Source organism: Myotis daubentonii, chromosome 12, assembly GCF_963259705.1.
Source record: "Myotis daubentonii chromosome 12, mMyoDau2.1, whole genome shotgun sequence".
Classification (NCBI taxonomy): domain Eukaryota; kingdom Metazoa; phylum Chordata; class Mammalia; order Chiroptera; family Vespertilionidae; genus Myotis; species Myotis daubentonii.
The window spans coordinates 24,252,800-24,319,842 of record NC_081851.1 but is presented as its reverse complement, the minus strand read 5'-3'; the positions used below and the strand labels follow the sequence as shown (position 1 = coordinate 24,319,842).

Below are 67,043 nucleotides of genomic sequence, written 5' to 3'. Positions count from 1 at the left end.
CATTTGTGCCATTAGCTTCTTTCCTGGATAGAAGAGCTACCTTTCTGCTCCCTCCTCCCCAGCTGTCACCTTGGCAGACAGCGCTCACGGACTCACTCATCTGTCTCGGTGTCATGTACCAAGTCCACCTGAGCGCGGCCACTCAGCACTTCCTTCAGGAATGGTGCTCTGAGCACTCTAGAATGCTACCACTAGGCCTCCTGCATCTTACCAAAAAAATATGACTATAGCAGATTCGTATCAGCTGCCTTTGATGTCCACAGGCTGTGCACATCTAACATGTATTTTCAGTTTTACAATAATGCCCAACACATAGGAGCAATCAATCAATCGACTTGGAGCTGGAACCCAAACACACACCAAATCTCTCTTACAACACTTTGGGGGTTTCCCCCCTATTTCTTTACTTAGTTAAGCTTTTCTTTGCTGAAGTCTATGACAGACACTGGACTAGTGACGCCCAGGTGCTCCCCTGACATGTGAGCTCGTGGCCACTGGGTGGCGAGAGAAGGTCTCTGGCTACAGGTGAGGTGACTCCTGGGGCTTTCGGAACGACAGCTCTCAGTAAATGTAGAATTCGTTTGTTAAAGCCTCCTGAACATGCCAATCTCCTGAAGAAAAGACTACATTTCAGAAGAACAACTTCTTGGCAAACTCACTTTAGAAGGTGTTTCCGACTTAGGGTTCTGAATGCAGACACTTGCCAGCGCAGCAGTCATTTTTCAGCTGGCAAGCTGCTTCCTTCACTCACACAGGCCCTGCTCGTTCATCGTACTAGAGCCCAGACAGCATCCAACTCACCTTTTAACAGCCGTGTTAGGATGAAGGACTTGTCATCTTGTTGCTTCTTCTTAGGGAGAAATGGCTGACAGAAGGGTGATGAGCCCAAATCTGGGAGTGGGGCGCAGGGGAGCCTTGGTGGCGGGTAAAATTTGAGAATTTCATTAAAGGTTGTGTCCTACACACACCCACTTATTTTCCTTTGCACTTTCTCAGCTGCTCTCTGCAAACCCTCTCTGTCCAGCCTCCCAAACTGTCCCAGGAAAAACTAGTTTTGGAACTTAAGGAGGTCAGATGTTAGTGTCAGTGTGACAGCCACCAAGGGATTTCCAAGGGGAACTTTGATTCCACGTGAATTCCAACCTGTACCCGCTTAGTGCTGCAACTTTACGTAAAGAGCCAGACCAGTCTTTCGGCCTGGCGAGAGCAGGCTGCCCTAGGGTGGAGAGAAGCAGCTTGGGAGGAAGCAGAGGGCCAGGAACAGCCTGTCCTTCAACTCCTGCCGCCAGGATGAGCCCTGCAGTGGGTAGATGACAAAACCCAGATCACTTTAGACATCCACGGGAGGCCAAGGAATTTGAAAACAGGAAAAAAAAAAAAAAAAAGCTAGAAATGACACAAACATAGCAAGAAAGGTCTGGACAAAGCACACAGATGCGTGCAGTTTCCGGTGTCCCCGGGAAAGCTTGGAGCTTCCGAAAGCTGCAATCATTCCATTTCAACAGCAAGATAGGCCTGTGGGCCTGACAGCCTGTGGTTGAGTCATGAAGGACATAGAGCATCCTGCAATGGAAACTGTGAGGAGTGAGGCCAATGACCAGAGACCAGATGGGGCCAGACTCAGCTCTGCAGTTCTGAAGGGCCACCACAGACTTTCCCTCTTCCCACCAGCAGCTCTATGCTGTGAATACCCCGTCACATCTGGGTGCCCCTATGGGAGCAAGAGGAGGATGGGGAGAACACTGAGCTTAGCTGAATTTAAATGTAAAATGACTGTGGGATTATTGAACTACCTGAGTTTACCTGAAAGTGTAACGGAAACTAAGGGTCAGCTACCTGTTGCCACAAAAACCAAATTCATAAGACAGGTGCTAATGGAAAAGGAAAGAGGTTTATTCAAGTGCCAGTCACCAAGAAGATGGGGGGGCTCTTGTCCAAAGCCCATCCCTACATCTCAGTGCAGGCAAAGTTTTTTATAAGGAGGGAGAGGGAATGTAGAATGAAGAGATCATGGGCGGGAATTAAAAAGTTATCTATGTGCAGACCAGCACAGTCCATTCAGACAAGGATCTCAAGGCTGGTCAAGTGATGGTCTGGTGTGCATCATCCTGGTCCTCATCATCTACATCACCCTGGTTCTATGGTTGAAGGTCAGCAAATCTTCTGAAACTGGGATGACTGAGGTTCAAAGTCTGTATCTTCTGAAGTTAGTTCCTAGGATTATTATACAAACATGCACTTTTTTCTTTATTGATTAAGGTATTACATATGTGTCCTTACCCCCCCCCATCCTCCCTCCACCCCATCTCATGCCCTCACCGCCCCCCCCCCCCAGAGTCTGTGTCCATTGGTTATGCTTATATGCATGCATACAAGTCCTTTGGTTGATCTCTCCCCCTTCCCCCACCCTCCCCTACCCTCCTTCTGAGGGTCGATGGGCAAACGTGCTTTTTATCTACGAACTACATATTAGTCAGAGTCAGCATTTACAGAACCAATGTCAAAAGAATGCTGGGGTGGGTTACATTTCCACACTGTTTCAAAAGAAACTAAAAATGAGGGCTTCAGCCCTAACCGGTTTGGCTCAGTGGATAGAGCGCCGGCCTGCGGACTGAAGGGTCCCGGGTTTGATTCCGGACAAGGGCATGTACCTTGGTTTCGGGCACATCCCCAGTGGGGGGTGTGCAGGAGGCAGCTGATTGATGTTTCTAACTCTCTCTCCCTTCCTCTCTGTAAAAAATCAATAAAATATATATATTTTTTAAAAAAAAATGAGGGCTTCAGTCCGAGTTTAAGGGGAGTTATAGAAAAAGAAGGAAAGCTCTGTTATGCTTCTCTGAGTTTGTCATCCATAAAATGTGTTCACTGCCTGGGAAATGGCCCAAATCCACATTCTTACCAATGGACACAGGCTGATTCCTGTGTCTGTGCCTTGCACAGAGGGCAGGGAAATCACTACTCAGGACACAGGCTGCAAAGTTTAAAAAGAAAAAAGTGAGTTCAGTGATCACCACAGCATTTTCAATGTTTTCTGTGAGGCAGGTAGTAGGAGCCCCATTTTGTGGTTAAAAGGCCGCTCCAAATAATCGGATAATTCTTTTGTTTTCTAACATTCAAAACTAGCTACAAGCCTAGCTCCAGAAATACCTAAGTAAACCGAATCAATAAAGTGTTTCTGTGTGTGTCAACTGCTAACGTTCTAATCTTAGCAATGTAAAAAATAACCGGCCACAGCCTCCTTCTCTGTGGATAAACAGCAGCCCTGTCGGGAATGTAACTCATGGTGTAGACTATTTCCAGCTGGCTGGTGGCAGTTGTTCAGGCCCCCAACCAACATACATGTTTCCACTGCAGCTCAACTAAGGAAGTAAGGCCCAAATGCTTCTGACCCCAAGAAACCATCAGAGGCAGAGACTTCAGCCCCAGAACTCGGGCTCAGGTAGTGGGGGAGCCCAACCCTGACCTTTTCTCCAGTAACTAACCAAGAGGCTCAGTGCTGGCTTTCTTTCTTCAATCTCCCCTTCCTAAGTGTTCTACCATTCATGTCCCTCCCTACCAGATCCCTCCTTGGGTTCCCACTTGTATTATTATTATTTTGTTGTTGTTGTTCATCTTCACCCGAGGATATTTTTCCATTGATTTTTGGAGAGAGTGGAAGGGAGGGGGAGAGACAGAGAGAAACATCGATGTGAGAGAGACACATCAATGGGTTGCCTCCTACAGGAGCCCTTACCAGGGCCAGGGATTGAGCCTGCAACCCAGGTATGTGCGTGCCCTTGACCAGATTCAAACCTGGGATCCTTCAGTCTGTGTGCCAACACTCTATCCACTGAGCCAAGCTGGCTAGGGCCCCACTTCTATTGTTCTTGCAATTCTGACTGGGAAATGTCACTGGTGTTCCTGACACAGCCTGTGTTTGGCAATCCTTGGCGTGCAAGTGGGCATGGGCACAGGTGTGTCCTCTCTGTCCCTCAATAGGAACCGCATTCCCACAGGTGGGTGGTTCAGGCAGTCGACCTCACTGCCCCTGCCATGCCTTCCCGTGGTTCCTGGCAGGTGGGCTACAGGCTATGACTCTAAGGGATGAGCCTGCTGGTCCTGGGAAGCACTTGCCAGAGGCCAGAGTATCACCCGTAACGGGGGAACCAGCCCTAGCCCTGGTGCCTGGCTCACATTTCCAGAGCAGAGAAGATGTAGAGCAAAGTGCAGCCTCTCCCTCACCCAAGGGCTGCGGGATTGTCTGCCTTGATCCCTCTTCCTGGACCATTAGTCCACATTCCTCACCCGTCTTGTCCAACTTGCATAAATTGAAAGTGAGGAGCCCCAGGCTCCTGCTGTCATAGGAAGGGGTTTTTTATGGAATTAAACAGAGCTGAGTCAGTACAACAAGGATCTAACACAGACCGTTAGTCAAACCGGGCGTTCCTCTGGTGGGGCGAGTGTTTGGGCCCCCATGGCACGTCTCCTTCCTGAATCTCCACGCAGCCTCCCCTCCTCCATGGTATGTCCAGCTTTGGGGCCAAGGCCAGAAAACAAGAATGGGGATCAGGTGACACAAAGAGCCCTTTCGTGTCCCAAGGGAAATGCCAGTTGGCTAATTCTCTCTAGTGGTCCATTCGGTCACTGCTCCTTGCCTGGGCCGGGGGCTCCATGGGCTGGAGGCAGAGGGAGGGTGGAGAGGATGGGGGACCTTCATTAGCTGGAGGATGTCACAGGTGAATAAGTACCCAAGCTTTCCCTGAGGCCCTGGTGTAGAAGAGCAGGCATCTGTGAACATCTGTGGGCTGGGCATGGTCACCAGATGCATGGGCCCCTCAAGCCCTTTATCTTTATGTACTAAGTACAACCTATTTCCCCACATGCCATAGCCAAGGCAGCCCAATGTCACGGTCCCAGTGTCAAAGGGGAAGTGATGGTGTGCCTGCCTGTGTGTGCTTTCGTGTTTGCATTCCTGCAGCAGTGCGGGGAAGTTACCCTTTACCAGCTGGGATCAGATCCAGCTGCAAAGAAGATCCAGGCCCTGGACGGGACCCTGCCTGAGACCTGCCGTCTGTGCTGGCCTGACTCACGGGCAGCCTCAAGTCCTCTTTCGTTTCAGTCATCAAGGGCTCCTGGACAGAAAAAACGAATGTGATTGGACAGCCGTCTATATGTTCGCACATCGGCCAATCTGTCTCCTGACAGGACTCGGACTTGCCCATCCCCCCAGTATGTGTGGGGAATGCAATGTTCCCTCACCTGTGGCTACAGAGTCATAGGTGAGTCAAGAAAGCAGGTGAGAGCTTTTATTCCCCTAGCTCCTCAGCCAGCCCCTGCAAGGGCAGGGGGCTTTCCATTAAGCTACTCTCTCTAAGTCCTGGGAAACAATGACCACCAGTAACTGTGCATCACCAGCCAAATTGTTCTTTTATTTCCTTATCCCACTCTCCAGAGAGATTTACCTGTATATCCCAAAGGCATGCCAAATTCACACACCCAGCTTCATTGTGGTAACTCCCCCCAAAGCAAGCAAATGAACAGCTGATCGTTCCCTGGTTTCCTGGGGGAGGGGCGGGGGTTAAATTATGCCATTGCAGTGAGTCAACCTAGAAGTCTCATTTATCCTCAATATTTCTTCCTCAACCTGCATTCATGTCCAGTTGCTCACTAAGTCTGCTCTGCTTCGGCTTTGGAAATATCTCAGCTCAGGCCCTTCCCCTCCCTCCTCACCACCACTGCCTTATTTCAGGGCCTCGTCATTTCCCTAGACCAGCCGTGGGCAAACTACGGCCCGCAGGCCGAATCAGGCCCACTTGAAATGAATAAAACTAAAAAAAAAAAAAAGACCATACCCTTTTATGTAATGATGTTTACTTTGAATTTATATTAGTTCACACAAACACTCCATCCATGCTTTTGTTCCGGCCCTCCGGTCCAGTTTAAGAACCCATTGTGGCCCTCGAGTCAAAAAGTTTGCCCACCCCTGCCCTAGACTCTCTGTCTCCCTGTTTAGAGCTGCTGCCCCAACTCCAGCGCTGCCGGGAGCCGGTCCATGCTTGCTGTTTCAAGGGACCTGGCATATATGGCATACTGTTCTTAATATGTTTGCTCACCTTCTTGGCACTATGTGTTTTAACCAAGGTCTCTGAGAAAGGTTGTTTCCCCAAGTAGGGATTTTTCCCTGAAGTAAGGGAGGGGATGAAACTCCTTAACTAAGTGCCAGGCGGGTAGTTAATCATTTTAACTACAAACAATCATGCTTAAGCTACATAATCTTTACTCCCTGGCATGGAGATAAGAAACGCCCTAACCTTTGTAATAGAGATTGATAGGATTGAATCAACTGGTATAAATACAGATGTAACAAGACAGCAAGACACAGAACTGAGAACACAGAACTCAGGAGACAGAACTTAGAAGAGAGCCAAGAAGACAGAACCTACACAGAACCTACAGACAGAAGAACTTCGCTGGAGAGAACATGGCAAAAGATCCTGGACTGAACCTGACTACAGAAATTGGCAAGAGAACCTGACTAGAACCTGGTGACCGAACCTGGCTGGAGATCTCAGACAGAACCAGTCTGGAGAACCTAGCTACAGAACCTGGTTATGATGATCACCTGAACGCTGCCTCCATGTCATTCCTTCTTCACCGACTCCGTCCACACCTTTGGGGACCCCTGGACCTGCTGGGGTTGGACCCCAGCACAGCGCTTTCCCTGCTATAGTGCAAAAATGAACTTGCTAAAATATGAATCTGATTGTGTCACTGTAGTAACAGGTGCCCACTGTCCCGTCTCATCTCTCATTATTTCCCTGCAGAGACCTTGTGCCCGACACTCCCCATCCCTCCTGTGTGCTGCCTCTCCTTTAAGATCATGCAGGTGCTTTGCCCATGTTTTCCAAGCCGGCAACTGCACCTTTCTGCAGAAGTAGATTTGCCTTGCCAGTCCAGTTTCGAGTGTTTATCTCATTCCCACAACACTGTTGACCATCATTTCTAACAATTTGGGGGCTCATCTGGGATTTCACCACTTGCGAGAGTCATTTGGACCCCATCCCTAGGGGAGGCGCGCCCCACCATCTTGTTATGGTGGCCTCTGGGAGAGAGGGACTTACAACACTCCAAGCCAAGCCAGCAACAGACTCCAGATCGAAGGTTGCTCAGCAACACAGGAGGGGGAAGAGCCCAGGAAAGGAACCCACAGAAACCAGGCCACTCTATGCATAGACCAAGATACGGAAAATCTTCCAAGGGAAGTAAGTAGGGCCTTGGTGGTCGGGACATCCCGGAGGTTGTGCGTGTGAGTGAGATGCATCCCAGACGGGAAGCAGGTGTGGAGTTCTGATCTACAGTTCCACTCTCCCATGAGGGAAGTGGCCAGAGAGGGATGAAGCAGATCTTGGTGAGCACAAGAAATCTCCTGTATAGGAGGTTGAGCACGAACAGACACAAGGAACTTTCTGAGGATGAGAAACAAAATTCTAGGCCTAGGGAATACATTCCCCCAAAATAGCCCATTGGGAGAATGCAGGGGTTCTAGGGAGTAGCAGCCCCCAAACCAGGGGCAGGAGGCATTGTTCTGCTTGGGTGGGTTTGGTTTATTGTTTTTTCAATGCAGGGCATTCTTTGGTGTCTGTGAGTTGTGGGTGCCTGTAAATATTGCATATAAGAGCGTTTCTGTTGGTGTTGTGTGTCTCTTTATTGTTTGGCTCAATCTGTTTAAAGATGGGGCAGGTCCCACTCTGTTGGGGGCCCAGCTGCTTGTGGGCAGTCTGAACACGTGGCAGGGATTGCAGGAACTTTAGGCATCAGTGGCCAGAAATTCAAAGTTTCAATTTTGAAAGACTTTTTGTCTGTGTGTCTGTAATGTAATTTTGGTTACTGATGTTCTCTGCTAGCTCAGTTTGCTCTTTGCCGTTTTATGAAGATAGGGAATCCTCTATCTCTGTGCCGTGTGGGCTTTGTGCCACTCAGAACCTATGTGCCACTGCAGAAATAGTCAGGCGGGTGGCGCAGGGGGCGGGGAGGGGGGAGGGGAGACTCCCATTTTGTAAAGAAGAATAAGCCTGCAAGTTATCCCTGTTTAAAAAATAATAATAATAATAATTTCTTTTTGTCAAGAAAATGCTTTGGGTAATAATAATTGGCTTTAAAATTTCAAAGTTGTTAAGGTATAATAAATAGATGTAACTAAAATGAAGGGTTTATGATAAAGCTTGTCAGTGATAATTATAAGTATCCTATCTAATAAAAGAGAAACATGGTAATTGGCTTATGACCGCTACCCTTCCCATGGGCTAATCAGGGTGATATGCAAATTAACTGCCAGTCAAGATGGCGGCCAGCAGCCAGGCAGCTTGAAACTAACATGAGGCTTGCTTGCTTCAGTGATGGAGGAAACCAACGTTCCCCACCTGCCTTGCCGGCCTCTGAGCCTGCAGTTTGAAACATGGTTACACATATAGAAGCTAAACAAAACCCCAGACACCTGCTTTCAGCGAGCCGGGATCTCAGAGCTGGAGTTATACATTGTTTCGATTATAGAACTGAAACAAACCAGATACCTGCTTTCAGCAGCGGAGGCCTAAGAGCTGGAGCCTCAGAGCTAAAGGTGGCCCAGAATAAAAAGAAAAAAAGGAGTGGTTGGGAGCTTCCGTCACCCGCCAGCCTGAAAACAGCCCTCAGCCCCTCACCCAGACTGGCCAGGCACCCCAGTGGGGACCCCCACCCTGAAGGGTGTGTGACCAGCTGCAAACAGCCCTCATCCCCTCACCCAGGCTGGCCAGGCACCCCAGTGGGGACCCCCACCCTGATCCAGGACACCCTTCAGGGCAAACCAGCCAGCCCCCACATGTGCACCAGGCCTCTATTCTATATAGTAAAAGGGTAATATGCCTCCCGGCACTGGGATCAACGTGACAGGGGGCAGCGCCCAAACCCCCTGATCGCCCTGCGGCTCTGTGTGTGACAGGGGGCGGGGCCACAACCTCCCTATCAGCCCTGCTCTGTTTGTGACAGGGGAAGGTGCCCCAACCCCCTGATCAGCCTTGCTCTGTGCCTGATAGGGGGGAGCTCCCCAACCCCCTGATCGCCCTGTGGCTCTGTGTGTGACAGGGTGCGGCGCCCCAACCCCATGATCGGCCCTGCTCTGTGTGTGACAGCGGGCAGTGCCCCAACTCCCCCATCGGCCCTGCTCTGTGCGTGACAGGGTGCGGCGCCCCAACCCCCTGATCCGCCCTGCTCTGTGTGTGACAGCGGGCAGTGCCCCAACTCCCCTATCGGCCCTGCTCTGTGCGTGACAGGGTGGAGCTCTCCAACCCCCCTGATGGGCCCTGCTCTGTGAGTGACAGGGGGGAGCTCCCCAACCCCCTGATCGACCCTGCTCTGTGCATGACAGGGGGTGGCGCCGCAACCTCCCCATCGACCCTGCCTTGAGTGTGACTGAGGGTGGCATCGCAACCTTCCAATCTGCCCTGCTCTGTGCATGACAGGGGGCGGTGCCCCAACTCCCCAATCGGCCCTGCTCTGAGCCCGACCAGGCGCTGCACCTAGGGATTGGGCCTGTCCTCTGCCACCCAGGAGCAGGCCTAAGCCAGCAGGACGTTATCTCCCGAGGGGTCCCAGACTGCGAGAGGGCACAGGCTGGGCTGAGGGACCCCCCCCCCTTCCCTCCTGAGTGCACAAATTTTTGTGCACCGGGCCTCTAGTGTTAATTATAAAAGTCTAGCCACTCAAGAGGAGATTGACTATGCTCCCTGTTGGAGGAGGGGGCCAGTCATCCTTCTCCCTGTAAAGACAGAGAAGCCTAAAAGAGAACAAGGACAGAGAAAGGGGATCCCGTGTCTTGCCTTCCCCCTCCCTATGTGACCTGGGGACAATCTGAGGAAACATCCAAGATAACCGATTTGCAATCCCAACCTCCCCCTCAGGAGGAGAGCTGTCCTGATAAGGTTCCAAGAGGCCCTGAGACCTCTGCACCACCAGAAACCACTTTTCCTAGGTTGCGAAAGGAGTTGGAGCAGTGTAAAAAAGACATTCACAGCCTCCCTTCCCATCATCTCAACCTCCTCCCAACGGACTACATCCCTTAAGAGAGGTACCCTTTGGGAAGAGGGGGAATAGGCTTTGTATATGCTCCACTCCCCAGTTCAGAGGTGAGGAAACTTAAACAAACAAAAAAGAGTTAAAGCCTCTGCTGGAAGACCCACATGGCTTAGCTGACCAGCTAGACCCATTTTTAGGACCACAGGTGTATATGTGGACTGAGTTCATGTCTATCTTGAGAATACTATTCTCAGGAGAAGAAAGGGGAATGATTTGAAGATCGGCTATGGCTACCTGAGAAAGAGAGCACCTGGCTGGCCCTGGAGTGCTTCCAGCAGATGTCAAATTTCCAAACCAGGAGCCCCAGTGGGACCATACCAATGAGGCCCACAGGGAACACATGAGAGATCTCAGAAAACTAATAATTAAAGGGATTAGGGAAGCAGTTCCCTGGTCTCAGAATCTAAATAAAGCCTTTAATATTAAACAAGGCAAAGAAGAAGGGCCTTCCAAATTTTACCAAGACTAAAAGATCAAATAGGAACATACTCTGGGCTAGACCCCAAGGACCTGTTGGGCCAAGGGATATTAAGATTACATTTTGTCACCAATAGTTGGCCTGACATCTCAAGAGAACTACAAAATTCAGAGAACTGTGCTGGGGTCCAACCCCAGCAGGTCCAGGGGTCCCCAAAGGTGTGGACGGAGTCGGCGAAGAAGGAATGACACAGAGCCAGCATTCAGTTGATCAGCAGCCTAGCCAGGATCTCTAGCCAAGTTCTGGTCAGGATCTCCAGAGAAGATCTGGTTAGGATCTCCAGAGAAGATCTGGTTAGGATCTCCAGCCAGGTTCTGTGTCCATGTTCTCTTGCTAGGTTCTCCAGCCAGGTTCTCCAGGTTCTCCAGCCAGGTTCTGTGTCCATGTTCTCTTGCTAGGTTCTCCAGCCATGTTCCCTCGCTAGGTTCTCCAGCCAGGTTCAGTCACCAGGTTCTAGTCAGGTTCTCTTGCCATGTTCTATCCAGGTTCTGTAGCCAGGTTCTGTCTCTGGGTTCTTCAGCCAGGTTCTCTCGCTAGGTTCTGTCTCCAGGTTCTGTGGCCAGTTTCTGTCCAGGATCTTTTGCCATGTTCTCTCGCTAGGTTCTGTCTCCAGTTTCTGTCCAGGATCTTTTGCCATGTTCTCTCCAGCGAAGTTCTTCTGTCTCTAGGTTCTGTGTAGGTTCTGTGTCTAGGTTCTGTGTTCTGTTGTCTTGTTACATCTGTATTTATACCAGTTGATTCCAATCCTATCAATCTCTATTCCAAAGGTTAGGGCGTTTCTTATCTCCATTCCGGGGAGTAAAGATTATGTAGCTTAAGCATGATTGTTCGTAGTTAAAGTGATTAATTACCCACCTGGCACTTAGTTAAGGAGTTTTATTCCCTCCCTAACTTCAGGGGAAACTCCCTACCTGGGGAAACAACCTTTCTCAGAGAGGTGACCTTCGTTAAAACACATAGTGCCAAGAAGGTGAGCAAACATATTAAGAACAGTATGCCATATATGCCAGGTCCCTTGAAACAGCAAGCATGGACCGGCTCCCGGCAGAACTGGAAGGATGGAAGTGTAGAAGAACTGTTAAAAGAGACTAAGAAGGTCTGTGTACGTAGAGATGAGAAGAGGCAGAAACAGGAAGCTAACATAATGCTCACAACTGTAGAACAAGTAGCCAAGGAAAGGCTGGTCCTAAGAGCCAGAAATGGAGGCCACAACATTGTGGACGTCCTAAAAGATGGGGAGCATATGGGTCACAGAGAGAAAAAGGAAAGGACCCCTCACTGAGCCGTTAGATCCCAAGGCCAACATTCTCACACCCCTTCCCAAAGAACAGTTTCTTTACTACAAAACCACAACCTGAAACTTTCAGAAGCTGAACTCATTATCACCCAATCCTTAGCATGTGATCTCTAAAAAAAAAAAATGTGGCAGTTTTATATCCAAGCAGCTGGAGGCCTGGAAACTGCAGTCCTAGAAGAGGCTGCGGGGCCTTCTCCCGCCCCACCCCCTCCCCACCCCGGCTTCCACTTTTTCTCCAGCCTCCTGTGCCTAATTGGTCATTTTAAAGCTTTGGAGCGTTGCTGGGTTAAGTGATAAACATCTAAATATTTCAACAAGTTTTAAGTTCACCTGATTTTAGCTTTTGTTACAGAAAATCTATAAAGTAGATTTGGAAATATTAATGTAATGTCTTTGATTGAAGGTGTGTTTTTTAAAAGTAAGAGTGCTCATAAATGTCAATCTAAGAAATACTGGCTGTTTACTTTTTAGTTATCATTGGAAAATTAAGGTTTCTCTAATTGGAAGGAAATTGTATGGTTTTGGTAATAATCAGGCATGGACAGGCATTTTGAAGGGGGAAAAAGGTGACTTAAAGTTGTAAGAATGTTTGTGAAAGTTATAGATTTGTAGAGAGAGAAATGTTAAAAGGAAGTTATATCAATGGCACATGCCAGAAGCCTGGTTAAGTACAACAGGGAAACAGAGATGGTTAAACAGAGTAAATACTATCTTCCTAAACCAAGGACACGTAAGAGTAAATGATTTGCATTTTGCCTCCCTAACCAGAGGGCAAATAGCTTACATCAACCTACTCAGGGAAACTGATGGCAGAAATCCAATTCGTGTCATTTCCTGGCCACACCCAGGAAAAATGGAGTTAAAGTTTTTTTCTACTTTAATGTCTCAGGTTAGAAGGCGTTCTGACCCAAGGCCCTCCTCTTGAGTTTCTGGTTCATTGTCATCAGCCGGGAGACTATGTTTGTTCTAATCACGCCTTGGAAGGGAAGCAAGTTGGAACCCTCCCGGGAAGGACTCTACCTTGTCTTGCTTACCGCTGAGCTGCTGTTCAGACTGCAGAGCGAGGTTGGACCCATCACACATGGGTTGAGGGCTGACATACCTCAACTTGGACAGCCATATCAGGACATATCCCCTTGAGATTAACACTAAAAACTGGGACCTGTCTTAATAACCATCATGTAGTGGGTTCTAGTTGCCTTAGGGTTCTGGAAAATTGCAGGGGCTTACGATGTGGGCTGGGGAAATGTGTGCAAGCTGGTACATGCTTACCTAGTTAGGTTATTGGTTATAGATAACTTGGATATTTCAGGCTTTCAGCCAAAATATTGGCTAGGACTAGATTTAGGAGTAGATGTCACAGAACAAGATTTCCTAGGCCACTGCCACCACCATGCAAATAGAAGTAAGGTATAAGGGAACGAATGCCTGGGTGGAATGGATTAAATATTCTGTATGGGCTCTAAATAAAAGCGACTGTTACACTTGCGTGGCAGGAAGGCTAGAGGCCCAAGCAGTCCCATTTCCATTTGGATGGACCTCAGACAGTAATGGGATGGACTGTGTGCTTGCCTTGTACCAGGAGGAAACCACCTGGGGAAATGCTTCCTGTAAGACTCTCTCCCTGTTGTTTCCATCCAACAGAGGTAAAGAGCAAGGACCCCCAAAATGATTTGGCCCCTGTCCTCCTACATAAGCTATACCTCCTGCCTCTCAAGAGGGGAACAGTACTTGGAGTTTATGGGACATTTATCAAGATGTGTAAATGGCCGAGTTTCCTCAGAAGCAGCTGATACGCTGTGCTAATGCCTGGTGGTGGTTTGGGGGACCCTTCCTCGCATCCTTGCCCAGCAAATGGAGTGGAACTTGTGTGCTGATACAATTGGCCTATCATAACCCTCTTTCAATGGACAGATAGACTAGGAAGAGGAGAGAGAGTCCAGGGGGCTCCTTTGATCCCCAGATTCACACAGATCCCATTGGGGTTCCAGGAGGAGTTCCTAATGAACTTAAAGCTAGGAATCAGATAGCAGCAGGATTTGAGTCTGTAGTCTTCTGGTGGTCAACTATTAATAAGAATGTAGATTATGCCCTGGCTGGTTTGGCTCAGTGGATAAAGCGTCGGCCTGCGGACTGAGGGGTCCCAGGTTCAATTCCGGTCGGGGGGGTGTGCCTTGGTTGCAGGCACATCCCCAGTGGGGGGTGTGCAGGAGGCAGCTGAATTGATGTTTCTCTCTCATCAATGTTTCTAACTCTCTATCCCTCTCCCTTTCTCTCTGTAAAAAGTCAATAAAATATATTTTTTTAAAAAAGAATGTAGATTAGATAAACTATCTATACTAATAATAGAGAAATATGCAAATTATCTGTTACAGTGTCACATCATGATCAGATCAGCAGGCTGCATCCCCGTCCTCTGCTCAGGCAGCTGCAAGGCCCGGGGTAAGATAGGATACGATAGGAGGGGATAAGAAAGGAGAGAGAGAGGAAGGCAGGCCTGCATGCAGACAGGCCAAGAGGAGAAACAGAAATACAGAAAGGGAACAAGAAAAAGATGCAGGAATGGAAAAGGGAAGGGAATGTGGGTCTGCATGCGGAAGGGGTTGGTGACCATGGGGAGGGGGGAGAGCAGGTGTGCCCGGCGAGGGGCGAGGCAGGAGCCCCACCTAGACACAGGAGGAAGGTGGTGGCCCCCTGCAGGGGCCATTGGCAGGTAGGCGCCCACAGGTCTGGGACAGATGGTGGACAGTCCAAGGCCTTCCGGGTGGAGGCGCTCCTGCTTCGCAGCAGCAGCAGCACCCGGGCCATGCGGGCCTTGGCCATCCTCACTGGGCCGGGCTTCCTGGGCAGGGAATGGGAGCAGGATTGCAGCAGAGAGGCTGGAGAAGGGGGCAGTGAACACCTGACTGGGGCTGAGCCCTGGGCTGGGGGTTAACACCCACCTGGAACAGAAGCTTTAAGAAGGGAAGGAGGGAGGAAAGAACTTTATAAAGGAGTCAGTAGAGAGCAGAGCTAAAGAAGGAAAGAGGATGTATGAGTGAACTATAGGAGCAATAATGAAAATCAAGTATAGTTGTGTACTGGGGACAGATTTTAAAAGTAGGAGTCAGAAAAGAAAAAAGATAAACGACAGTGAATAATTAGGCAGGTAGATAGATATTAAAACAGTGGAAGTAAGTAGAGAAGAATGTATGGGAAAGGTAGGATGAGAGAGAAAGTGGGAGGGAAGAAAAGTTTTAAAGGGGAGCCGGTAGAGCTTAAAAGGAGAATGGGAAGAAGGAAGAAATGGGGAGGGAGCAAAGCAGGTCCGAGGGAGGAAGTGAAGAAAAAAATTAAGGTGGGAAGGAAGGAAAAGGGAAGGGAGGGCAGAGGTAAAGATAAAGGAAAGAAGGAATGTGGGGAGGTAGGGAGGGTAGAAGAAAGATGGGAAGAAGGATGATGGAACAGAAGTAGGAAATAAGGAAGAAAGAAAAGTTTATAAATAATGAGTCAGTAGGAAAAAGTGTTACATAAAGGAGAGAGAAAAATTGTGTGAGAGGGAGAAGCCAGTAAGGAAGTCTAATACAATTGTGTGTGAAGGGGATAAGATTTTTTTAAAAAAGTTAATAGGGGCAACCAGGCCGGCAGGGGGGGGCAGTTAGGGGGATCAGACCAGTAGGCAGAGTGATTAGGGCATGCAGGCAGGCAGGCAGGTGAGCAGTTAGGAGCCAGATGTCCCAGATTGCAAGAGGGTGCAGGTTGGGATGAGAGAGTCCCCTCCCCCCACCTCCCACCCCCCCCTGCATGAATTTCGTGCACTGGGTCTCTAGTATTTATTATAATCAGCAGAGTTTGTCAATTACACTAGAGATCTATCCAGGGAACAGCTGAGCAATTAGATGTGAACAGCAGAATGACCTGGGAGAACCGATGAGCCCTAGATATGATTTCAGCAGGAAAGGGCAGAGTATATGTAACAATAGGAGGTAGATGCTGCACTTTCATCCCTAGCAATATGGCGCCTGATGGCACCATAACCAAAGCCCTCCAAGGTTTAACACCCCTGGCCCATGAATTAGCAGAGAACTCGGGGGTAGATGGCCCCTTTGCTAGTCTAATGGAGCAGTGGTTTGGGAAATGGAAAGGAACAATGGCTTCAGTCTTAACCTCCTTTATTGTGTAATTGGGGTCATGACAGTAATAGGATGTTACATTACTCCATGTGTGAGAGGCCTTATCCAAAGGTTAATTGAGACTGCTTTAGCCAAACAAACCCCAGTAACATACCAGCAGAAAAATCTCCTTCTCCCAGATACTACTCTGCCTTACCCCTCCCCTTCCTCTGAATTAGCCAATCGTGCAATAATGAGAACCTGAGCTCTGAACTCTGACCAATCAAGTCAGAGTCAGAGTGAGGGGCAGGGAAGACCTGCGTAAGGAATAAAACCTGAACATACTTCCCATTCCGTGTGCTTTGCCCATGATTTCCAAGCCGGCAACTGCACCCTTCTATAGAATTAGATTTGCCTTGCCGATCCAAAAAAAAAAGACAGTGCAAGAAGCAGCTGCTCCTGAGAGTGTCCTCCACTCCCAGACTCAACTTCCTGGCCCTCCTGTGGGCTTGTGCGTAAACCTCCATCAGAGCATTCGTCACACCCTCTCATAATTATTCAATATTTTTGTCTGTCACACCCTTTCATAATTATTCAATGAACCTCTTGAGATCTGAGACCTATTCTTATTCTACTTAATGTTTCCAGTGCTCATCCCAGTGCCCTTCAGGCAGTAGGATCAGTAAAGGCACACCCACCCCCTGGGGTTCCCTGGGCCAACCTCCCCAGCACGTAGACCAAGTTCACACAGAGCTCAGCACTGACTTTTGAATCCTTTCTTCTCTCTTCCCCTTCTCTCCACCTGTGAGATGCCAGTTAGGACAAAGGTATGGTCGGCCGTAGACAGATTACCTCTCCGGCCCACCCATTTCAGGTAAATGGCTCAGTATTTCCCAGCAAAATAGAGCCCAACTGTTTGCTTTTAAGAATACAGAATAGTTCATAAGAAAAATAGGTATGGCTTTGAAATAAATCAAACCACTAAGGGCAACAGCCTACCATCCCCCAAATGATAGCCCTATCAGCTTATCCAACCAACAGTTCATCTAAAACATGGTAAAGTTTATTTTAAAATGTAAATAGAGGTTGTTAACTCTTGTCCCCAGAAAGGTATGTCAATGGCAATCACAAATTTGGATCTTTCTAGAAATATTCAATCCAATATTTCTCACATATGTTACGTATTTGTTGGAACTCTAATCCTAATTTGAACTTGACTACACATAGTCGCTGTAAATATGGCCCCCGCGGTAAATGCAATGCGTTGCATTCTAGATTATCGGCCAACCCCTTGTGAACCTTATTATTGCTCATGATGTAGAAACAAGGATGCTGAGGCCAAGCGTTCGCACCTCGGTGATCCCCCAAAAGGGCAGACATTCCCCAAGGCAGCTGTCAAAGCTCTTTAATGGCAGTGCTGAGGTCCTTCTAAAAATATAATCCCATGAATCAGGCTCTGTGGCCGCAGCCCAAATTTCTGTTTGTTTTGGAAACTAAACTACCTGTCCCCAAGAATAGCTCCATATATGATAGTGAGAATGATGAAAGTTTCATGTTCAAAAACAATTATCTTAGTACCAATGCTATCAGCTGACTTTATCAACAAATAAAGTCTGTTAGTTGGCAAGTGAAGAAAGAGGGTGTGTTTTCACACATAAATACGAAACGATTAAGGAAGGATAATGTGCACGCATGCCTCCACCAGTTGTATGGGTTACATTTAGAGTCTCATGAAGGTAATGTAGAGTGCTAGGCAGCAGGCGGTGGACCTGGGGGGTGGGGGGTTGGAGTGAGCTGGCAACACAAAGGCAGAGATATTTTGGGTAAATGGGTTGAGGGCTGTGACAGGATAGACACAGGAAGGAATCCAGGACCAAGGCTAAGATTTTTACTTAAGCACCTGGGACCATTTAGCGAGAACTGGGGTCTGAGGGGGAGACTGGTGGGGCAGGGAAACCATCCTTCTACTCAGGACATGTTAAGCTGAAGATGCCTATGGGACCGCCAGGTGACCATGCCAGGTGAGCAGTCAAAGATATGAACCTGGAGCTCATCCTAAGCCACCTCCAGTACCAAGAGTACATCCAGGCTGCTCACTTGAGTTTTCCATTACAAGGATTGTTAGCCAACCCCTTGTGAACTTAATTATTGTTCCAATTATTGCTATATTGATAACCTAGGAAATTGAAAGCCAGATTTAAAACCCCTCTCTGTGGCTTTTAAAGACCATCGAAAAGGCTTGGCACTTCAGAAAGCTGACTAAACGGGCCCCGTCCTACCCACCGTTTTTCACAAAATGCATCCTACCTGGCCTGAGGTGGACTTCTCCCCACTTCCAAGCCTCTCCTATGGAGACCTAAAGCCTCATCCTCTGCCAGCCTGCATGGACCTCCTTTCTTGAATTCTGCTCCCCTGACCCTCACTTCCCCTTCCTTGACTCTCTTCCTAAACACCAGACATTGGTCTTTTCTGGAATGAGGGAGAGAGAGAGACCAGAACCCTTGCTCACGTATGGCTTGGCTGGACATTTGGGAGGACAGTGTCCATGGGAACCCTGAGAAGCTGGGTTGCACCTGGCTGGCCACCTTCCTCCCCCTACCCCCAGCCTCTTTCTTGCTTTCTCTACAGTGCGAGCAGGCCTGTTCTCTCACTGCCCCTCTAACCATTGTATTCCCTCCACCTGACCTGTGCTTCTCTCTCAATCACTATACGTTTATGTCTGAACCAGTCATCAAGGTCTGGCTCAATGCCACCTCCTCCTCAAAAAAGGAAAAAACAAAAATCAAAATGCTACAAGGTATGAAGAACACCCTTTATTCCAGGAACACATTTATCTTCTCTAACTCCCACAGACACGGAGGCTGGCCAGTGTTATTATACCCATTTCATAGGCCAGCAAAGAGCCAAGAGCACACAGCTGGTCAGTGACAAGGCTGAAGTTCAAGCCCAAGTTTGTTGATCCTTGACCACTGCATTATTTTACCTCCAAACCCAGTGGCTGTCAGCCCTGACCCTACACTGGGGTCGCCTGATGCTCAGACCATGCCTCAGGCCAGTCATGGAGAACTTCTTGGACTGGAGCCCCCACAGCACGTGTTAATGCATCCCAGAGGGTTCCAGGGTGGACCTAAGATTGAGAACCACAGTCCTACTTTATCTCCTCCTTCACCTTTCACAGATGTTCTTGCTTCCTCTGAATTCCATTTCACTTTGTTTCTTCTTTCAATCACTCAATCATTCACTTAGTCAGTAAGTCACTGACCCTTGACTGGGTGCCCATCACCACACAAGGTCTGGGGTCAACATGGAACAAAACTGATGCACACTAGCCAGTTTGACTCAGTGGATAGAGCATACGCCCGAGAACTGAAGGGTCATGGGTTCCATTCCAATCAAGGACATGTACCTCAGTTGCAGGCTCTATCCCTCAGCCCTGCTCAGGGTGCGTGTGGGAGGCAACCAATCAATGTGCCTCTCTCACATCGATGTTTCTCTCTCTCTGTCTCTCCTCCTCCCTTCTACTCTCTCTAAAGATCAATGCAAAAATATCCTCGGTTGGGAATTAAGAAACAACAAACAGACAAAAAGAAACAAGACCGATGCCCCTGACCTCGTGTACTTGCTCTCCAACAGAAAAGCCAGGCAATTAAAGGCACAGATAGAAAGGCAAAACTTTAGGACAAAATGTAGGAGAATATCTCTGTTTTTTGGGGCAGGGAGATATTTCTTAAACAAGATACCAAAGGCATAAACCACAAATGGAAAACTGATCAAGTTGACTTCATTTTTAAAATTAATTTTTTTTCATTAAAAGATTCCATTAAAAACTAAAAAAGACAAGCCACAAGCTGGGATATAACATTTGTGACATATATATTTCACAAAGCATTGATATTCAGGATATCTATAAAGAAATCCTGCAAATACATAAGAAAAAACCCAGCCTAGTCAGTATCTCTCAGTGGTTGAGCATCAACTTATGAACCAGGAGATTATGGTTCCATTCTCAGTCAGGGCACATGCCCAGGTTGTGGGCTTGATCCCCAGTAAGGGGCGTGGAGGAGGCAGCCGATCAATGATTCTCATCACTAATGTTTCTATCTTTCTCTCCCTCGTCCTTCTTCTCTGAAATCAATAAAAATATAATTTAAAAAGAAAAAAATCCAGCAGGAAAGAGTTTCATAGAAGAGTAGAACCATCTGAAAAGATGTTCAACCTCATTAAAAATGAGAGAAATGGAAATTAATCACAATCAGATGTATTTGACACCAAATAGATTGTCAAAACTTTAAAAGTCTGGCTATGGCAAGTCTCGCCAAGAATGTGGATGAGGGAGATACTGAGATACTGCTAGCCAGGCAATTAAAGGCACAGATAGAAAGGCAAAACTTTAGAACAAAATGTAGGAGAATATCTCTGTTTTGGGGGGCAGGGAGATATTTCTTCCTGGAAGTAACTAGAAACATACAGCAGGTGGAACAGGAAAAGGTCCATGAAAGCTAAGATGTAAGGGATGAGTAATAGTCACCAGGCCCAAGAAAGGGGTGGGTGTTACAGAAAGAGGGAAGGTGAGTGTGACACATTCAAGGCCAAAGAGAGGAGCATGCAAGGGGTGGGTCAGGAGGGCTTGGAACTGTGCCCAAGAGCTTGAACTCCAAGGGCCATAGGAAACTATGTAAGGGTTTTAAGCAAAGACATAATATTCATTCATTCATTCATTCATTCATTCAACAGAAAGTCACTTCCACCTGCCACAGGCCAGGTAGGTAAGCTGTGGCTCTACCACAGAGGCTTGCATGAGGCTGAAGGATGGGGAACAGGGGGAGTATGAGGAGGAGCCTGGGCTGCCTTCTGCATTAGGGAGCAGCAGAGGCAGAGAGCAGATACATGAGGTGTTGGGAGGGAGAAGGAGCTGAATGGGGTGGCTGATTAGATGTGGGGCAGAGTGGTGAGTGAGAAGAAAGTTTTGAGATGACTCATGCCAGGATGGTGAGACTTCCATGGGCTAGGAATCAAAGAGAAGGGCAGGAGTGAACATAGGCGCCATCTGGAATAGCTAAGGGGTGTACAGAGACTGTAGAGGAAACTGAGAAGGAGTGGCCATGAGAAAACCAGTGGAGTACTGCAGAAAGTGGCACCAGAGGGGCTTGTAGATTAAGAAGAAAAGAAAATGGTCAATAGTATGAAATGCTGCTGAGAAGCCAAGGTTTAAAAACAAAACAAAACAATAACAACAACAAATACGGCTGAAAATGACCAGTGGAAAAGTTTCAATGAAGTGTTGGGAGGAAGCAAAACTATTGAGGGATGACAAGTGGCGGGAGAAACAAGTGAAGGCACTCTTCCCAGAGAAACAATAAGTAGGTAGAGAAAGGTGTTGTCTTCCTTGTTTTGGTTTAGATAGGCAAGATATGACTAGATCTGGGGAGAAGGAGCCAGCAGAAGAGAGGGAGATAGAGATAGGAGAGAGAGAGAGAGAGAGAGAGAGAGAGAGAGAGAGAGAGAGAGAGAGAGAGATCAAAACAGCAAAATCCTTGAGAAGATGGTATTTCATTTCACTCCCACTGGGTACACTTCAATTCAACTGTAGCCATAACCACCCTGAGTTAGTGCAAACCCCACAAGTTAAAGGCATGGCCCAAGACTATCCTGCCTCAGATGCCAGTCGCACTTCAGGGGTCCTAGGCCATCCTCACTTTCAATTGACTGGCCATAAATTTAGAGGTTCTCATGACCCTCTCAAATTTGGTAATTCATTAGAAAGTTTCACAGAACTCAGCAAAGTGCTATTATTATTATTATTAATTATTATTATTATTATTGATACAAATCAGGAGGACCAGCCACATGACAAGATACATAAGGAGGTGATACCATCCAGCACCAACCAGAAAGCTCCTTGAAACTCCAGGGTCCAGAACTCTAGGGGATGTCATTATGTGAGTCTGATTGATTAAATCATTGGCCATGGGATCAAACTCAGTCTCCAGTCCCCTTCCCTCTCAGGTGGCAGGAGGAAGGGCTGGTATCCTGTGACTCAAAGCCCCAACCCTCTAACCATGTGGCTGGTCTTTCTGGAGACCGGCCACCATCCTGAAACTATCTAGGGACCCTACCAGCGTCAGATCATGTATCTGTTGCTGAGGAAATTCTAGGGGCTTCAGAAGCTCCCTGCCAGAATCATTGACAATGGCCAGATTGATTCTTTATTATGCAATGGCAGGTCAGGAGGTTCAGGGCTTGGGTGAATGAAAGAGTCCAGCGAGGATGAGGAGCCTCTACCCTCCAGCAACAGGAGAACAGCTGGGTGGGGTGGCCGGGATGCAGTGGCAGCGTAGTGAGAAATGCTGAGGCCCTCTCATATGACGGGGCTATTTTCCTGGGATGAGTGTGAGGGACAGTTGAGGCCAGGAGCTGAGGTCAGTGGTGAACATTGGAAATCACTGCGGTGGACAGCAGCCTAGGAAAGCTCTGTCATGCTGTAGGTCAGTGTGAGAGCCCAGAGGGTGGCAGTGCATCGAGGTGGCAGTCATCTGCAAGGCTGGGTTTCCCCAACAGCCCCCACAGAGATGCAGAGGAAGCAGGCCATCGCCACCACCTGGCCTGGGTGTTGTCTAGTGAGAGCTGGGAAGAGAACGTGACAAGACCAGCAAGAAATGGCTGAAGAATGGAGCATGGGACCAAACAGAATGGACAAGAAGGCCAAAGCAGAGGGGAGGTAGAGAGTAAGGGTCTGTGGGCAGGAGGCCCTAGGAAGAGAGAAGAACTGGTGTTTTGAGAGAATAGAAGGGAGGATGCAGAAAAGCTGTGGTCAAGAAGAGGATGTCTGTGTGCACGATTGACCAAGTGGAGCCTTCCCAAGAGGCACTGGCCTCTTCTCACCCCCTAATAGGAATTCCTTGTGGTCAAGATAAGCTCCCTGAAGAGAAGTATCTATGTTTAACTTATCATTGACTTCCTAACTGAACTGAAATTATTCTGTGGAATAGATGATGCTAAATTGTTAAGGAAGCTGGGAAACTCAGGAAGCCCCTATGTTGAACCCATGGAGGGTCCCTGTGTGGATACACAGATCAGGGAACCAATGAGACAAAGGGATAGTGATGCACAGGGACAGAGTTCCCACCTCACTGCAGCCCCAGGGCAACTGGGCCCCAGTTTCCACTACACATGCTCACTCCCCCCCAGCAGATTCGAGGGAAATGCAGTGAAATAAGAAGGAGGGCGGTTGGCCAACCAATATGTCCTTCATATCAACCCCGGTCCTTCTCTGGTAGATGCTTTCACATACGGGGCCTTGTTCCCAACAAGCCTGAGAGATAGGTCTGCTGTCCTCATTTTAAACATAAGAACATCAGGCCAGCTGAGTGGCTTCTGGGGCTAGGGGGACAGAGCTCCATCTGATCCCCAACTCGGTCTTTCTGACTCACCCACTGAGTGCCTATCAGAATCCTGCATCCAGTGGTAACCGGGTCTGTGTGCCCAGTGATTACCACAGCAAGGTGTCACAGGAAGGAGGCCTCACAACCTCTAGGAGCCTGCAGAGCGGTGAGGAGGGTCAGATGTGTCCATAGTAACATCAGAGCATCTTCCTGTGGACCAGCAAGGAGGCATGTTGCCTGGAGCAAATTCAGGTGAAAGGTCCTCTTCCTGTGCTGACATGGCTAGCTCATTGCCCACCTGTAGGATTGCTCTCTTCCTGACTAGAGCTTGAAGGAAGTAGGAGCCAAGTTCTCTTTCCCAGGACAAGGTGAGTATGAGGTGAATCCTACGCTAACCTTGATTCTTGAACAGTGTCTCCTAAGAGGCCAGCCAGTGTGGTTCAGTGGCTGAGCACCAACCCATGCACCAAGAGGTCACTGGTTCTATTCTATGGGTTCGATTTCTGGTCAAGGCACATGCCTGGGTTCCAGGGTCGATCCCCAGCAGGGGTGTGCAGGAGGCAGCCGATTAATATTGATGTTTCTATCGCTCCCTCTCCCTTTCTCTTTCTCTAAAATCAATAATAAAAACATATTTTTTAAAAAGTATCTCCTAGGAAATTAAGGCCAGCTGATCCCTGAGGCCAGCTGTCTACAGAACTTAAGTGCTAAATGGTTCAACAATCAGTCAGCTCTAAGCCAAGTCCCCTTATCAATGAAGCCACTTGTAAAATGACAGACAGGCTCGGCTCCTAGTGTCAGGACTGGCTGAGCAAAGGAGGATGTAGCCCCTGCTGATGCTGACATTTCAGTCTGGGGGTTCCCAGGGGCACAAGGCAGCACTCTGCCCTCTCTCCGCCTGGACACACAGTGTGGGTAGGGAAAACGGAGCCAGAAGTTGGGCACCTTTGTGGGAGTCTGTTACCTGCCAGACCCGCTGCTTGCCTAGGACAAGACTTGTCCCTCAGCTACAACCTGACCTTGGGAGCTCAGGACAGGAGATGGGAGCTGGCGGCCTCAGTTGCCTTAACCCCTGGGGCCAAGGTCATTCTCTAGACCGAATAAGCAATTTCAGGAACCCCCACGCGGAAGTGAGAGAGGGCAGGGAAGCTTGCCAGTTAGCCAGAGCAGCACGGCCCACCAGGCAGGACCCAGGTTCATGAGCCACCCACCCAAAGGCGCTGAACTGAGGGACTAACCTTCCAGGGCCCGCGTTCTTTGGGGAACAGGCAGTGAAACCTCAGATGGGAGCCAGCAAGAGTCAGGAAGCAGGAACTTGGAGGGAGGGATCATTTGATCAGTGTTCACTCAACAATGATAAACCACTGTCCCGCTGTCAGGGCCGAGATTGGCATGTTCAAGTTCTGTATCAGACGGGAGGCCTGTGTGCTGGGCATGGTGAGCAAGAGGGAAATGCCGAGAGGTGAGAAGTGCCGGCTGGTAGGGGGTCTCAGAGAAGAAGACCCGTCTGAACTGCCCTGTGGCACTGCAGTGGGGCATGCTGAGGCCATGGCTTCTACCCAACCCACAGAAATGGGGAGCCTGCCCTAGCCAGTTAGGCTCAGTGGATAGAGCGTCGGCCTGCAGACTGAAGGGTCCCAGGTTCGATTCCGGTCGAGGGCATGTACCTTGGTTGTGGGCACATACCAGTAGGGAGTGTGCAGGAGGCAGCTGATTGGTATTTCTCTCTCATCGATGTTTCTAACTCTCTATCCCTCTCCCTTCTTCTCTGTAAAAAATCAATAAAATATATTTTAAAAAAAAGAAAAGAAAAGAAACAGGGAGCCTTCCCAAGCACAGCTGTGAACCACGAGCTCTCCAGTCCACAAGCATCCCACAGCCACAGACGTGGACAGGCCCCCAGCTGGAGGCAGGTGACATCAGCCACCTGGAGCACCAGGCTGAGCCACCCGGGCACTCAGGGCCCCCCTGCTCCTCCCGATGCACCCAGAGTCACTCCCCTTCATGTCATATCTTGATACCGGAGCCCCACATCCATTTTTTTATACCTCCCTCTGCCTCAGTCCTATACCTTCCAGATGCCCAGGCAGGGCAGACTTTCGGGGACAGGGAAATCAAACCTGCAACCTTTTGGTGTACAAGGTGATGTTCCAACCAACTGAGCCACCTGGCCGGGGCCTAAGAAGGATATTTTTAAACCACTGTTGGTTCTAACATGTAACTTTCTGCTTGCACACAATGCTGGTTAACTTTGGCAGAGAGCTCTGCAACTACCATACCCAGCGTCCCTCCTTGGGAAAACCTATTTTGAAACAGGTCCTGTGTGTCTGTCTGCCTCATAGATTCATTATTAAGTGTTGGAAGATTTTCCAAATCTCTAATGTCAGGGATAGAATGGAACCCAGGTCAGACGCTGGTGCATTCTGGAATTTCTTTTCATTGTACTGAAGTTTGGGCTGAACTTGTATGACGCTGCTGCTTCCTCATTCCACATTGCTCAGTAGTTTGCAGAGATGGCTATGGAGAGTTTGACAATATGCCCAGCAAATCCGAGGGGCATTGTGAGAACTTCTTCTCCCAGAAAATAGAAGACCCAGTTCCAGCCAATAAGGAGGAAGTGACTGGAGAAGTGAAATTAGCCGCACCCTGGAAGGAAATGGCCAAATCACCTTTGATGATGTAACAACCCGCTAGTAGAATCAGACACAACAGGCAGTTTAGGAGAGAAGCATTTTATCATAGATTTTAGGAGAGAAGAATTTTTTAGCATCATAAAAACAAACACAATTCCAGGGGTAGAACCCTAAAGGGATTTTTTGGACAGTGCTATAACAAAGCCTTCAGGGAAAAGGAAAAGACAAAGGAAATCAAGCGACAGAGCTGCCAGTAGCAGGTGAGAAAGGAAAGAGGAATAAGGAAGAGACTCAGAAAAGGGAAGAGAGAGAACTGAAAACCCTGTTTAGAAAGTCCCAGTGCGGCCCTGAGAGAAGGAGAAAGAAGAAAGTTCACACACACATCACAGCCTGGTCGAGCGTCAGGAGGGAGGGTGGAAGGGCCACGTGGAAGCATGTAGGGATAGAGCTGCTGAGATTCATACAACTGACAACCAGATGGCGTTTAAAATATAATCAGATGCTTGAGAAAGGGCAGCGTGGACAGCACAAGAAGGGGACAATAAATGTTCAAACAATTAAAAGTGATTTTTAGAACCATCTGGTTTGGGTTCAACTAACTTGTGTTTGAATCATGGTTCCAGTATTTACTGGCTGTATGGTCTTAGATAAGTCACTTCTGCCAGCCTCAGTTTCCCCATAGGTGAAATGGGTCGATTCTATATACCTTAACGTTTACTGTGAAGACTAAATAAGACCATGAGACAAAAGTACCTGGCACTTAGTAGGTGCTCAGTAAAAGACAGGTGGGTTTGTTTTCTTAGTATTGTTTTTAAATTTGTATCCAAGAAAAATGTATAATACAAGGGTGTGGTAGGAGGCCTGCATGCCACAACCTGCAGGACAAACCCAGCTAAGGCCATCCACCCATGTGTCACCTGTGGCTGCTTTCTCACAACAAGGGCTGACCTAAACAGTTGCAGCAGAGACTGTATGGGCTGCAGAGCCTAAAATATTTACTCTCTGCCCCTTTTCTATTGTTTAAATGACTACTGGTCTAATATGTAATTTTGAGCTTGTGCACAGCATTGGCTAACTTTGAACTACCTTATCAAACACCACTCACTGTGAAGACCTATTTTGAAAACTGGGTCCTGTGTGGCAGCCTTTTTTCTATGGCCCTTTATGGATCACATTTCCAGACTCTTGATGCAAGTGTACCAGAACCCTGTGTTTGTGGCCGACTCTTACAATGTCTCATGTGAGAAAAGACACAGAGTAGGAGGGTCCTGGCATCCACCTCACCCACCCCAGGGCCTTTGTTGCTGGATCCAAAGGGAAGACAAGGTTTCACTGGCCTCCCAGAGGTGGAGAAGCCACTGGAGTTCATGCATCCCATCAGACCCAGCTGCCTGCTCATGCAGCTAAGCCCTCCTTGTTCTAGGGGTGGGCAAACTTTTTGACTCGAGGGCCACAATGGGTTCTTAAACTGGACCGGAGGGCCGGAACAAAAGCATGGATGGAGTGTTTGTGTGAACTAATATAAATTCAAAGTAAACATCATTACATAAAAGGGTACGGTCTTTTTTTTTTTTAGTTTTATTCATTTCAAACGGGCCGGATCCGGCCCGCGGGCCGTAATTTGCCCACGGCTGTTCTAGACTGAGGGAGAGGACCTGGGTGCAAGAGGATGCAGGCCCAAGGAGATGATGCTATAAGATGAAGAGCAGAGATCTCAAGCTAAAAATCAGACTGTGCAATCCCAAATAATCCTCGAAGCACAAAGCAAAGGAGAGAGGTAGCCATGGAGACAGATATAGCTATAACAGGACATTTATAATTTCAGATGCGAACAAGACCCTTAGAAATTATGGAAGGCCAGGCAGGCGCTCAAGAACAATGTAAGGATGTCAGTGCCAAGGATGAGATGGGATTTGGAGAAATGGTGGGGACCATTCTGGCTTAGTTCTGTTCTGAGCAAGAGAATGAACACTAAAGGACTGGCCCATGGCAAAGAGCAGACCTTATTCCATTCACCCATGATAATGTAAGGAACTAGCCATAATCTTTTTTGCTTGTCTTTTTGTTCAAAATCATTGGAGACCATTTGGGTGTAGTCAATCTTTATATATATATTTTATTGTTTTTTTTACAGAGAGGAAGAGAGAGGGATAGAGAGTCAGAAACATCGATGAGAAACATCGATCAGCTGCTCCTGCACACTCCCCACTGGGTATGTGCCCGCAACCAAGGTACATGCCCTTGACCGGAATCGAACCTGGGACCCTTCATTCCGCAGGCTGACGCTCTATCCACTGAGCCAAACAGGTTAGGGCAGGTGTGGTCAATCTTAATAAGAGAGGGTAGGAGCCCAAGATCCAACATAAGATGGTAACATGGCACTTGCTACTCTGGACAAATGCCACTCTTCTCTATTGGAGGAAGGGACTGCCAGAGTAGAGGATAACTTGCATCTGACAAGGGCTTGAGAGATGCAAGAGCTGAAGAATTCCCCCAAAGCTGGAACTCTTGACATTGCCCGTCCCCCCCTCCCCTGGCCCCCCACTTCTGCCGGGTTTGTTTCCTGGGGTTTGCATCACCTTCTACATTATCGTCGCTCTCCCAGCCCTGACCCAGGGCAACTGTCTCTGTAGTGAGATGCTCTCTGCCCTGGGGATGAGAAGGAAGTGCTATGACCTGCATGATCTCCTTGGAGAGGCAGCGTTTAATACGTGTATTATGCAAGCTGCTTGCATGACATAAGATGTTTCACTTCCTGAGAGGGACAGGAGGCTGCCAGGTTTTGCATGCAGGCTACAAGGCCGGGATGAGACGTAGAGACTACTGTATATAACAACGTCAAGGGTCATTGCCCCATCACTCCAAAATTCCCCTGGAGCAGGAAGAATGAGACTCATATATCCTCGACACCAGGAGATGGAGAAGTAGATTCGAGCTTCCTACCTCTATTGCAAGCCCAAACATGGTGCTCCAGTCCCTAGCATACCTCACTTCCTGTCACTGGCTCTCATCCTTCATTCAGCTTCTAATCACATCTACAGATTGAGAGCATCTCGTGTTCTCTGTCAGGAGAGCCCACAGAGCTTCCAGACCAACAGATCCTGCTGACTCCAACACAAAGACTCTGAGGGAGGGGGTGGTTCCATCAGTGAGACTTGGGGACGCGTGGTTACTTTGTAGAGTGGATACTATGGAGGCAAAACAAGAGTTCACCAGGCTCCCTAGATGAGGCCTCTGGGGTGTCTGCAGAACCAGACACCCAATTTCATGAGGGCTCAGAGTTGGGAACAGGCTACTGCTTATGAAACTCACAAGAAATTGATGCATTGAATATACAACTTTTAGATTCCCGTGAAATATGTAACTTACCAAAGATGGAATTTGTGTGTCTGCCTTCCTGATATAAAGGCACTAGGAGCCAAGCTAAGAGTCAAAAGGCTGCTTGGTACAATAGCTAAGACCTGGAAACAGCCCAAGTGCCCATCAGTAGATGAGTGGATAAAAAGCTGTGGTACATTTACATAATGGAATACTAAGCAGGTCTAAAAAAGAAGGAAATCTTACCCTTTGAGACAGCATGGAGAGACCTGGCGAGTATTATGCTAAGCGAAATAAGCCAGTCAGAGAAAGACAAATATCACATGTTCTCACTTACATGTGGAATCTAATGACCAAACTAACCTGACAAACAAAATAGAACCAGAGGCATGGAAGCCTGGAACAGACTGATGAATCTCAGAGAGAACAGGGGAGGAGATAGGAAGAGATTAACCAAAGAATTTATATGCCTATATGCATAACACAGACAATAGTGCAGAGAAGGCCTGGGGTAGAGCAGGAGCTGGGTAGAAGGGGGCAAATGGTGGGGGGGGGGGGGGTAGGTGGGAGGGAATGGGGCACATCTGTAATACTCTCAACAATAGTTATTTTTAAAAAAGGAACCAAAGGCTGCTTGGCAAGTATGCCCACTGGGCTGCCCTTGCCCTGCAGTAGAATCCCTGGCTCTCCTGCCTGCAAGTCAGAGGCCCTCTCCCTTGGACAGTGCAGAGCAAGCACAGCAGCTGGCACATTGTAGGCACACGCTTATTTGAGAGAAAACACTGTCAAATTTCCCGCTCATGCACTCAGGCAGCACACATTCACTGTCTGAGTTCACATACCAGGCAGTGTGGTAGACCCAGCTTCAAAAGATTCGCAGCCTCCTGCGGTACCACATGAGTGTGCAAGGTTTCAATTCAGTGCTGTGATGCGTGCAATGGGCCAAAGCGGGTCGGGAAGGCCCTGTTCCTAGACTCCATGCACCGATTGTGAGCCAGCTACTCATTCATATTCTAAAATGTGAGGGCTGACCCGAGGCAGGCACTGCACTGGGGTCTGGTGCACTTCTGTATCCTAACAACAAAATATATGAAAGAGAAGTAAAGAAAGCAATCCCACTAACAATAGCACCAAAAATAATAAAATAGGGGTAAATTTAGCCAAGAAAGGGAAAGATGTGTACCCTGAAAACTATGAGACATTGATGAGAGGAATTGAAAAAGACACAAAGAAATGGAAAGATATCCTATGTTCATGGATTGGAAGAATTAATGTTCTTAACATATTCACTCTACCCAAAGCAATCTATAGATTCATCGCAATACCTACCAAAATTCCAATTAAAACATTCTCTAACCTAGGAAAATCCCACAATAATAGTGACATGGTCTGCATAATGGTTGTAGAAGACAATGTTTATTTGCATGAGGACACGTGTGCTTATGTGTCTCAGGTCATGGCCACTTGCCCTTCCATGTACTAAAGAATTCGTTCAGTTTGCCTTCTCCCAGAAGTTACCATCATCCTCTTTTTTAAACTTGGTTGTGACACCAGTTAACCAAAGGGGAAATTTCTCAGCTCGGAAATTTCTCTTCACTTCTGCTTCTGAAGGCCATAAAACTGAGAGAGAATTTGGCAGGTGGCATTCCTCTCCGAGGCGACACGGGCTAGTCCAGAACTCTGTTCTCTCCGCCAGTCTTCATTGCTCGGGTATGACTTCAACCAACTCTTTTATGATCAGGTCCTAAGGGGTCTCTCTGTCTCTCTGCTTCTGTCTTTCTCCTTCCCTCCTTCTCTCCCTCAATGCCTGAGGGCTGGGTTTATTTGCACAAATGCCAGGCGTACGGTTATGCTATGATTTGTGAAGTGTTCTGGAAATGACCACTGCTTATAGCAGCTGACCCCTGAGAGGTCAGGGTCAAAGCCCCTGCTCCCAACAGATGCGCTCCTGATTCGGGTTTGGTTTAGCAAATGTTTCCCTCTGGGCCCAAAGGGAGGTTCTTTCATACATCTGTTCGTTCATTCGAAGATTGTTTCCTTGCCTGCTGTTCATGTACTCAGTGCTGAGGGAAACTCACCTGCAGGTGGGGCATGGCACGTGCCTCTCATTTTTCCCCTCTTCACACAGGTTTCTGAAGCAGCCATGGCAGCAGTGCCTGAACTCGCCAATGAAGTGATGGCTTACTACAGGTCAGTGGGGAGACTGAGACCAGTCGGGGAGCAGGGCTCCTCGTTCAAGAGTGCAGTGTTGTCTGTGTGTGGAGACCAGCTTTGTCCCCACTCTGCGCCCTTCAGTGGCAAGCAGGGTTTCAGCTAGCCTGGTTTAAATGCTGATTTCCCCCAACAAGCCCGGCCTTGGGGCCCACGGGCACCCCGGTGCTGTTGCTGAGCTTCCTGCAGGCGGCAGGAGGGCAGAGAAGATGCCAGGCGGGCAGCACAGGGTGAAGTCCGGCTTCAATGGGAGGCAAGGCTCAGATTTTAGGGCCTGGACATTAGGCCCCAGGATCCCTCAGGGAGCACCCACGCCTGTCCTGCCACCTGGGGGTCCCATGCATATCCCCACGGGACTTGCCAGCTTCCAGCAGCCGTAAGGGGCATGCTGCTTGTAGTTCCCTATGAACAGGAATGACTGTTTGCAGGAAGGAAGAATAAACTTGTCTGGGAGACATAATTGAGCAGTGCCTCTGACTTTATTACAGTGACAATGAGAATGACCTGTTCTTTGAGGCTGATGGCCCGCAACAGACTAAGGTAAGACCAGGAGCTTAGATCCAACCCATGGAGGGGCTTTGAGCTAGGAAAGGCTCAAGGAAAAGAGTCTGGGACACCTTGACCCTGTGGCATTTTGTGATAGGATGACTGTCACGTCTTCCAGTGAGACCGGTGCAGGCCATGCTGACCTGGCCATTGAGTGGCTCTCACACCACACCCTCGCTCACTAAGGCTTGGTGATGGCGCCATGCTTACAGAGGGCCAGGGGCACGGCAGAGGTGATAGGTTTGCTGTGTAATGGCAGAAAGACAGCCAAGGCTTCAAGGGGGTCAACATAAATTTGATTCTCCTTTTGGGAGAGGGCCTCAGCCTGCATACTCCCTGGAGCCAAGTTCTGAGACCCAGAGGAGATAACCTTGAGAGTTAACATGTCTGCCCCGCTTTGAGGTGGAAGAGTTTTTTGCTCCCTGGCGCAGAGTTAATGACAAGATGTAGATGATGTAACCAAAATGATGAATTGGGAGTTGAAAGACAATCACTCACTTGCTGTTTGATCTTAGACAAGTCATTTGACCGTTTTGGGTCTCACCTGAAATGTTTGGAAACCAGTCTAACTGGTTCAGTCCAGCCCAGAGTGGGGTGTGGCTTCTCCCTCTGGCCCTTTGCCTCTCCCAGCCACCTGACTGTCAGTCACAGGTCGCACAGTCAGCATTCCTCTGTGCCATTAAAGGTCTCTCCACTGTCTCTCAAGCTTTTAAACCTTAGGACAACCTTGGTAAACCTTATTACAGTTACACAGTTTCTCCAATAACAGCAAAGTGGTAACACACTTTACAAATAGCAACCACTTTTAATGTATTTGCAGAATGCTTATGAAACAGCATTCTGGAAAATAATAATTAAAAATTTGCTGAATGAGCATAGATGTATAGAAAATATTATAATCACCACTGACATAAAAATTTAAATGCATAGTGTTAGAGGATTAGGGATTCAAAAAGGTATAACATGTAAAAAGGTAGAAACTTATGGTTAGTGGAGCAGCTGTACAAAAGATACACAAGGTGCGAACAGGATTTATTCAAAAAGAATGCCACAATTGGCATCAAAAAGCCCACATTCTGGCCTCTAACCTGCCACGTGCCCTAGGGTAGGCCACCTAGCCTCTCTGGACTTTAGAGAGATGCGAGTCTTTCCATAGAAGCTCGGTTATACCTCAGGGTCCTCCCACCCCTCTGATGACAACTCGGTTCTCGGGCCCGGCCACCTCAACAAGCTCCCTTCCCTGGTCTTCCCACAGTGCTCCTTCCAAGACCTGGACCTCAGCCCTCTGGGAGATGGGGGCATCCAGCTGAAAGTCTCCCACCAGCTCTACAACTCCAGCTTCAGGCGGGCCGTGTCGGTCATCGTTGCCGTGGAGAAGCTGAGGAAAGTGCCCATGGTCTGCCCACAGGACTTCCAGGATGACGACCTGCGGAGCCTCTTCTTCTTCATCTTTAAAGAAGGTACTTCTGAGCGCTGAGGGCAGACAGATCTCTGCTCACTTCCTTCTCTGTGTCCATAACACAGCGATCAATTAAACTCCCCCGGAGCTGAAACCCTGGTGAATGAACAGGGCGACATAGCAGACCCGAGAAGCTCAGGAGGCCACATGCAGGCCTGGAAAGCTTGGTGACCCAGAGGAACCGCCCAGGATGGTCTGGTTACAAATTGCTAACTGGGCGGCCATGTGGGCCATAAAGTCCCAAGCTTGTAGCTTCCTTAGCAAATGTCACTCTTTGCCTTAAGGAGCCCTGTCCATTGTTCTTACGCTTCTCAGGAGAGCACACTTTTGAAATGTCAGAGTGATTTTCTTTCCTTATGCCCGAGGGGCACAACTATAGACACCAAAGCAGGAGACCACAGACCCCCTTATTGTCCTCTTGTTCCCACATACCATCTCTATGTCTCTATGTGCTGCAAATAGTAATTAACTGTCCCTTAGCCACCAAGGTAAAGGAAGTGTGTGTCTCTCCATTTTGTTTTTATCTAATCCCAAAGATATCCCTGTTCTTCTTTCTCCTGCCCCCTACATCTACCACCAATGTAATCCTCCCTGCGTTATCTCCTTTGATTCTACTGCATAAAATAAGTTGCAAAACTACCCCTGCCCTGGCCATTGTGGCTCAGTAGTTAGAGTATCAGCATGCAAACCAGAGGGTTGTGGGTTCAATTCCCAGTCAAGGGCATGTACCTGGGTTGCAGGTTCGATCCCCAACCTCAGTTGGGGGGATGTGCAGGAAGCAACCGATCCATGTGTCTCTCTCACATTGATCTCTCTCCTCTCTTCCTCTCCCCCATCCCTTCCACGCTTTCTTAAAATCAATGAGAAAAATATCTTCCGCTGAGGATTAACAACCAAAAACTGCTATTCTCCAGAGCATTTTTTTCAATTTGTTGACATTGTGCTTCAGGCATGTCCTCAACATCTGGGCTCAGATAAACTCTTATAAAGCTTTCTACAGAACTGGATGTTCTCTTGTCAACATGTGTCTGGCATAGCCAGCAGGATTCTAAACAAGCCCACCCAGAACCACCCTGCAACCCCGGACCCGGAGCTAGGTACCAGCAGGGGCCCACTGAGCCCCACCGGTTCCTGCTTCGCATCAGGTGATCTTGGGTGAGTTTCCTCTTAGAATCTTGAGCCTCCTTTTGCTTGAGGTCGTAGGTCTGACTTTATTTGAGCTGTTATTAGAAAACCCTTGAGGTAGCACTATAAGATAAAGGTGCGGTAACCCAGGGACATGAAAGACTGCTTTGGTTATTTTTTTTTCTTTTTTTAAAATATATTTTTATTGATTTCAGAGAGGAAGGGAGAGGGAGAGAGAGATAGAAACATCAATGATGAGAAAGAATCATTGATCAGCTACCTCCGGCACCACCCCCCTCCTCCCCAACTAGGGATCGAGTTCATAACCTGGACATTTGCTCTTGATCAGAATTGAACATGGGACCCTTCGGTCTACAGGCCAATGTTCTATCCACTGAGCCAAACCAGCTAGGGCTAAAATTTATTTTTCAATTATACCTGGCATAAAAAGTTATTTTAGTTTCAGGTGTACAGCATAGTGATTAGACATTTAAATACCTTATGTGGTGATCCCCTATAAGTCTAGTACCCATCTGACACCATACCTAGTTATAATATTATTGACCAATCCCCTATGCTGTACTTTACATCCTGTCACTGTTTTTATATCTGGCCATTTGTATGTCTTAATCCCTTAACTTTTTTCACCCATCACCCCAACCTCCTCCCCATCTGGCAACCATCAGTTTGTTCTCTGTATCTATGTTTCTGTTTGTTCATTTATTTTGTTTTTTAGATTTCACATATAAGTGAAATCACATGGCATTTGTCTCAAGCTGCTCCACTCTATCCTCTGCTTTCTTGCATGGACTTGCCCTCCTTTCTCTCTCTCTCTTCTCTTGCCCCTACATCTCCTCCACCACCACTCCCTAGTGGCCTTGAGGAAACTGAGAATAGAAAGCAAGACTAGAATAAACTGGGGAAACCAGAAATACTGGCAGCTCCCTTTAGGGAAAGCCAGTGCAGGCAGGGGAAACTAGCAATGGTATACATTCCTTGGACTAGAACAGAATTAAAGAATCTAACTAGAGATTTCCCTGATCCTCTCCAAGATGCTAATGGATTAACAAAGGAACTTGATTTAACTATTAGAACATATGAAAATAGTAATTTGGATGATCAATTATCTAAAACTATCCAAAAAGGGGGGGGTGGATAAAGCTACTAAAATTGTGAATTATAGCTCCAGCAGCTCAGCAATCAGGCCAGACCTCACCAAAGGCCTTCTTAACAGGGGAAGGAGTGTGCTTCTATGGTAGAAAGCCAGGGCACCTTAAGAAGGATTGTAGAAAACTGAAATGGGATTTAGAAAAAGAAGAGAAACAGATGCACTGAGAGGACATTCTTCCGTCTTACCAATACCTTAGGAAAAAATTAAATTACCATAAAAGGGAAAACTTCAAAGGCCCTTTGATTCTAATGTGTACAGACGGACCTGCCAAACTGTCATTCTCCTGGAACACTTTCTCAGTCTGTTGAGATCTTGCTTCCGGGCATGTCCTCAAATTCTTGGTTCAGATAAACTCTTCGAACATTCCTTCATCACTGCCCTTTACAATATTAGGCCCATCGGTGGGAGGAAGACAGAGAAGCCTAGATACCAAATTGATCATCTCTTAGTTGAAACTATCCTCAAAATAAGACCTTAATAACTACTCACATTAGCAACTCAGTCCGTCATTCTCGGAGTGCTTCCTCTTACATTATCTCCTGCACATTTCATGCCCTTGTTGGCCCAGTATTATTGGATCGCCATTTTACTTAAGTCGCTCTATTGCTCATCCATAGCAAGCAGCAGTGCTGAAGCTTGAACCCATGTCTTAAGGTGCCACATCCGATGTTCTTTCCCGTCCTAACTTCCTCCCCCCTGTGTTACAATTTCTTGAGCTGTGTGCGTCCTCCAACAAGCCCAATGCCTCTCATCAGGCCTGCCCTGCTCGCTTTGTACCTAAACAATGCATGTGCTCCACATTTCAGAATCCATTGACTGCATGTGGGATGGCAGTTACGAGTGTGATGCATCCCTACAATCGCTGCACTGCAGGCTCCGGGACATAAACCAAAAATCCCTGGTGCTGTCTGGACCACATGAGCTGCAGGCTCTTCACCTGAATGGACAGGATGTGAACCAACAAGGTAAGTGGGAAATCTTGATTCCTCTTTTGGCACCCTGGCAGCTTGCTGGTCATCCACATTTTCAACAAAGTGGAATATTAAGGCAAATTATCAACATCAGTGAAAACAACATGTTATAAAAACATAAGGGGTTTTTTTTTGGGGGGGGGGGGTGTCCCAGCAATGACACCAGATTGACTCCCTTAGCATATTCATTTTCTGGCAAGAGATGTAACTCTAAGAAATTAGACTGCTCAAGTACACCTAGGATCATGGTCCGGCCAAGTCATCTAACAACAGTACGATATCAGTGCTTGCATTAGAAAGAGGACATTGGATGGACATGACCTAACTGCCTGTGGGTTCTTGTTTCCTGTGGTTGAGGTTGAAAGTAGAATGGTGAAGAGATAATGTGTCCGCTCCCATTTCCAGCCCTGCCCTTGTGCTCCTAACAGCCTTCCTACCCAACACCAGATGGGCCCTTATAGGGAAACTTCACTGACAAGCAGAAATGTTTATCTCTCTGCTATAACTGGAAAATCTTCCAAGTCTAGGGAGCCCATTAGCTGTGGGATCTGCCTGGCACCCTGCCACCATGGCTGAGCCCTATGTGCAGGGGTGTGGCCACGGGAGCTGCTGAAAGGAGCGGTGTGTTCCCTTCCAGGGCTGCTGACCTTGGAGAGAGGCACCCCTGGGGGGAGCATCCTGCTCTCAGCCAGGCCAGAACAATCCTGTTTCTTTAGAACTGGGTTGTGAGCATGACCTTAGGGCCTCCAAGTGAAACCATTGTGACTAAAGAAGATTAACATGAGTGTCTGTCTTTGCAGCCACTTGTCCCAGCTAAGCCTCACCTTGCCCAAGTTCTTCCCACTTGTTGCTCTACATCTTGGAATAGATGTGTGCCTGGTTTCTTTCGGGAGGCCAGCTTAACCTCTTTGCTTGCCTTTCACATTGATCAAATCGCTCTGCTCGTGAGATGGGCCCATCACCACATGACAAGATGGCTTCCTTCCTTCCTTCAATTTTTAAAAATTAGACTCCCTAACTCTTCCCTGCCACTGTAATAGGCTCTGGGAAGTCCCCAGACCTTCTCTGGGAAAAACTGGAATAACCAACTGACCCTGCTATAACCAGTGAGAATCCATAGGGAGGTTCTTACAGAAGAGCCTAAATTAGATGAGTCTTGGGCTTGGGGTCCAGTGATTGGGCCAACCCTACCCTGCTGTGCATCCCTGAGCACAAGGCCCCGCTTCTTCCTCCAGTGGTGTTCTGTATGAGCTTCGTGCCAGGAGACGAGAATATCGACAAGATACCCGTGGCCTTGGGTATCAAGGAAAAGAACCTGTACCTGTCTTGCGTGGTCAAGGACAAGAAGCCCACCCTGCAGCTGGAGGTGAGTGAGCACCAGCAGCCAAAGGCCCTTCTCAACTCCTCTGAAGCACCCCTAGCCATCACCGACTTCCAAGACAACCACCTTCTCCCCTCCCAACCCCCTGCCGCCGCCACCGCCCAGAAAACCTGGGGGCAGATCTACTTGACAATTTGCAGAACTGTAAATATGCAATTGCTAAATGCATGCAGCTTTCACTTCCACCGCAGAAAATTAAATCATTTCACTAATGATATTATGCCCAGTCAACACCCAACAGAGGATGCAGTGCTAGGGCTGCTCCATTTGATACACGACACTTTGGGAAGTTAATCAATTCAAGAGAGTTGTCACCTGCTGTCATCTCCACTCTACTCCCAACATCACAATTCTTCCCACCTTCCAGATTTCTTAGCTAAAGCTTCATTTCCAAGTTGAAGTCGTTTTAGCCAAGGCCATTCAAAAATTTAATTTAAACACGCACACACACACACACACACACACACACCCCACACAGCAAAAATCCCTGTAAACGAGGCACTCCTGGAAGCCTTAACCTAATTTTCACTTTTAAAAAATGCCCACCTATATTATGCTCCCTGCCATCTGGCACTCAGTTCTAGAAAAGGATAAGAGCTCCGTCAGACACCACATGGAAAGTTGGGGTCACAGAGATCCCTCGGGAGCCTGGCTCTGGTCCTGGCTCTTCGGTTTCCTCTCTCGCTGACCCAGAGAACGGTCTCCCCAGAGTCTCTCTGTTCCTTCCCCTCTCAGAAATTCTTCCTTCTGTTTCACTGCAGACATTTGACCCCCACGGTCTGTCAAAGAAGAAGATAGACAGGCGATTTATCTTCCACAAGAAGGAAATCAGGGACAAGGTAGAATTTGAGTCTGCCATGTACCCCAACTGGTACATCAGCACCTCGCAAGCGGACCAGACGCCCGTCTTCCTGGGAAGTACTAAAGGTGGCCAGGATATAACTGACTTCACCATGGAAATCCTGACTCACTGAAGAGGCCTGTACCTGTGCTGTCATCCGAGGGCTGCAGAAAGGGTGCCGAAGGGTTTGAACATGGCAGGGGGCTGCACTTCACTGTGGTCTAGTCAATGCCCAGCTGCTTTCCCCACATTAATTAGGGAGAAGCAGCCCCCTTCTCCCAGAGCCACCCCTCTCGCCTCTCTGCTCATACAAAGCCAGCCAGGCAGAAACCACTGCACATTCGGTTCCAGAATCCCTCTGTCCTTTGCGCCCAGCTTCCAATAAGCAACCACTTAAACTATCTGTTTATTTATTTATTATGGGTTTGTCTATTTAATTTCGCTCAAGGGGGCCAGGAAGCAGCCGTCCCAGTCTGCAATATCTAAGGAGCCCATGTCATTTGGATGAGTGTGCTGTCTTTATATCGAGCCCTTTCACCAGGCTGAATAAGCTCAGATTATTTTTATAGGAATATTTGTGAATGAGAAGTAAGATACTGTTTCAATAATTCTGAAATAAATTTCACTGAAAAATAAAATTGTTCTCATGTGGTGACTGACTTTCCTTGGATCTGACACAGAAGAGGGAAGATAATGGGGGCACGGGAGCCTGGCCGGGGAGCTGGCAGCCCACTCCTCACAGAGTGCCACCAAGTACCTGGAAACATCCCTGCCCAGCAGAGCCGCCTCCCACACAGCCCCTGCTTTTCTGCTTTTCAACAAAAGGATATTCGGTGCAAAGGTTCATCTGAAAACAGGATCAGCTGTAGCATTATAGGACTGATGGTTGAGGAAACAGCTGCTCATAATTTCTCTGTTCATTGACTCAACAAACATTTATAAAGCAAATGCTATGTACTAGGGGCTGGGATCACAGAAACAAGAAAGGTGAGGCATTCCTAGTTAGACAGGAGAGATACACAAGCAAAGGAAGGCAACACGACAAGGAGAGGTGATATAGTATCAGGGGAGTGACAGGTCTGCTGTGAAGGATGATGGTCACCGGGCGACATACGAGTCAGGCCTCAAGGACAAGCAGCAATCCCCCATCTAGAAATAGAAAAGAAAGAAAAAGACATGGACCAGTGTGGCATGGGGATGTAAGAATGAATGATGCCAGGATTGCAGGAGTCACCAGAAGCAAAGCCAAAACACAAAAAAAGAAACTTTTGTAACTCATATCTCAGACAAAGGAAGAGTTTTCTTGGTATATAGAACGAAACAATAGGCAAAAATCCAACAAAAATATGTTAACAGGCTGTCAATGAAAAAGGAACTACTATTAGCCATAGCTGGTTTGACTCAGTGGATAGAGCGTTGGCCTGTGGACTGAGGGGTCCAGGTTCAATTCTGGTCAAAGGCACGTATCTTGGCTTCAGGTTCCTCCCCAGCCCAGGCCCTGGTCGGGGCTTATGCAGAGGCAACCAATCGATGCGTCTCTCTCACATCGATGTCTCTGTCTTTCCCTCTCTCTTCCACTCTCCCCAAAAATCAATGGAAAAATATCCTTGGGTGAGGATTAACACACACAAAAAAGGAAATACTATTAGATCTTGGACAGAGTCAAAGGAGCTCAGCAATACTCATAACAGACAAAGTAATAGCACTTTGACTGCCAATGCTCTATCAGATTACAAATACCAAAAGTATAACAACACACCCTATTGGCAAAACTGTGGGAAGATCTCCACTGTTAAGCATTGCAGGTGGGAGTATAAACAGGTACAACTCCCTCAGAGGAAAATTTTATGATAACTATAAAAATTACAAATGCATATTCCCTTTGGCCCAGCAATTTCACCTCTGGGGACTTATCCTGCAGATGGACATACACCCTTGTGAAATGACACATGATTAACATTATTCATTGCACATCACTTGTAATAGCAAAAAATGGGAAATAGCCCAAGTGTCTACTGACACTTGCTAAAGGAGACTGGCTAACGTGTGAGTTGTGCCTGGTATCTGGCCATTCCCTTCCAGGTCCTGAGCCAGGTCCCACAGGCTGTTTGAGGGGGTCACTGTTTCTCTTTCTCCGTGTCCCCCCCTCTGTCCCCTGCAGTCCTATCCCATCAGCCCGCAGAGGCAAACATAAGTATGAAGTCCTTCACCCACCACCAGGATCAGGAAGTGAGGGCTGAGGACTCCCAGCCAGCACCTGAGCATCCTGATACTCTGCCCCTCAGCTTGGAGAGGAGCCCAGCCACAAGAGAGGCCGCCCAAGCCATGTAATTTGCCTGTGAATCCTTGGAGTAGGAGGATACCGTATTTTTCCATATGTAAGATGCCCCCAAGTTTTCCAACCCAAAATTTAAAAAATCAATATTTTAAACATAAAACAGAACACATTTTTATTTAGTAATTACCACAGGTAATGTTCACATACCAGTACTATGCTATTAATGCAACATATCACTTTAACTTTGTTCATGTTCTCATGGCCAACCCTTCTCTCCTCATGAAATTGAAGCACCATTTTGCCTTTGCTGTAAAATCAACAATGTTCATTTCGCTTGCAAACATTCTTGCCTGACACTGAATAAGCTTGGTTGACACACATAAGCCACTCTGGCCCTGCTCCATAATCCAAGACTTAAGCCTCTGCTCCAAGTTTGCCCATTTGCTGATTTTCCTCTTAAGGCCTTCTTTTTTCTTGGCATCTGAAGGAGTTGTTCTTCCTGTTTTCTCCACTGTCTGATCATACACTCAGTGGGAGGAGGTCCAAATTGACTCTCTGCAGCTCTATTTCCATGCTCTTTTGCATAGCTCATTACATTCAGTTTGAATTTTGCAGAGTAAGACAATCACTTACTGGTATTTATTTTATTTATTTTTTGACATCTTTATGGGCTCAGAATGCTCTGGTCCTTGTTGCATCTGCACACTCTCCACCTCCACCTCCACCTCCACCTCCACCTCCAATTAGAGCATCAGCTGACATCAGTAACAATAAGGCTTGTGATTGGAGGAAGCCTGTTTGACAAGATATGGGCAGCTACACACCCATGTGGCTCCCTCCTTGGCTGACTTCCATGTATAAGATGCCCCTCAATTTTCAGTCTAACGATTTTAGAAAAAAAAATAGTGTCTTATACACTGAAAAATACAGTCTATGGAATGCAGGTACAGATAGGAGCATTCCACACAATATGGCTTGGCTTTCAAATGAAGCATATCAGGAACACCTGGAGGAGATGTCAAGCATGGAGCTGAGCCTCGGCGCCCTCCAGCCACCGGGGGGGGGGGGGGGGTCCCTTGTCCCAAGTAGACAATGTCCTCCTAATGCCCATCCACCTGCCTCTCTGTCGGAGCAGCAAGTCCAGTTCCTGCCCCGAAGGCCCTTCCAGGGCCCTAATCCTTGCCGGGTGATGTTTTTCCCATATTGTAGCTTACACACCATTTACAAGCAATTTTTAAAACTGTGGCCTCACCTCTCCACCAACACATATGTTTTAGGGTAGAATCTAACATTTGTCATCATAACTTTAAATAGTTAATTGCAAATGTTATCATCCCTAGAATATTGTAAATTTGACATTTAAATATAAACTGTTACATCCCTTTCATAAGTGCATCCAGTAGAATTCTAGCAGTGTAGTGATTGTTTCCTACTGTCAACCACCTAAAAATACATGAGCAAATTCTTTAATGGTCGAAAATTTACAGCATTCCTTTTTCTCCTTGAACTGATATTTCCCCTCATTTCCCCCGTGAAATTTTATACTAATATAGTATGTACTGTACTTAAAAAGATTTTACTGATCATCCTAGGATACTTATTTGCGACAATAAAAATGTATTCAATCGAAATTTAATTTATTATATTTTATGTAACAATAGGATGTTAGATTTTTTTAATTCTTCCACATTGTGTCATCATTACAATTATTGTTAGTACACAATTGATCAAAGTAACAAAGACATACATATGCTCTATTACAAATGTTGATTTTCGTTAGCAATATACCTTGATGAGACAGAGCTTTTAAAAAGTAGTTTGTATATTTATATATTACTTGTAATTAGAATGAGGGCTCAACGTTGATCCTATTCTTCTTTTGGTTTTTTCAAATGTAAGTGCTAGGAGAACTTGTACGTATAAACCATGAGTAATGGGAATGAGAGGAATTTCATTGCAGCAGTGTCACTCAACCCTTTGAAATCTTTATGAGTTACTTGTCAGAATCACATAGTCATCCATCATCCATTTAATCATCAATTTAAATCATTATTTAATGATTTATTAACCAACAACTTATTTAGGTCCTCTTTCAGGTTGTTGTTGTTGTTATCCTCACCCGAGGATATTTTTCCATTGATTTTTAGAGAGAGTGGAAGGGAGGGGAAGAGACAGAGAGAGAGAAACATCCATGTGAGAGAGACACATTGATTGGTTGCCTCCCACAAATGCCCCAACCGTGGCCTATAACCGAGGCCTACAACCAAGGTACGTGCCCTTGACCAGAATCGAACCTGGGACCTTTCAGTCTGTGGGCCAAGGTTCTATCCGCTGAGTCAAATTGGCTAGGCCAGGGCTCTTTCAGTTTTGTTGGAAGAAATGGAAACCAACAGAGCTGCCAGAGTCCCTTTGTCTGGTGCCCCAGGGCCTCTGACATCCCAGGGCAATAAACTTCCTAGGACTGGGGATGTGTGGGAAGTCTGCTGTCCCCATCTATTCTGGAGAGTAGGAGAAGGGCAAGGTCACTCCAGCCTCCTTCCCATACTCATGTGACTGCTGTGTTCCCTGCCTGGATGAACGCCAGGAGTAACTCAGCTGATGTCAGGGTGTCAGGTGACTGCAGTGACAACACCAAAATGAGCCCTGTTGTACGGAATAGGGGTAGAAGTGGGAGGCCTGGGCTCATTCTGACCTCTGACCTTGGTAATAATGCCTCTGTAATAATGTTGGTTGGGGTGGGGTCAGGTGATCAGCTCCAGCACCTGTGGTTCAGTTCCTCATCAATGGTAGGAAAGTAACTAATAGGGCAATAGGCTAGAGCATAACTGGGTGGGTGCAATGAAAGGTACTATTTTGGGTGAGGTGGTCAGAGAAGGAAGGCCCTGTGAGAATGTGGCTTGACAGAAGGTGCCAATATTGCAAAGATCTGGGGAACAGCATGCCAAGAGGCTGTTGACATAAAGGCCCTAGATTGGAAGTAGGCTTGAATGAATGAGGCAAGGCAAGAAGACCAAGTGGCTGTAGCAGAGTGAGCAAAGGAGAATGGGCTGCAGAGGAGGACAGAGAGGCAAGGGCCAGGTCTCTGTATAAGGATTTGGACTGAGTGTGTCATACAAAGCCATTGGAGGTTCTTAATCAAGGAAGGATGATCTCATGTTTTACCACTGTTGCTGTTGTATGAAGAATGGACCCTGGGGGCAGGGGGAGATGGTGTCAAGAACCCTGGCTGGCATTGCCCAGTGGTTAGAGCATTGGCCCATGAACTGAAGGGTCACAGGTTTCATTCCAGTCAAGGGTACCTACCTGGGTTGCAGGTCCCCCACCCCGGGTTAGGGCACATGCAAGAGGCAACCAATTGATGAGGCTCTCTCACATGAATGTTTCTCTCTCTCCTCTCTACCCTTCCCCCTGTCCCTTCCACTCTCTCTAAAATCAATGGAAAAAAATATCCTCCAGTGAGAATTAACAACAACAACAACAGAAAGGAGTGGAAGCTGAAAGATCAGTTAAGAGGCTATGGTAATGGACTTCCCCAGAGATGATAGTATCTTGGATGAGGGTAATAGGAGAGAAGGTGGTAAGAGGGCAGAGGGAAAGCAGGAGGAGTACAAGGGGTGTGGGCATCACAGAAACCAAAGCAAGGAAGCTCTTCTTAAAGGAGGGACCGTCACCTGCCTCCTGTGCTGCTGATAGGGAGAGATGAGGACATCGAAATGGCCACTAGATGGAGGTCAGTGGCAGCCTTACCTGAGGGGCTCAGGGCAATGGTGGCTACAGACTGTAGAGAGAATCGGGTGATGCCGGCATGGAGACAGCAAGTAAACGTACAAGTCTCTGGGACGGAACACAGAAGCAGGGTGGTGTCAGGGGAGGGTCTCTTCATCACGGCAGACATGTGGGCATGTCCACAGTTGATGGCGATAAGCTGGAAGAGAGGGAGGAGTTGGTGGTGTCGGTGAGAGAAGAGGCATCAGAGGGAAATAAGGCCAGAGCCCAAGACCAGGGTCGTCCTCAGGGCCACCTCATCCACCGTAGCAGAAGGGAAAGCAGGTGGGTTCCACGTTGTGGGGTGAAGAGAGAGTTCCTGCCTAATCGCCTCAGTAAAGAACAGCTGGGCGTGGGGCTGGGCAAGGTAGAACCACTTGTCCCTCTTGTTTAGCCCTCCCCCCTGCACCCCCTAAAAGCAGATGTACTCAATACCCCGAACTTTTCCATCTCTTTGTACTGGTTCTTCATATCCTGCCCTAATTCACAATGCTCTCTCTCCAACGTAAAATGTTTATGTTTTTAAAACCAAGTGTCTGCTCGTAACATATTGGTCCCCCCACACATGCCTCTCTATGACAGAAGCATCTCGGGCCGGTGAGGAAATTGTGTTCCCCCAGACGTGACGCCACCGCTATTGACAGGGATGAATGATGTGAGACTCTGGCAGGTTACTCCCCGAGGCTCCAGCACAGCAGCATTCCCCACCTTTGACCACCGCCCCGCCATCCATAGAAAGTGAGCTCCCAGATTATCTGCCGGGAAGAGGGGAGGGAGGGGCCATTCACATTCCTGGCCAACTCCTCGCCAGAACATGTTGGGATTCAAACAGTCTGGAGAACGTCTACACACTTGACACTCATCCCTGTCTATCGCCCTAAGTGGATGGAGCTCCCGCACAGACGCCCGCGTGCTTCCCTTTCCTGGGAATGACCTGAGGGACATTTGCATCCGCCATCGCAGAGCAGGGAAAGTCAGGCCTCCCAGCAAGCGGCTGGCGGAAGCTCCAGTCTGGAAAATGAATTCTTCACCCACAGCTATTTTTTTTTTTCCTGGCGGTAGAAATACTTCAGGTCTGAGCTGGCAAATGAGAGCCTGAGACACGTGCGGGGAAATTCTGGACCTGCTGCTGCTACTGAGTAACCGCTCCGACCTCGCGTCTCCACCAGAACCTGCCTCACTTCCTTGGAAATTCCCCAGCACGGGGAGTTTGCAATCGCCTTGACTGCTGGCTATTTCTAAGGCTGGGAATGAAATATTTGTGGAACTTCCTTTGCAAGAAAAAAAAAAAAGGTGACCTTTCACCAAAAGAGAAGGAAGTAAATGCTATAATAAGGTTCATTCAGTCAGCTAAGACTCTCTCATCTTCCGCATGACCTCAACAGAGGCCGCTGAGGGTGGCGCCCACACACCCTTCCACCAACTCTCCACTCTCAGGAGGCCTGCGATTCCACGTCCAGGGTGAAAGATCAGGGATCCCAAGATCAGGGATGAAAGGACTCACCCGTAAGAACGCTGTAGTCCCTACCTGACCTTGTTCCCCAAGCCTGTCCCAGGTCATCTCCCCCCACCTCTCACTTGTCAGCCACTTGACTCCCTGTGTGAGGAAGGGACATTCTACCTGGTCACCGAAAAGTCCTCCTTGCAGAACTCAGGCTGCTCCTCCTCAGTGGAGCCTCCTGAAGGTCTCTCCTCGGGCTGCAGGCCTTGACTCAGGCTCCTCTTCAGCTCCCTCCTCTCCCTCTCCTCCTCCCAGACAGAAAGCCCCTTACCTAACGGACTCCTGAGAGATCGCCACTGACCATCCCGCGTCCTGAACTGATCTGCAGCGTCTCTTATCTGTGCAAGATGTCTCCCTGCCCCGTGGGCTGGCACAGTCTCCTCCTGAGAAGTTACCCCAACGCAGCTGCTGACGGACAACGGGGGGGGGGGGGGGGGGGGGACACGACATTTTGGTGAAAACCAAATGTAACCAGTACACTGGGCAGCCTGCGCTTAGTGAATCACAGCCCAGTGATGACTATTTTCCTCCAGCCCCAGACCTCTCTGCCCTCTCCAGCCAGTGCAGAACTCGGTGCCCATCACCTAAGAGCAGCCTCAGGTCCACAGGAAGGTGGCGGATGCAAACGCTTCCCCCTGATTCTATTCCTCTCCCCAAGCCCCATTCAAATAGCACGAAAGGGGTCTTTAAGGGCACATACCCCTGAGAATGGAACGACAGGAGAGGAGACAGCAGCAGTTGGGGGGGCGGGGAGGGAGGCGAGGTTTTTGATCAGTCAGGAAATGCCCTGCTGGCACCTCTCTGCGTTCTTTTTCACAGAAGAAATTCAAGCATTCCCAGCCCCACACAGGAGTTTTCTAAGCAAAAAAAAAAGGGGGGGGGCGGTGGTGGCAGCGGGGGGGCGACCTGGAAAGCAGCTGGACAAGTGGCAGCGGATCCTGGGGGAGCAGTGGACAAGCCAGCTGGGGCCTTGGCGGGTGGGCCTGGGGGTGAAACAGGAAGCTGTTTGGAGGCTGATAGAGTTAGAAGCCAAAGAAAGGCACACATTGCTTGACGCTGTTTATATAAAACTGTAGGAAATGTAGGCTAATGTAGTGGCAGGAAACAGGTCAGCGATGCTTGGGAATGAGGAGGGAGGAGGGGTGCAGAGGCCAGAGGAACCTTATGAGGGGATGAGGAGTTCACTCCCTTGATTGTGGTGATGGTTTCACGATGTTTCAAAATGTATGCACTGCACAATTCGAATATGTGCCATTTGTTATATGACAGTTTTCCCTCAATAAAGCCGCTTTTTTAAAGTGCTGGCAGGGAGGCTCCTGCCGCGTTAGCAATTTGGGGTCCAGAAAGGCAAGCCCGGGCCGGAGGTGTTGGGGAGCTGCGGGCCTCATCCCCTCCTTCCCCGGTCACTATGCACAGCTCTTTCTTTGGCTGCGAGCTTTCCGGCCACACCTGCTCACTCACCTTCGAGGCAGAGGAAGAGGACCACGCGGAGCACGTGCTGGCATGGACCATGCTCTGCCTCACGAAGGGGCCAAGGAGGAGCGGCATGTGGTAGAAGTTGTGGCCCGTAACCTTGACCACCAGGAGGTTGTGGTCCCCGTGGCCAACCTCCGGTTGTCCCGCCAACCCCATGCTCAGTGTGGGTGACCGCCAGCTGCAACCGCCTGGAACCTTCCGCCTGCCGTCAGGCTCTGGTCCTGCGCGGGTCCCTGGGTGGCCAGCCCCAGACTGTTACTGTGAGCAGTGTTTCCGAGGAAGAAGAGAGCGAAGAAGAGGGGAGCGAGGAGAACGAGGAAGCTGAATGGTGCCCCACTCCGCCTGCCAAGGAACAGGGGCAGGCCCTAGCCCTCCTTGGTCGGCTAGCTGCCTGCCATATATACCATGTACCACGTCGCTGTACAAGTATCAAGAATGTTAAATGTCTTCTTCATTGAAGAGGAGGGGAGGGGTGGGGTGGGGTCTTGGGCTGGTGCTAGGAGAAAGGGGGTCCCCGTCTCCATAGAGTCCTGATGTTCTTATAATCCTCTACTGTGCCGGGGGCTTCCCTTTTCTCCAGGAGTGGAACTCTGAACTGTCCTGACCCTCTCTCCCTACTTGCCTTTGAGGTTGGAGGTTAGCATCTGAAGCTCAGGACTACTACACATTTTAAGCACATTTTACATTTTTGGATAAAGGGTGAAATAAAGTGGTATAGAGTTTTCTTGCAAAAAAAAAAAAAGTGCTGGCAGGGCTGTGAGGACATTCTCATTTGTGCTGACTCAAAAACAACAGGATAACAACGAAACATCTGGGTAAAAATAAAGTGACATTAACAGGGGAAAACAAATAGTCATACCCCAGACCACAGTTCCCACACTAGCAGAAGACAGCAGCTTTAGTCTATAAAGGTGTACAGTGAGGGTCTTTGGGCTGGTGCCCGCAGGCACATATGAAGGTAGGGAAGTACTGAAGGGGATGACTCATGGAAGCCACTCGGTCCCGAGAGGCCCTACCACCACCACTCGGAGGGTGGGAGTGGGAATTATCCTTCATGTGGCACTAACAGGGCCACCTGCCCCAGGAATGAGGCCAACAGTGAGAGTGGGGTTTTCTGACCCAATGGCCCTGCCAGGTGGTCGAATGCCAACCCTCACAGCCAATAGGCCTCAACCATATTCTCAGACCGTCAGCTTAGCTTTTGAGTTACACACTCTCACATAGAAGCAGAAAAGCTGGGATCACTGACTATCTGCAGAAAGTTTCTAGTCAGACGGAAATCAAAACAAGACAAAAACAAATCCGGGGAAGAAGGAGACTTTGCAAAGAGAAGGGAACTTAAAAAATAGAAACACTCTTAGGAATGCCCTCAGAGTAATAAGAGAGTAGAACCATGACATAAGAACAAAATGCTACAGGGTTGGAGGAGAATATCCCAAAGAACAAGAAAATATGATAAGAGAAATGAAAACTTAATAAAAGAAATGGGAGATAAAGTTAAGCAAATCCCCCTCAAAAGTAAAGCAAGCTGAAAAGGACTTAGAAAACAGGATAGAAGCAATAAAAATATTCGAGGACAGTTCCAGGAGACTCAGACGCTAAAAACCGAAGGATCCAGAGAAAAAGATGAGAGGGGAAAAAACAGAGAGGAAAGGCACTTTATCAAATAATCAATTAATAAAGTTTTCAGAACTTGAGGGACATGAGTTTCCAGATTGAAATGGTCCATTGAGTGTCTACCATAATAAATAAGAAATATCCACTCCATGAAATTTCAGAACACTGGGGATAAAGAGATAATCCTATAATACCCTGGACAGAAAACAACAATCACGTGGAAATAACTGGGTGTTTGAATGGCGTCAGACTTCTCAGTGGCAATATTGGGAGTTAGAAGAAAATGGAGCTACACCCCAAAACCATGAGGGGAAATTAATTCCCACCTAAAATTCTATATCCAGCCAAACTATCAACCAAACATCAGTGTAGAATAAAGACATTCTCAGGCATGCACATCCCTGAAACAATCTTTCCTTCTTAAGCATCTTTCCCCAAGAATCCACTAAAGGGTGTAAACCAAGGTAGATGAATACATAGAAACAAGGAGGGGTTAGAAGGCAGGAGGGAGATGGGAGGAGCCCTGAAGGTGAGGGAGCCCAGCGAAGCTGTCCAAGCCGTCCAAGCTGGAGCAGCTCAGAAAGCGCTAGGAAATATCCTTTTCCTAAGGTAAGAGAAGCTTCCATATACCTCTGAATGCCTGAAGGGGGAATTTAAACAATTAGTGGGGGTTTAGAGCTGAATCAATGATAGTCAGAGGTGGATTTACTATAAAGGTAACCCAGCTTCAATTTTAGGACCCTTCGTTTACAAGCTTCCCTTCCAAGGCCCTGTGCCTAATTTTATATTTGTAATTTATTTTCATTTTCACCAATAGAAACTACATTCAGCCCTAATGATAAGTACAGAAAAACTAAGCAAATGAAAGAAGACAGTTATTAACTTAAGGGGAAATAAAACATTGGCTGGAAAGGAAAAGTAGTGATTTTACTAAATGAATCAGCTCTGAATAGCATGTATTCCTTCATAATGATATATTAATTATTAATCTAAGAAAATTAAGTTATAGCTGTATTAGGAGGACCAGGAAGTGGGAAAGGTAGACGTGTGTAAGGGAGGTTGGAGCAGTGCAATGAACCTAAATCCTCATTTCACATTCCAGTGGGAAGATCATTGTTAGAGACCAAAGCTTAAAGTTAAAGAAGTACTAACTCAAGCACGTCATTACCAAAAGGTTACACATGGTTCTGCTAACAAATCTTAGACCTCTCCGACTCTTTACATGGAGAACTTTGATTTTTTTTTAAACACAAAATAATAAAACTACAATTTTTCAAAACTAGATTTTACAGGAAAAGGAAAAAGTATCAACAATCTTATTGCCATGATTTAAACTCATTTCAGAGATTTAAACTCATTTCAGGTTAGTCCGCCCAGTCACAATCAAAGCTTCGAACTTACATTCAAAATCAAAACTCGGTCTCACATGTGACCGCTCACACCATCTTTACTCTAAAAAGTGGCGTTTAAAGAGGAAAGAAACATTAGCCTGCGCGCGCACGTGTGTGTGTGTGTGTGTGTGTGTGTGTGTGTGTGTGTGTGTGTAAAGCAAGTGTGACAAAACCTTGTGTTAGGAAGATGAGTGTGCAGATGTTCAATGTGCTCTTACTTAGACTTGTCTGAACCTTGACAATCTTCACGGTGGGAACTGGAGGTGTGGGCAGGAGTGAGAGCACCAATCCACATCTAAGAGTCTCTCTCCTGCCCCTGCTCAGCTGACCCGCCGCCCTGGGCAGGAGAGCATGTCTGTCCCTTCACTCCTTCCCTTCCCCTCCCTCTTCTGCCCTTCCTGCCTCCCCGGATTTGGAGCCTAGGAAGAGGTGGAGGGAACTAGGTCTTCCCTTCTGGGGCTTGCCAGCCAGACCAAGCTTCCGGGGGTGGGGGTGGGGAAAAGGGAAGGAGTAACTGGCGGAAGCCGGGGCTTGGACTCATAAGTCCAACAGATCCGGGGACCAGGTCGGGTAGGCAGGGGGATGTCACTCATTGGCGTGAGCTGATCTGCGTGTGGCAGCAGGAGAACCTGCAGGGGAACAGCCAGAGGCAACACGAGGGCATCTTTCTTGAGCCGGTTTCTCTGCTCAGCACAGGAAGTGACAGAGAAAGGGACTTGGAGGAGTTATCACCAGAGACTCTGTCAGGTGTGAGGTAAAAGTGCCCACAACACACAGGGAGGGGGTACGACATGTTCCTCCTTCTTCTGCCCTAATGCAGAAGCCTGGCGCCTGCACACACAGTCCTCAGAGGACAGCCCCTCCGGGAGAGATGGGCCCTGGCATGGACCACAGCCTTTGCTGCTCTCGGCCGCAAGGCCAGTGCTGTGCCCTCACGAGCCCACTGTCAAGCTGACTGACATGTGAGCGAGCCTCCGAGGACTCTGAGATAAGCAGGTGAGCTTGAACTCCTGGTCAGGAGGGCACAGGAAGCAGGGAAATTGGAATTACATGGCTACTGCAGACCCTTTGCACCCACACAGCTGTGAGGCCTGGAGGGTCTTGTTTCAACAGCTTTTGCCGGGAGCTGGTCCATCCTTGCTGGTTCAAGGGACCTGGCGTATATGGCATACTGTTCTTAATATGTTTGCTCACCTTCTTGGCACTATGTGTTTTAATCAAGGTCACCTCTCCAAGAAAGGTTGTTTCCCCAGGTAGGGATTTTCCCCTGAAGTTAGGGAGGGAATAAAACCCCTCAACTAAGTGCCAGGTGGGTAATTAATCACTTTAACTATGAACAATCATGCTTAAGCTACATAATCTTTACTCCCTGGAATGGAGATAAGAAACGCCCTAACCTTTGGAATAGAGATTGATAGGATTGGAATCAACTGGTATAAATACAGATGTAACAAGACAACAGGATACAGAACCTAGATACAGAACCTAGATACAGAACCTAGAGACAGAACCTACACACAGAACCTACACACAGAACCTACACACAGAACCTACACAGAACCTAGAGACAGAAGAACTTTGCTGGAGAGAACATGGCAAAAGATCCTGGACAGAAACTGGCAACAGAACCTAGAGACAGAACCTGACTGAAGAACCTAGAGACAAAACCTGGCTACAGAACCTGGATAGAACATGGCAAGAGAACCTGACTAGAACCTGGTGACTGAACCTGGCTGGAGAACCTAGACAGAACTTGGCTGGAGATCCTGGCTAGAGATCCTGGCTAGGCTGCTGATCAACTGAATGCTGTCTCCGTGTCATTCCTTCTTCGCCGACTCCGTCCACACCTTTGGGGACCCCTGGACCTGCTGGGGTTGGACCCCAGCAAGATTTACCGAGGTATGGCTTACATTTTTAAAATGCACACGTTGAAAGTGCATAATTTGATCGTTTTGACCAGTGTACACCATTGAAATTATCACCACAATCAAAATAATGAATGTATCCATGACCCCTGAAAGTGTCCTCACGTCTGCATGACTCTCCTCCCAGCACTACCCCCAACACCAGACAACTACTGGTGTTTTCTGTACGCACAGGCTAGTTTGCGTTCTCTAGAGTTTTATACCCATGAGATTGCACGTGAGTGTGTACGCCCTCGTGCCTGCTTCTTTCAGCATAGTTACTTTAAGGTCATCCACCTTGCTGCCTGTAGCCTTAGTCCACTCCAGGTTACTGCTGAGCAGCATTCCACCTTAGGAATGGGCCAGGGTTTGTTCGCCCCTTCACCTGTTTCTGCCATTGAGTTGTTTCCGTTTTTTGAAATGGCAAATAAAGTTGCCAAGAGTGTTCCTGTATAAACACCTGCTTTTATTTCTTTTGGGTAAATAAAGACCTAGGAGCAGAAGGGCGGGTCATCTGGTTGATGTAAGTTTAACTTTTTTGTCTCCCCAAGTGCTTGTGCTGTTTTGCACTCCCACCAGCAGTGCATGAGTTCTGGTTCTCCCATGGTCAGGCTTATCTATTTTTATTTTTTAAAATATATTTTTATTGATTTCAGAGAGGAAGGGAGAGGGAGAGAAAGAGAAACATCAATGATGAGAGAGAACCATTGATCGGCTGCCTCCTGCATGCCCCACACCCGGGATGGAGCCTGCAACCCCTGGACATATGCCCTGACCGGGAATCAAACCAGAACATCCTGGTTCATAGGTTGACACTCAACCACTGAGCCAGGCCGGCTGGGCAGGCTTGTTCATTTCAGACATTCTTATGGGTGTGTAATGATGTGCAGAGTCTGAAGTTGCACTTGCATTTTCGTTGGCACCCATAACGGTGCCAGGCATAGGTATAGAGAAAATACTTGTTGCTTGATTGCTCAGGCTCTTACTAAATGGAATTAGTTACGAACTGGTAGTTCCACTGGGTGAAACTGTGCCTAGTGAAGGGACATATGCCAACACCGAGACGGGGCACAGCAGGCAGGGCAGGGATGGGTGAGAAGGTGACATGGTCCTGCTTCTGGCCTATCACCTGGTGAAATGCTGATTCAGCCAGGGGCAGCTCACTTAACTTCCCAGGGGATTAATTATCTGTAAAATGGGAACACAGGAATAACCAATTTGCCAAAGTTTACGGATGATCAAAATTACATACATCAGTTGTTTCAATTCTATGAGGGGTGCAAATGCCAAATATTTTAAGGACTACATCAGACACAAAGAAAGGGAACTTTAATATTTTTGAGTCTTATGTTTACAAGGAAATTTACATTTGTTTGATTTTTTTATAGGAAACTATAGCTGCCCTCCCTCCCCCCCCCCCCCCCACCCCGCCGCCATTTAAGAAGGAAACTTCAATCCTTCTCACTCCGAAGCCCAGGTTTTTCTTACTCTGACACAACTGGCGCCCTACAAATGCATTAACCACTCAGGGCCCCGCAGATGCAAACTCTGTCTCACAAACTGACCAGAGCTGCAGCTTCGTCATAGTCTTCCCCAGTGATCCTCAACCGATCCTTAACCACATGGTTGGTCCAGGCCTCACCTCTGGAGACAGAGTAGCTGAGGATTTAAAAGAATAAAAATTTGGTTCACCTCTTTCCACTGGAGAGTGGCTAAGACCAGCTCCGCGAGGAACAGAAAGGACAGCGCACCTGTCCTCCCCGTGGGGTGCTCAGGGTGCAGCCCTGTTCAGGAGGGCCTGGCTCTCGGGACCTGCACTGAGACAGTAACCAGCTCAGGAGCCTCTGAGAGAGAAGCTGTGAGACCAGCACTTAGGGAAGACTCAGGAGGCACATGAGAGATGGCATCCCCTTCAGAGGGCTCTCCTGTGGGGTCAGAACTTCTGCCACCTTCGAGGGCACGTCATGTGCAAGCAGATGGGACTCACAGACGAGCTCATGGATTTTGGTTCAGTAGAAGGGAGAACCTGTTAGTAACAGAACTGCGCAGCTTCACAAAGTGTGTGGAAAGCTGCCTGATGTCTTCACTAGCAGAGAGGTGCGGACAAGGAACCCAGAAGGCTGGTGATCCTTGAAGCCCTTGCACAGGTCAGGGCTGTGCACCCACTGTTAGTCCAGACAATGGTAGCTGAAGCAACTTCCCCATTTACTAGTATGTAAATCCTTGCTGACGGGGCTAGCCTGCCTATTATTACTGGGAATTGCCTCCCTAAGGGCTATGGTGGATCCCAAAACAATAAAAGGTTGGCGAGGCCTGAGCACCAGTGGAAGTCCTTCCCCTTGAGTTGGACTGCCCGCCTGGTCCCCCAATATTTCCAAATTATCTCTTGTCTCTTCTCTTGCATTTGTGTGCGGCTCCTCTTCCAGATCCTGAACCCTGAACCATGCGGGACGTGGGGGAACAAACATTTAAACAAAGCGGACTGTCCCGTCTTTGCAAGAATGTGGCACTGCGTCCTACCCTGAAGGGGAGGTTGGACTAGGAAGACAGCTCCAAAGTGCTGCCAGGTAGGAGGCACAGGCACCTACTAGGAATTTTCTCAAGTTTCTGTTTGATGAAACTGAACAGCTAGGACAGGAAATGCCAAATTAGACCTTCACCGGAGATTGCATTATGACAATGCAAGTAGGCGGCAATAAAGCCAAGGGTTCTAGGGCCTGGCTTAATTACAGGGGTGAGAGCTGGGCAGGGCAATTTCCCAGAATGTTAGGTAATGCTGGGCATGGAGAGGGACAGGCAGGAAGGGCTGGTATAGGGGTGAACTACCTGTTGTCCATTGAAGAGGAGTACCCCCCTCGGGAGCCCAGAACAGAATATTCCCAAGAACAGAAATGCTTTGAAATACTTTTGAATGTTTTTCTTATTATAACAAAAGTAACACATGCTTGTTATAGAAGTGTTTTCATCAAAAAAAGCATGAAGGGAAAATTAAAAACATCTGTGATCCCACTACCAAACTATTTCTGTTGTTGATATATTGGTATACCTAGCCAGGTTTTTGTGTTTTATAAAATAGAATCATAATACATATGCTGATCAGGTGCTGAAATGCAGACCAAGATGGAAAAATCACATTTATTACTTCATCTGTGTCAATGATTTTACATTTTTTAAATATATTTCTTTTATTGATTTCAGAGTGGAAAGGAGAGGGAGAGAGAGAGATAGAAACATCAATGATGAGAGAGAATCATTGATTGGCTGCCTCCTGCACGCCCCTCACTGGGGATCGAGTCAGCAACCCGGACATGTGCCGTTGGCTGGAATCGAACCTGGGACCCTTCAGTCCTCAGGCTGATGCTCTAGCCATCAAGCCAAACTGGCGAGGGGCTTACATTATTTTATGAAGAGCTCTTAAAAGCTAACAGTAAAAAGTTGAATACCTTCAATTTTAAAAAGATAAAAGTTATTAACAAGAAATTAATAAACATTTTAAAAAGCAAAACTAGCCAGCACTGGAGAAAGTGTGGGAATGCTGGTGGCAGTGCCAGGGACACAGCCGTCCTAGAGGGCAGCGTGGCAATGAAGCACCATAAACCTTTGGACCATCAATTCCATTTTTAGGAATTCATCCCTAAGGAACTTTATTCCAAGGATTATTAAATTTTCCCTTTATTTTCTTTTTATTCTTGTTCTTTGTTTCTATTTAGCTCAAAATAGCTGGTAACAAAAATATTTAAGAAATATCTCTAATGCTTTGCTATCTATTATTTTTGGTTGATGACACTTGATTATTTAGAACCCAAGACCCTTCAGTCCGGGGGCCGATGCTCTAGTCAAACGGGCTAAGGCTTATTGGTGTTTTTTTATACAAAATAACCCTGAACAAACACCAACAACTTTAATTGGTCTTCAACCAAAGAAACAGTCATTCTCTCAACACTGGTGGGAAACTGGCTGTGGCAGATGGCACCTTTCTAAAGGTCTCTCGAGGAATACTTCAATATCCCATTTCATTTTACGAACTGACATTAGAAGCTACCCCTAGTTATGATACAACTCCACTGTAATGCAAATTAAAATTCCATGACTTAAAAAGTGCCCTATGCGCTGGCTGGTATGGATCAGTGGTTAGAGCATCGGCCCTTGCACCAAAGGGTCACAGGTTTCATTCCTGATCAAGGACATGTACCTGGGTTGCAGGTTCAATCCCCAGTCCTGGTTGGGGTGAGTGCGGGAGGCAACCAATCGATGTGTCTCTCTCATATCTCTCTCACTTCTTCTTCCTCTCGCTCTTCCCCCTCCCTTCCTGTCTCTCTAAAAATCAATGGAAAAAATATCCTTGGGTGAAGATTAACCAAAAAAAAAGTGCCCTAAGATTGTCAGTATAATTTAATCTCCAGTTTAACCCTTCTGCACGTTAAGCAGAGTGTTTCTGGGACACTCTCCCGGGGCCAGCACCTCAGAATGTGTCACTGGCCAAGAAACGCTCATGAAAAGATTCTCATGTCACAAAACCTGAATAAAACAGCTACCAGAGTGGCTCAGTCTCAGTGTGATTCAGGATAAGATTTTCAATTAGCAAACAGTGCGGCTGGAGCTGAGAGTCACTTTGTTTTGTCGCGGTGGGTGCTCATGAGGGTCTATTACAGCCTTCTTCTCTCTGGCTGCAGCATTCTACTTCTCAGACGCTTGGCCTGAACCTCAGCACCGCCCCGGCTCAGGTTTTATTTTTATGTTTTATTTCATTGAATTTATTGGGGTGACATTAGTTAATAAAATTATATAGGTTTCAGGTGTACCATGCTATAACGCATCACCTGTATATTGTATTGTGTGTTCACCACCCCAAGTCAAGTCTCCTTCCATCCTTAAAACCGGGCGATGTAGGATTTCTACCTGAGCCGTAGATAAAGGTAGAAGATCGCACAGAGAAGTCCTTCCGTAGCCATGTTTGGGAAACCTGGCTGTGGGACAGCAGTGCCGTCTGTCGGGACAATTTTCTTGACTCTTCAGATTTGTTCTTATCCGTCTGCCTCTGGCATAGAAGTAAGTTGCCGCACACTTAGGAATCAAGAGACAGTTTGGGAAGTTCTGCATTTTCTAAAATGACAGCCTGTAAGTACGTTTCCAAACCTTGTCGTCGTTATTCAAGACTTTTGGGTCCAGTTCCTAACATGTTTAGACAGAATTTCTAGAGTTTTAATACATTTCTTAAGCTTTTTGTACAAGGTATGAAATTTGCTGTAGTTTTCCTCAACAAAATACCTTCTCCCCATTCATTAGCACTTCTGTCTTAAGCACTGTGGGCCCCCACTTCCGGGCACTCTCCCTGAAGTGAAAAGACACGATAGAGTCTCCATGGCCACACCAGCCGCCAGCCAGCCTTCTGATAATTTTATCATTTCACTTTTTTATGTTAAGCCTTAATTTATTTGGAATTTAATTTGGTACAAAGAAGAGAATGTAACCTTTTCATTTTTTATTTTTCCAAATGGTTTCTTGGTTCCCAAACAACAATTTATAAATTAATCCACTCTTTCCCCATCTGGTTTTAGACATCGGAAGTGTGTCTAAAGTGCAACACATGACCTTTGGGCCTACCTCTGAGGAAATCTGGTTGACAGTCAGAAGATGCTGTTTCCTCCCTAAACCTATGAGACAATGAACATCACTTCCCTTCTTTTCACTTTATTTCTACGAACTCCTCTTTCCAAACTCTGCAAGGCCACTGGTTCCCTTCTGTAGGAATTCCCAGGGCACGCAGATAGAGGAACTAACTCATGTGGGGAAACCTGGGAAATGCTTATCTACTCAGTTAAGCCTACCCTCTGTGATGACTCAAACTGTCTAGAGCCTAAATCATCACTTTCATCCCCAAACCATTTCCTCCTGTAGGCTTCTCTATTTCTGGTGTCCAGACTCCAAGTCTTGATGTCATCCTCTAGCCCTCTCTCTGCTGCCAGGCACAGCCAGGACCCCTAGTGTCAGCTTCCCCTTCCCTGTGCACCTCGCAGATGCATTGTCCCACCACCACCTGGCGTGTCACTTCCTCCCTCAGCCCAGGCTCTCCTCACCAGGTTCACTGGGAGGAACAGTGACCTCCCAGCCCCACGCACTCCCTGTGCTAACCTACTGAGCTCATCACTGTCAGCACCTTCCACATCAGGGCTCTGCAGGACACATCGGGCCCCCTCATTGCTCCCGAAGGGACATGAGGGCCCATCACCATCGGTCCACCTGACCTGCCTCTCCAATCTTTCCTCCTTACTCTGACTATCTCCCAATATTGTCATCTCTCCCCTTCTTTACATCTAGTCTGAACTGGGTCTAGGGATATTTATTCAAGTATTGAGTAAAGTATTATGATGCCTGATCTTAATTTTTTTAAATTTGAGTTACTTTACACCTTCATGCCCATGTAGTGACTTTTCTCAGTGGGTCAGTGACCCTTACAAAAGCAAAGTTCCCAGGTCTAAGGTCAGGCCTGACTTTTCCCAAGCTCTTGTTTTAAAAGACATAAAAGCCCTAGCCAGTTTGGCTCCAGTGGGTAGAGCATCGGCCGTCAGACTGAAAAGTCATGGGTTTGATTCTGGTCAAGGGCACGTACCTCTGTTGCAGGCTCGATCCCCAGCCCAGGTCAGGGCGTGTGTGGGAGGCAACCAATCTATGTGTCTCTCTCACATAGATGTTTCTCTCTGTGTCTCTCCCTATCCCTCCCACACTCTGTAAAAATCAATGGGAAAATGTCCTCCGGTGAGGATTAACAAAAAAATTAAAGACATAAAAGCCTGAAAGTTGCACCAATTCGGCCCTAGAAATTTTGCATCAAATACTTTATCAGACTAGTTTCGGGTAAATTAGGAAAGAGTTGGAGCAGAATAGGGCACTGATGATTGAGAAGAAAATACAGAACAAGGTGAGAGGAAGTAGAAGGAGCAGTGAGTGTGGTCCATTGACTGTATATCCAGGTGGGTGGGCCAGAGCCTCAGCTCCCTTCACTCCCAGGCTACCACACTCCACGTTCCCCTCCCTCCCAGCTCTGCTTCCCCCTCGCCCTGACCTGTCCCTCTGTGTGCTCCCCTCTGACTAGGGGTGCCTCACCGCTCACACACCCCTGACTTCTGCTGCTAAGGACTCCACATCTCTAGCTTGGCCACTGTCTCTCTGAGCTGTAAACCCAGGCATGCAACTCTTACCACTTGCCTCATTTTCTCCACGTCTACACCACTTCTCAGAAATGGAGCTTTGGTATCCCTCACTGCTCCTTCCAGAACAGTGTAACTCAACTATATCAACCATAAGCGGGGACTTGGCTTTGAGCCATCTATGGTCCTCACACCTACGTCTGACTAGTCACATGTCATGCTGATTCCACCTTCTGACAGCTCAGGTACACCCCTCCTCTCCTCCCCTCTCCACTGCCGCCACCACATCCCCACCAGCCTCAGCTCTGGATGATTCAATAGTCTTCTCCCCTTAGGAAACCATACAGATCCTTTAAAATCACAAATCTGATGTTTCCCCTCTCCTGTTTAAAACATCTCAAAACTGCCTCCAGGATCAATTCAGAGTCCTTAACACATTTACAAGGCTGCCTGAGCCCTGGCCCTGCCTACCTCCTCAGCCTCATCTTGTGCCACTTTGCCCCTCACTCGGCTTCTGCCACACTGGCCCTTTCCCAGTTTCTCTGCCGGGCACTCGCTGTTCCTATGGCCTGAGGCATGAATCTCTTTCCCTATGTCGGTCTGCGCCTTCATCTGGCTAAACCCTCTCCTTCCTGTCCATTATGCTGCTCTGTCAGAGAGATTTTCTATGACCTTCAGGCTAGATTAGATTCCTCTTCACCGCCCCCATGCATCTCCACAGCATCTCACCCCACCCCTTTCTTAATAAACACCACCACAGTGATTACATGTGCAAGACATGGCTCATGCGTGAGCTGAAATGCTCTGTGCAATTGGAAACTATGTTCATCTTCATCACCACTCAGTCCTCAGCTCCAAACATGTTTCTGGATCAAACATCCCCATCTTCTGTGAATGAACAAATGAATGAATGAATGAATGAATGAACGAAGGAACTGAGAACGCTTGATAATATTCCAGCCTACCATATTCATTATAGACAAGCTCACATTCTACTTAGAATTCCTTTGATTACAACCTGATTTCTGGCTAGTCACACCTGGCATTATCTGCAGCAAGTCTGTGCTTTCCACTCCACACCAAGGAGGGAGGGGCCTGGGTAGTAAAGAAAGGTCTAAATTCCATGGATGAAGGAGGAGGAATAAGTCCCAAAGGGGGAACAGCCCCAACAAAGGGTAGAGATGGAGAATGTTGGACATCAGGGGAGAAGAGAAAGGAGACTGACTCTAACCTGAAAACGTTCACAAGCACAGTCTCATTTCATCCTCCCCAAACCCCATGAAGTAAGAATTACTAGTCCAGTTTTACAGCTGAGGCAACCGGAGCTCTAAAAGTTAAGTAACTTGCCCACAGCCCCAGAGTAGGAAACAGAGACGTGGAATGTTATGTCTTCATCCACCCTCTGTCCTCACCTGGAATATCCATGTCCACTCTCCAAATCTAACTCCTCAAGACGCAGCTAACACAGCCTCCGTGAAGGCTCCTTAATTCTCGCTGTCAGCCCCAGGCACCCTCTTCCCCTCTGTGCTTCTGCCTCTGTTACAGCACTTCTCTCACTCTGTGAGCAGGGTAGGCATCTGCACAGGTCTGCCCGCAGGGTAGAAGCCGATTAAGGGCAGCGCAGCTCTTTCCCACCTCTTTCCCCCTGGCTTCTGCTACGACGCCTTGCTGGGAAGCAGGTTTCCTGGGACTGCGCGCTGTGGGAACCTCTGCTGTCTCCTCCCCCACCCCACCCACCGCACGCCCCCCACTCGCCCCCGGTTCTACTCGCCTGTCCAGGCTCTCTCAGGCTGCTCTTTCTCTCCCAGGGGAGCCACGGTGCCTTTGAAAAACCCTGCAGGGAGTATAGTGACCAACTGGGAACCGCACTAAGACCCCAAAGGGCAGAATGCAGAAAAAAGAAAGATCATACTTTTTCCTTGGAAGTTGTTTTTTAAAACCAAATGCTCCAAAACTTGTCCAGCCTTTCAGACTCAAAAACTTAAACTTCCCTGAGGGTAATCAAGGGCCCAGATGATTCTTTGTTTAAACAAAGCTTTCTAGAAAACAAGCCTGAGTCATCACCACTTAACAGAGGGGTAAATGACCCCATTTCCTTCCAACTTATCAGCAACTGTCCTCCATGTCTGTACTAGAAAAAGGACTTATTTATATTTTATACTCAGCAGGACAATCAAATTTGCCCTTGAAGTAATGAAAAAAGCGTGTATCTAAATAACTCAGCTATACATGTGACAGAGAAAGATTCTACAAAAAGACAGTAAGGAATGAGTCCAGGGTGGCCCTACGTAGCCAAGCATAACAGTTCAAGAGCACAGAGGTGCCATGAAGCAGACCATGGCCATGTTCAAAGTAGTCATGAAATATGGAATGGACATCCAGGGTTGGAGGAACCCTAGTCATCACAACTAAATTCAGTCTAAACCCCTCCCTTTATAGATGAGGAAATCCTGAAGATATGTAGGAATTGTTGTAGGTCACTCGACTGGTTAGGGTCAGAGTCAAATCCAAGCCTCTTGCCTCTCCAACCACACTGTATGCCACACCTGCCAGATCTGCCACTCCCCGCCCTGTGGCACAATTGCTCTAACTGAAGCTCATCCTTCCCAACAACCAGGAGTCTGGAAAAGGGAAGAACTGTGTTCTGGGCATAGGACCTTTGCTACTGACATAATAAGTCAGCCTCATATCACATTGAATTCTTATATTGACGGTTATAAAAAATGCTTTGAAAACTGCAAAGTACCATATGTTAGGCTTTCAATGTAATTACCATGTGATTTGTATCTGGGATGTTATCTCAATAGTACCAACTTAACTATTGGACAGTTTATCTTCATAGCTAATATATCTTTTTATCTGGAATTGGAATTTGGCCAAAATGAAAGCAACTGATTAAGTTCTTGATTTGCTTTATTGGAAAATTCATCCAATCAATTATGTGAAAAAGGGATTTGACGTAAAGTGCATGTCACCTTGCAATCTGTGATAGAGAAGGGAAGTCATTCATAGTAGCAGAATAGGTCAAGGTATCCCGCAGAAACAAATAAACCCAGAAATCTCAGCGACTTAGCACAGTTTTGTTTCCCACTGATGCCAAGTCTAAGGCAGGTTGTTCAAGTCTCACCCAATTGGAGCCACACCTCAACCACTTGCAGCCACACCATCTCGAATAGGTGACTTCCAAAGTTGCCGCATCAGAGGAAATTGAAGATGACAGGGGCACGAGCTGGGCCTTGATTGCATCAGCCTGGAAGTACAACCCAGAACGTACTACTTCCTGCTCACAGTGCACTGGTCAGAACAAACCACATGTCCCTAATTGATGGCCAGAGAGACAGGAAATGAAAACCGACATTTATTAAGTAACACCACAAGTGAGCAGATGGATATTCCATGAGTACAATCTACCACGTATGTTCCCTAGATTTCAGGGAAGCAAATATTTATTGCTCTGAGTATGCCATTTGCATAAAAACAAATCTATAGATGCTGTGAAAAAAGAAAAATGAATGGAAATAACACTAAAATAGTAATAGGGCATACCTATAGTTATTCCATTGGTTGTGGGTTTTCTTCTCTTCTTTATGTTTTTTTTTTTATATTTCCCTAGCAGTATTTAATAAACATGTTTTAGAATGCAAAAAAGTAATACAAGTTATTTTTTTTAATTGAGAAACAAGTTCAGACCAGGGATAACTATGACTCCAATGAGGAAAATGACTCAAAAGGAAAAGGGACTTTCTTTAACATGAACTTCTGATTAGACAGTCACAACTAGCCAGCAAAAATAAAAGTGAGAGACGGGCACAGACATGCCTGCTGACACACAGAAGGCTCCCTAGTGAACTGTGATATTCTGTATGTGTGTGTTTCTTTCTTTTGTTATTTATTTAAGTGTTAGTTGTTGACACTATTGCAATTGTCCCCATTTTCCCCTCCATTTGCCCACCTCCTCCCGGCCCCTGCCTCCTGCTCCCTTAGTTTTCACCGCACTATTGTCTGTGTCCATGGGTTATGCATATATGTTCTTTAGCTAATCCCTTCATGATTTTCACAAAGCACCTGTGAAAGATGAAATGGAGGCCACAGAGCCAAGGGGCCAGGCAAAGAGGGGCACACCCTTCTTAACCACCATCTCAAGAGAAGAGAGCCTGACTGGTTTGGCTCAGTGGATAGAGGGTCGGCCTGCAGACTGAAGGGTCCCGGGTTCGATTCTGGTCAAGGGCATGTACCTTGGTTGCGGGCACATCCCCAGTAGGGGGTGTGCAGAAGGCAGCTGATCAATGTTTCTCTCTCATCCATGTTTCTAACTCTCTATCCCTCTCCCTTCCTCTCTGTAAAAAAATCAATAAAATATTTTTTTTTAAAGAGAGAGAAGAGAGAAGGGGAATGTGGAATAATAAAAAATTTGAAGAGACCACAAAAATTAGGGAACAAATGAACTAAGGCAAAGAGAGGGGATCACAGCTACACAGGGATTTGCTGGCTCAGCATGAGTTCTGCCAACTTGAGTCCTCTACCTACTCCAAGCCATAGCATCCCTCTGCTCTTTGAGTTCCCAGAGCACTTACCCAAAGTCCACCCAATGTTAAGTAGGTAAAGACCTTAGTGGGTCTGCACCGGGTCCTGCCCATATGACCCTTCCTCTCCAGCCTCATTCCGTCACCCCTATAGCCCTCACCTTTCTGGACTCCAGTCTTGTACCCTATGCTTATTAAATTGACCCTATGGCCTTTGCTCAGCCTCAAATGTTCCCTCTTCCCTCCCCAATGAACCACCCACTCCCAGCCTAGGAGCTCCTCTGTTAGATGCCCTCATTCCATTGATTTCAGTGTGTGCTTATCTGCTCATTCAGGGATGTCTTCACTGTCATCTTCCAGGACAGCAACTACCATGGCTAGTTTTGCCCACTGAATGGAGTTTCACTCTTTTTAACTCTTTTTACTTATGGGTGAGATGATTTCTTCACCTTACCCCTCTTTAATGAAGAGCTAGTATCAGTAGGTAGTAGTAGGATATTTCAAACTAGCAATCAAGAAGGAATGAGTTTCCATATTTGCTCCCACTCTTATATGGACTTCTCAATGTGACCTTGGGACCTTGATACTTCTCTCTCTGAGCCTGGTTCCTCCTCTATAAAGTAAGAGTTTAATCCAGACAGTATCTGAGGTGCCTCTTTCTCCAACTTAGCATTTTAGGTCCTTCGATAGACTAAAAAGACAAAGCAAAAAAATAGAAAGAACTTTTAAAAAGCTAAGGAAAGGAAGAAGTCACACTAAGAAAGGGAGAAGGCCGCATGTTTCATTGAGCCTGGGGTTCATTGAGCCTGGGCTCTGTGTCTGAATCCCATTTCAGCAGTTGGTCACCTTGTAACCTTGGGCAGATTGCTTAATGTCCCTGAGCCTTGACTTCCTCTTGTGTACAATGTAATAAGCATACTTCCCTCACAGGTCTGACTAGAGGATTAAATGAGATGATGTATTCTACTACAGGGAACATGGAAGTCTATAGTACATATTAGGTCCTTTCCGTCTTCCCACTGGCTGTCATGGAATTTTAAAGTGGATTATTATTAAATAGGGCATGAGTTGAGACAAAGGCTCAGTTGTCTCTGCATGTTTTGGTTCCTGCACACTTGATTCCTCCACTTAAAACAAACAAACAAACAAACTTTGCATTCCTGAAGAGTCACAGAGCTGCATTTCTCTCCTCATTCAAGCACTCCTATGAGGTTTAACTACATACAATGATTTTAAAGTTGGTTCCAAAGATCTTTACAGATGTTTTCTGTCTTCATGATACAATGGCAAGAGCACGACTAAAGTCCCCATTCAGCTACCACTGACCATGTACTCAATTATACTGGTCACATTCACCCTTTCCTGTATGTCACAGAGAAACATGAGACCCTAGCTCAGGGGTGGGCAAACTTTTTGACCCGAGGGCCACAATGGGTTCTTAAACTGGACTAGAGGGCCGGAACAAAAGCATGGATGGAGTGTTTGTGTGAACTAATATAAATTCAAAGTAAACATCATTACATAAAAGGGTACGGGCTTTTTTTTTTTTAGTTTTATTCATTTCAAACGGGCTGGATCCGGCCTGCGGGCCGTAGTTTACCCACGGCTGCGGCCTAGCTGCTTTTGCTCAATGGATAGAGCATTAGCCTGTGGACTGAAGAGTCCCAAGTTCAATTCCAGTCAAGGACACATGGCTGGGTTGTGGGCTTGATCTTCAATGAGGGGCATGCAGCCAATCAATGAATGATCCTCTCTCATCATTGATGTTTCCATCTCTCTTTCCCTCTCCCTTCTTCTCTGAAATTAATAAAAATATTATTTTAAAGAAAAACATGAGATTTCTTTGAAGGAGGAATGAAAGGGGGGATATTTTAAACCATTTCTTTTTTATCTCTCTCTTCTTCTTCTTCTTCTTTTTTTTTTTTTTTTTTTACAAAGTATCCTAGAATCACTGAGCGATAGGGTTTTGAGGCAGGAAATACCTTTAGAGATTATCTATTTCAGTCCTGTCACTTGGCATTGGTGGTGATAAGAGACTTGGGCATCTATATTCATTGGAAAGAGAAGATTTGACTTGGAATTTAAAAATTTGGGTTCCATTGCTAGCTCTGCCAATGTTATGGCCATAGGTTGGTCACTTAACCCCTTCAGGGGTCCCCAGCTATAAAAGAGGACAATAGTCATTACTTCTCATAGATGAAGTAAGGAACCAGTGAGAGCATGCAGCTGAGAGCTCTTTGTGAATGGTAAAGCAGTTTTCAAAGAAAAAGCATTGCCATACTCTGGACACATGGCCTTCAAGCTTATAAAGCATATCCACTCACCTACCAAATATATCATCTCATCTTGAATATCAAATTTTGTGAATCAAGAAAGAAAAATACTGACCTTAGCAAAACCCCTGGCACAGAATAAGTGCATAGAAATTTTTTCTGAAAAATGTAGAT

General features: G+C 47.3%; 1 protein-coding gene and 1 pseudogene across 1 annotated transcript; both read left to right on the top strand.

Moving 5' to 3' along the window:
* Positions 1-30,882: 30,882 nt before the first annotated feature.
* IL1B (interleukin 1 beta) lies at positions 30,883-39,631 on the top strand. Its single transcript, XM_059659191.1, has 7 exons — positions 30,883-30,998; positions 31,417-31,478; positions 31,988-32,039; positions 33,301-33,505; positions 36,607-36,765; positions 38,007-38,137; positions 38,914-39,631. The coding sequence occupies exons 2-7, from the start codon at positions 31,432-31,434 to the stop codon at positions 39,124-39,126; spliced, it is 807 nt and encodes a 268-aa protein (XP_059515174.1). The 5' UTR covers positions 30,883-30,998; positions 31,417-31,431; the 3' UTR covers positions 39,127-39,631.
* Positions 39,632-45,172: 5,541 nt separating this feature from the next.
* Positions 45,173-48,641, top strand: LOC132213938 (nucleoplasmin-3-like; annotated as a pseudogene).
* Positions 48,642-67,043: the final 18,402 nt, after the last annotated feature.

Coding starts and splice junctions, on each gene's coding strand:
- IL1B (XM_059659191.1), top strand. CDS start 31,432: ATGGCAGCAGTGCCTGAACTCGCCAATGAAGTGATGGCTTACTACAG. Junction 31,479..31,987: donor GAAGTGATGGCTTACTACAG/GTCAGTGGGGAG, acceptor ACTTTATTACAG/TGACAATGAGAATGACCTGT. Junction 33,506..36,606: donor CTTCTTCATCTTTAAAGAAG/GTACTTCTGAGC, acceptor TCCACATTTCAG/AATCCATTGACTGCATGTGG.